Raw genomic sequence first — 72,089 nt, 5'->3', positions numbered from 1 at the left:
GAACCTACCGCCCTGAAATTCCCCTAACTAAACTGGCGGCTTGAGTTGTGGCATAACCGCTACCGACGAGAGTATACCTGAAAGAGGCCAAAAAGTCCAGCATGAAAATACACACATATTTATTGACACATTTACAACGCCAAATTCTGAAAGGCACCTTGAATCTCACTGACAGGATTCGGCACATACCGGCTGTAACATGAGGACCGCCATCGGCCCAACTTGCGGATAATGTGAGCTGGTACTTGATTCTTGGAGGCGGCAGAGGCTGCCCCTATCCTGAACGAATGTCCTGAAACTGAGAGGGGGTCTAAACCCAAATTGGCCACTAGCAAGCGCGCGTGTGCTACGAATTGGGACGTGGACAATGCAGCTGTCCCAAAGGGTAACAGTGGGGAGTCAGCCCCGTGACTGGCTAGTGCTTCTGACAGTTCCCGTAGAACGTGGACCGGACACCATTTGTGATAGGTGGGGAAGAACCTAATGAGGGTAGGGGGACCTGACTGGGAAGTCTTGGTGACAGGTAAGGATAGGACAAGGCCCTCTGGGCTGGGAACCAACTGTCGGCGGGATAGGAAGGGGCCGTGGAGCGACAGTGACGTAAACTCACCTGGCCTCATGAAGCCGTAAAAGGCCAAATAGATGGCGGCTTTGAGCACCAAGCTTTGCAGAACCCCGAAAGGCCTGAGGTCCAACAGATCGGACATGCCCCTGAACGTGGGGCCGGACACAGGCTGTCTACGGGGGTTGACACCTGGGGTGCAATTCTGTAGACCTTTCAACGTGGCCTTGACCACGTGACTGGAGAACAACGACATTCTTTCTGGCTGTGAGCGAGACAAATGGTGCTGGACCCCGGCCAGATAAGTTTTCACGGTGCCGGGAGAAAGGTGCATGTGCTCGTGACAGTACCCGATGAATGCCAATATGAAGTCTATGTGGCCCAGGTCGCCTGGGGGGTGTTCCTGTTGGAACTTGAGGTACAACCGCCAGCCAGTGTTGTACGCCCTGGTGGTGTTGGCTGAGAGCGACCTGGCAAACAGCCCCTGGGCCGTGTTCAGGTACCGGTCTAACTGAGAAAGAGTGTGGCCGGACGAGGAGACGGGGTTCTCGATGCGTCGGCTTCGGGGCAAACCTGAGAAAATAGAAAGTAATTCATCTCAGCTAAAGCGTTAACTGCTGCCACTTGCGAACCACCTATGAGGGTACCACAAAATAAGAAGTTGTGTGAGTGACAACTGCACCAGACGTCTCATCAATGCCATGACTAGCTGAGATCTGGATTTGCCACTGTCGAGGATGGCCAAGGAGGCAGGACTAGCAGAAGCAAAGACCACGGTGCGGCCTGTCCACAGGTTACCCCAAGCGCGAGCTGCCGCTACTATGGGATACAAGTCCCTGGCCTCCGTTGTCTGAGAGGTTCCTGCGGTCTCGCATACCTCCCCCGGCCACGCCCCGTTCAGCCAATGGGAGCCAAATATGGCAGCGAATCCAGTGCTGATCCCACTGCTAGAGAATATGACGGGGGAGTCATGCGAGACCGCCGGGACAAACATGGATACGCCATTCCAGTGACGCAAGAAGTGGTCCCACATGCCCAAGTCTGCTTGCGCTTGACTGTCCAGGAAAACTGGGCTGTCCTGACAGGGAGCTGCTGAGAGGAGTGGTAGTAACCTACCTACAAACGACCTGCCCTGGGGAATAACGCGCATGGCAAAGTTTAACATGCCTAATAATGACTGTAGCTCAACTTTGGTGGCGACCCTCCTGGTGACAAAACTGTGAATGACTGCCTGGACCCTAGCCAATTTGTCTTCTGGCAATCTGGCTGACATGCTTTGCGTGTCCAGCACGATGCCCAGGAAAGTGATGGTGGTAGCCGGACCATCCACCTTTTTGGGGGAAACGGGGACCCCTAGTTGGGCGAAACATGCTAACAAGCTCTGAAGATCCTTGGCCGAGCCCTGTGGAGATTCGATCAACAAAAAATCGTCCAAGTAATGTATGACATGTTCGCAACCAAACCTGTTCTCTAGAATCCAGTGCAAGGCTTTCGCCAGTTGATCGAAAATCCACGGGCTGCTGCGGGATCCGAAAGTCAACTTGACCGCAAAATAGTAAAGCGAATTCCACTTGATCCCGTGCCACCGCCAAAGTTCTGGCCTGATTGGCATTAACTTGAAGGCGTCTGATATGTCTGCTTTAGACAAGATCGCCCCCGGGCCTGTGGCAAGGATGAGTGCAATGGCTTGATCGATGGAGGCGTACACCATGCTGACCTCCTCCGCTGGAATGAGTGAATTCACGCTGGGGGTGGATAACCCGTGCGGCGCTGACAAGTCGAATATCAGCCTCTCTTTGTGGCTGAACTTCCCCGTAACTACCCCTATAGGGCTGACCCTCCAGCGTTCGAATGGGGATGACAAGAAGGGGCCGATGATGTACCCCTTGTCAAGCTCTGCCTGGAGAAGTCTATCTATGGACCCGGGGCTGAGGGATGCTGACTGCAAGTTCCTACACTCATGGGTAATGCCACCAGACCTGTATGAAAACCATGGGTGAAACCTGAAACCAGGAAGTCGCAGAAGGAGGCGTCCTCGTGCCCCTGTAAGTATGACTCTAACAGTTCTACATTTACCACGCTCATGCAATGTTTATCGGTTTTTAATGAGCAGGCGACTTTCGGATGGGCTCGGAAACAGTTTGCGCAAATGTGCAACAACCGACACTGACTATAATTGCAAGTTGCAAAATTGTAGTTGTTGCAAATCTGCGATCTGCCCAGATACTTAATCGGTCGGCCGAGTTTATCGACCGCCGAATTCTGCTGGGTGCCAGCCGACGGACCAGGAATAGGAGGAGAAGGATTGGACCTCGGGGCACTCGCGGCATTATGACACCACTCTCCAGTATGATAGATCGACTGGCATGAAGAGCAAGCCGGTGCCTTCAGCCCCGCGAAATGCCTGCAGAATATTTCTGTGTCAATATTAGCCCAATTGGTGGTAAACTGGAATTGACTGAGCGCAGCTGCGGCTTTGGCAGAAAAGGAGCAATGGTAGTCATAGAAGCCGAAGCCTCCGTACTTGTAGCCCAACTCCGTGACCCTGAAGAGATACAGGTCCAATTCTTCCCTCCTATCTGGTCGTACCGAACAGATGACATCTCGAAAAAGACTGAAGGCAAGCACGAACTCCGGGATTGTCAACTTCCTACTGAGCCTAAGATCCCGTCCCTTCAGTACAACAGAAACATCGCCGCACGCAATGACCCTATTGTCCGATAAGTCACGAGTGGCAATCAGGAGGGAGGCCAGGTTCACATCTCTACCATCGAGGATATCCTTCTTGATGTTGGCCGGAATGAAATGAGCTGGAGTGACGTTGGGTACCGTGACAAAGTTACCTGACGTACTGGCAACGGGCGCCGCCACGACTGGCAACGGAGTTGCAGGTGAGGACAAGCCAGCGACCCTGGCCTCTACTGACTCCAACCTGGATTGTACCCCGGACATGGAGGAGGTAAGGCTGTTCAGCATGACATGGAGCTGGGACAGTGAGGTCTGTACTGTAGCCATGGAGACCTCTTGCTGAGACGGATCTGCGGGGTTGGACACCAATAACCTATACAGCTCTGCTTTCCGGGCCCCAGCCGGGAAAGGAACGCCCCTCTTGGCTAACTCAGACATGAGTTTAGGCACAGTCCAGCTACGCAGAGAAGGAATACTGCCGGATTCCGATGCCCTAGAACCCAGATCTTCGCCGGAGGCATCCACGATGTCTGAGCCGTGAGACATGACCGGACTGTTGAAATAATCAAAAATTGACGGACTGTCACTAACACTGTTGGGAGCCAAGACAGACTAACACCCGTGCTCAGACCACCACCGCCACTGCAAATTCAGCATGCAAGAAATTGACCCTGGTGATCACCTGAGGTAAGAAAAGAGGGAGGACGTACGACAGTGGACGAAATTAGGAGCAATCAACCTTACCAAACCAGACAAGACGCTGTTATAAGGAGAATACAAAGGATCGACCGAGGAAAAACCTGTACGTATAAATGAACAAAATAAGAGGTTTTTTTTTTTTTTTTTGCAGATGCCCAGACTGGGCGGCGAGTCACGACTGCCTGTGCTGTGGTGAACGCGAGATTGGCCGAATGGCTGACGAGCCTGTGCCAGAAACTATGCAGGAAATGGTGAGTGATCGCACCTGAAGCTACCCAGCTGTGGTGGAACCACGTATGAGATGCCACGCAATGTGCCGGGTCTGGCGTGCGCCGTTATCGAGCTCTTGTCACCGGGGTGTGTCCCCCAAGCACTCCTCACCACCACATTGCAAGGCATGAGCCCCCCCACCTCTGTTTTTTTTTTTTTTTTTTTTTTTTTTTCTCTCCTCTTTTCCCCTACCTAACTGACAGCACGGCGGCCCGTGCCAGACTTTACCCTTTTTTTTTTTTTTTTTCTTATTCATTTATAGCCTCCATAAACCGGGCTCAAGATGTCATGAAACCGTCCCTCGGAGATGGCTTACGTGCAGGTGAAACAGTGGTGCTGTGCGGTTCCTACCAGCCCCCATGCTCCACCTGCCCTGGCTTGTCAACACTACACATCAGCGAAACAACAGGTCAAGTAACATCACAACCATGTGCTAAACTATCTGACTGCAGACAGAAGTAACAAGCATGTCAGTGCTTCGCTAGACCCATGAGCCGGCTGCCACTTACTCCCTTACCGACTACGCCTCGCTGTGGTCACTTCCTCCCCCCTCTCCCCCGTGCCGCCGATTACTGACACTCTGAAACCCTCACCAGACCTAAAAGGAGAAAAACCTGCAAGAAATCGGAGTCTCGCTGACTCCTGCAACCTGCGTGCAAGTCACGTGGGAGCGGGGCGTGCTGCCAGACTGCCGCTCCGGTGTGGGGATATCCCTCTCTTACCTTAGAGGGACCGACCCCACCGACCGGACTGATCGAGCCGATGCTGCGCTGAGGCCGCAGTCACTTACCCGCCGCACCAGGACGCAGGACCGCCGGAGGGAGCGCGAACCGGAAGTGACGTCACGTAGTCTAGGAAACGCTGAAGCTTTGCTGGAACCAGGAATATCGCTGCCGTCCAGTGCTACCTGAGGAGCTGTGAGATAGATATAGGCCAGGACGCCCCTCCCACAAATACAGGCCAATAAATCGGCCTTGCCACTAATCTCATCCCAGGCGCCAAGCTGCCTAAATCTCATTTATACAATCTTTCCCAACCTGAGAGGGTCGCTATGCGTGCTTATATCTCTGAGAGTCTGAGAAAAGGACACATACGACCCTCGAAGTCACCTGTTGCCGCTGGTTTTTTCTTTGTTAAGAAAAAAGATGGTTCTTTAAGACCTTGTCTGGATTTCAGGGAGCTGAACAGTATCACTATTCGTGACCCTTATCCGCTTCCTCTGATCCCGGACCTGTTTAACCAGATTGTTGGGGCTAAAGTCTTTTCCAAATTAGATCTAAGAGGGGCATACAACCTGGTCAGGGTCAGAGAAGGAGACGAATGGAAGACGGCCTTCAATACCCCTGAGGGCCATTTTGAGAATTTGGTTATGCCTTTTGGTTTGATGAATGCCCCAGCCGTTTTTCAGCATTTCATGAACAGCATTTTTTATCATTTAATGGGAAAATTTGTATTAGTGTATTTGGATGACATTTTGATTTTTTCTCCTGATTTCAAAACTCATAAGGAACACTTACGTCAGGTCTTGCTCATCCTGCGGGAGAATAAATTATTACGCGAAACTGGAAAAATGTGTGTTTGCGGTTCCAGAAATTCAATTTCTGGGGTTTCTTCTCTCCGCTTCTGGTTTTCGCATGGACCCCGAGAAGGTCCGCGCTGTGCTTGAGTGGGAGCTTCCTGAGAATCAGAAGGCGCTGATGCGTTTTTTGGGCTTTGCCAATTATTACAGGAAGTTTATTTTGAATTATTCCTCTATTGTTAAACCACTCACTGATATGACCAGAAAGGGGGTAGATTTTTCTTCCTGGTCGGTAGAGGCGCGTAAGGCCTTTTCTGATATCAAGGAGAGTTTTGCTTCCGCTCCCATCTTGGTACAACCTGATATTTCTCTACCCTTCATAGTTGAGGTTGATGCTTCTGAGGTGGGTGGGTGCGGTCTTGTCTCAGGGTTCCTCTCCTGCCAAATGGCGACCGTGTGCCTTTTTCTCGAAGAAACTCTCCTCCGCAGAGAGAAATTACGATGTGGGAGATAGGGAATTGTTGGCCATCAAGTTGGCTTTTGAGGAATGGCGCCATTGGCTAGAGGGAGCCAGACACCCTATTACTGTGTTTACTGACCATAAAAATCTGGCCTAATTGGAGTCAGCCAAGCGTCTGAACCCGAGACAGGCCAGATGGTCTTTGTTCTTTTCAAGGTTTAATTTTGTTGTCACGTTCCGCCCTGGGGTTAAGAATGTGAAGGCAGATGCCCTGTCACGTTGTTTTCCTGGAGGTGGGAATTTTGAAGACCCGGGTCTCATTTTGGCTGAAGGTGTGGTAGTCTCTGCTCTTTTTCCTGAATTGGAGGCAATGGTGCAGGCAGCCCAGGCAGAGGCTCCTGATCTTTGTCCTCCTGGGAGGTTGTTTGTGCCTCTCGCTTTAAGACACAAGATTTTTAAGGAACACCACTGATACGGTCCTTGCTGGGCACCCGGGGGCAAGAGCCACAGTGGATCTCATCGCTCGGAGATTCTGGTGGCCTGCGCTTCGTAAGGCGGTTGAGGGTTTTGTGGCAGCCTGCGAGACTTGCGCTCGTGCCAAAGTCCCTCATTCACGGCCATCAGGTCCTCTCCTTCCCTTACCCATTCCTTCCCATCCTTGGACACATCTGTCCATGGACTTCATTACGGACCTGCCTCGTTCCTCGGGGAAGACTGTGATTCTGGTGGTGGTGGACCGTTTTAGCAAAATGGTGCATTTCATCCCTTTTCCTGGTTTTCCCAATGCTAAGACGCTGGTGCAGGCATTTATTGATCACATTGTCAAATTGCATGGTATTCCTTCAGACATAGTCTCTGATAGGGGCACGCAGTTTGCTTCCAGATTCTGGAAGGCTTTCTGTTCTCGCTTGGGGGTTCGGTTGTCATTCTCTTCTGCTTTCCACCCGCAGTCGAATGGCCAGACAGAACGCGTTAATCAGAATCTGGAGACATATCTGCGCAGTTTTGTGGCGGAGAATCAGGAGGATTGGTGTTCTTTTTTGTCCCTTGCCGAGTTTGCTTTAAATAACCGTCGTCAGGAGTCCTCTGATAAGTCACCATTTTTTGGTGCATATGGGTTTCATCCGCAGTTTGGGACATTCTCGGGAGAGGGGTCTTCTGGTTTACCTGATGAGGACAGATTCTTCTCATCTTTGTCATCGATTTGGCAAAAGATTCAGGATAATCTAAAGAGCATGAGTGAGAGATATAAGCGTGTGGTAGATAAGAGACGTGTGCCTGGTCCGGACCTGAATGTTGGTGATCTGGTGTGGTTGTCTATCAAATTGAAGGTTCCCTCCTGGAAGTTGGGTCCTAAGTTTATTGGGCCTTACAAAATCCTGTCTGTCATCAATCCTGCTGCCTACCGTCTTGATCTTCCTCAGACTTGGAAGATCCATAATGTTTTTCATAAGTCTTTATTAAAACCTTATGTTCAACCCATTGTACCCTTGCCTTTGCCTCCCCCTCCGATTATGGTTGATGGGAATCTTGTATTTCAGGTCTCTAGGATTGTGGATTCTCGTGTTGTCCGCGGTTCTCTCCAGTACCTCGTTCATTGGGAGGGTTATGGTCCTGAGGAGAGGATGTGGGTCCCAGTGACGGACATTAAGGCCACTCGTCTCATCAGGGCTTTCCATAGGTCCCATCCTGAGAAGGTGGGCTCTGAGTGTCCGGAGTCCACTCGTAGAGGGAGGGGTACTGTCACAACCAGACATCTGAGAAGCTCTGACAGATGCCTTTCAGAAACTCCTCCTTGAGCTTTTCTTTGTTCTGGTTTTCAGTTCCTTATCTCATTAGTCTCTCTCAGCTGTCTTGTAGTTGGACTGATTGCATCCCTTTAAATTCCTCCCCATAATGCATTAGTGTGCGGTTTATACAACTTCCTGGAGTGTGTGTGCATGCTGATCCTATTTCCCAGTCTTCTACAAGATAAGTGTTGTACATTCATTTGTGATTTTATGTTTGCTGGATCCCAGGTGACCCTGACTCCCTCCGTGTCTAGTGTAGGGAGCCGGTGGTCGTGTCCCCTCACTATTGTAGGGTGTTCAGGTGTTATATAGTCGAGGTACGTGGATATGCGATCATCCACCATTGGGGTGTTCGCATAGGCTGAGCAGAGTCAGGGAGAGTGCCAGGTCTTATGCAGGGGTCTCCCTTTTGTTCCTTAGTTTTGGATCCAGTGAGTCATATATATATTTTGCATTGTCTTGTTTCCTGTACACCTTCCGTGACAGGGAACTAACTAAAAAATTTAATTCAAACAAATTTATATAACCATAACCCAAAATTTATCAATGAGTACCACGAATGCTGTTCAGCTGCCGTGATAATGCACCCTCTCTACTAATGAAGTAATTAGCAAAGAGTTCTCAAACTACTAGTCCAGCAGATTCAGGTCTTCCATGCTGATTATGGTCTAATCCAACAGATGCGATTATCGGAAAAGGGGCCACTTTAGGTTCGGAGGGTGCATCATGAATCCTGGTGAAATTGTGTAAAATCGCACAAGCCTGTATCACCATTTTGCGGACTCATTTGCAAGGATGACATAAACACTCTCCATTTACTGGACAGTATTCCAAAAGCACATTCAACATATCGACGTGCACGAGACAGACGATAATTGAATATGTGCTTTCGGTCATCCAAATCGTGTCAAGGAAAAGCTTGCATTATACAGTACAGACCAAAAGTTTGGACACTTCTTCTCATTCAAAGAGTTTTCTTTATTTTCATGACTATATGAAAATTATAGATTCACACTGAAGGCATCACAACTATGAATTAACACATGTGGAATTATATACATAACAAAAAAGTGTGAAACAACTGAAAATATGTCATATTCTAGGTTCTTCAAAGTAGCCACATTTTGCTTTGATTACTGCTTTGCACACTCTTGCCATTCTCTTGATGAGCTTCAAGAGGTAGTCACCTGAAATGGTCTTCCAACAGTCTTGAAGGAGTTCCCAGAGATGCTTAGCACTTGTTGGCCCTTTTGCCTTCACTCTGTGGTCCAGCTCACCCCAAATCATCTCTATTGGGTTCAGGTCCAGTGACTGTGGAGGCCAGGTCATCTGGCGCAGCACCCCATCACTCTCCTTCATGGTCAAATAGCCCTTACACAGCCTGGAGGTGTGTTTGGGGTCATTGTCCTGTTGAAAAATAAATGATGGTCCAACTAAACGCAAACCGGATGGAATAGCATGCCGCTGCAAGATGCTGTGGTAGCCATGCTGGTTCAGTATGCCTTCATTTTTTAATAAATCCCCAACAGTGTCACCAGCAAAGAACCCCCACACCATCACACCTCCTCCTCCATGCTTCACAGTGGGAACCAGGCATGTAGAGTCCATCTGTTCACCTTTTCTGTGTCGCACAAAGACACAGTGGTTGGAACCAACGATCTCAAATTTGGACTCATCAGACCAAAGCACAGATTTCCACTGGTCTAATGTCCATTCAGTGTTCTTTAGCCCAAACAAGTCTCTTCTGCTTGTTGCCTGTCCTTAGCAGTGGTTTCCTAGCAGATATTCTACCATGAAGGCCTGATTCACACAGTCTCCTCTTAACAGTTGTTCTAGAGATGTGTCTGCTGCTAGAACTCTGTGTGGCATTGACCTGGTCTCTAATCTGAGCTGCTGTTAACCTGCGATTTCTGAGGCTGGTGACTCGGAGGAACTTATCCTCCGCAGCAGAGGTGACTCTTGGTCTTCCTTTCCTGGGGCGGTCCGCATGTGAGCCAGTTTCTTTGTAGCGCTTGATGGTTTTTGTGACTGCACTTGGGGACACTTTCAAAGTTTTCCCAATTTTTCGGACTGACTGACCTTCATTTCTTAAAGTAATGATGGCCACTCGTTTTCCTTTACTTAGCTGCTTTTTTCTTGCCATAATACAAATTCTAACAATCTATTCAGTAGGACTATCAGCTGTGTATCTACCTGACTTCTCCACAACGCAACTGATGGTCCCAACCCCATTTATAAGGCAAGAAATCCCACTTATTAAACCTGCCAGGGCACACCTGTGAAGTGAAATCCATTTCAGGTGACTACCTCTTGAAGAGAATGCCAAGAGTGTGCAAAGCAGTAATCAAAGCAAAAGGTGACTACTTTGAAGAACCTAGAATCTGACATATTTTCTGTTGTTTCACAATTTTTTGTTATGTACATAATTCCACATGTGTTAATTCATAGTTTTGATGCCTTCAGTGTGAATCTACAATTTTCATAGTCATGAAAATAAAGAAAACTTTTTGAATGAGAAGGTGTGTCCAAACTTTTGGTCTGTACTGTATGTGGAGATGATTCAAACCCTTCGTCTGCCACGATTACAAATGGAGCGGCTGAAGCAGAAGATCCGGGTAGTCGTCTGGGCTATGGCAAGTTGGTTGGAGCAAAAACGTTCATTCATTCTAGAAGAACAGAAGATGTGGGCGTCTGCTGTGCTTCCATAGGCCCCAATATCAACAATAATAAATCTATAATTACTGTCAACTAAAGCCAACAGCACTACAGAAAAAATATTGTTTAAAATTAAAATATTGGGACCCAGCAGATGCTCATAATGCAAGGAGGCAAAAGAGTTCCCAGTTGCAAGGAACCTGTGAAGAGAAAAAATACAGTTATAAGTTCCTATTTTTTAAATCAAAATATTTTACAGTTATAATTAAGGATAGACTAATAAACTTACCTCAACGTGACTAGAAGTCTTTCTTCAGGTGAAATGCTGCGCCTCATGTTTGTGTCCTGGAAAGTAAGTCCAGAACGGAGAGACGCGAGCAACATATCAAAAGTAGTTACTGACCTACAGCAATAACCCTGAAATTTATCGAAGTACAAGTCGAAGTACAAGGTGTGAAAGTGGCCCTTCTGTAGGCGCTGGGATACAATAGGATGAACCCACCGCCTCCTCCTTGGTTCTTCAGACAGCATAGCTGGCTGCCGTCCAAATCTCAGAGAAACTAGCCAGTACAGAAGAACCTCTCGTTCATTAGCCATGATACACAAGAAATATAGCCCAAAACAAATGCCGACCAAGCACAAGTTTCACATTAAGCTCTCTGTGCAATCAAAGCCAGACAAAATGGCGCTCAATCTGACAGGATTATTTTATATACATGTCACCTTTTTTTATTTTTATTATTCAACACTTACATTTTTATATAAAATGTAAAATACACCTTCCGTTTTTTGCGGATCTACAAAAAACTGAACGTTTTTTACAGAAGAACGGATCCGCATTTTTGCAGATCTGCAAAGCTTTACGGTCATGTGAATGGGCCCGAAGGATGCATGCTGATGCCTCTGTTTTTTCATGTGTCAAAGAATTAAAGCTCTGACTGGTTCAATTCAAGGCAATGACATTGTCTTTCATGCAGCTTTTCCAATTTTAAAACACAACCTGTGTTAAAATTTACAAAGAATTCCACTGTGACTCAAACCGATTACTAAAAGACTTTTTCATGTGATGGTTAATGAGACAAGTGATAAATTTTCTTTGATATGACTCTCAACCAGAGTAAAAATATTGTCATTCAGTGCTACCATTGATGTTCTAAAGAGTTTTACAAACCCCCTGCTATGCATCCTAATAGCATATTAATTCCAGATGTCCTATAAAGGCTTCAGGAATGCAAAATATGTAGTCATATGAGAAAGTAATTTATTGCCTTTTGTAATGTAATAGAAATTATATAGTCATATATGTACCCAAGAGAGGGAGTGACACCTGGCACCCCCACTGATCAGCTGTTTTCAGCTTGTATGGGAGCTGAGCTACATTACGCTGCATGGCAACTACATAGTGGATGTATGCTTTTACTTGTAGCTCCATCCACTGTTTAGTTTCTGGCACCAGTGGCTGCCAAAAACAACTGATCATGAGGGTTCCACATGTTGATTCCCACCAATCTTATATTGGTGGCCTACTGGAATACCACTCTTATTGACCACGGAATTTCTTTTTGTCTTTATAGTGAAACATAATTAAAGAATAATGTAGAGGCTCTTGTGTATATTTTTTGTATACCTGCGTTAATTGATGTGCCACTTAAGGGTTAACTGCCATCTTGGTTCCTTCTTTACCTCTGATATGGCTCCCCTTAGGGTACATGAACATGTTGCTGAATTGTTGGGTACATTTTTTGCAGCAATTCCACAAGAATCCACATGAAAATCTGTATCTAGAAATCACTACCACATTTTGGATTTGGAGTCTGGTGCAGATTTGTTTGTATATCTCAACTATGGAAAACAGGTAAAAAGTAAAAAAATAAAATATATATTGTACATATGCAGCTCAATAAATTAGAATATCGTTGAAAATTTTACCTATTTCAGTAATTCAATTAAAAAAGTGAAACTCATATATTATATAGATTCATTACATACAGTGATACTAATCAGCTAATCAACACCAAAAACCTGCAAAAATTCCCCAAGCCTTTAAATGGTCCCTCAGTCTGGTTTAGTAGGCTACACAATCACAGGAAAGACTGCTGACTTGACAGTTGTCCAGAAGAAAGTCATTGACACCCTCCGCGAGGAGGGCAAGCCACAAAAGACCAAGCTTATCAATAGAAAGTTGAGTGGAAGAAAAAAGTGTGGTAGAAAAAGGGGCACAAGCAAAACGGATAACCACAGCCTTGAAAGGATTGTCAAGATAAGGTCATTCAAGAATTTGGGGGAGATTTACATGAAGTGGACTGCAGCTTGATTCAGTGCTTTAAGAGCCATCACACACAGACATATCTAGGACATCTTGTGGCAAGACACTTTACCCAGAGACAACATCAAAAGTGTCTTACTTGGGCTAAGGAGAAAAAGTACTGGACTTTTGCACAGTGGTTCAAAGTCCTGTTTTCAGTTGAAAGTACACTTTGCATTTCATTTGGAAATCAAGGTCCCAGAGTCTGGAGGAAGAATAGAGAGGCACACAATCAAGTTTCTTAAGATGCAGTGTTAAGTTTCCACACTCAGTGATAGTATGGGGAGTCATGTCATCTGCTGGTGCCGCTCCACTGTGTTATATCAAGTCCAAAATCAGCACAGCCATCTACCAGGAAATATTAGAGCACTTAATGGTTCCGTCTGCTGACAGGTTTTATGAAGATGATTTTATTTTCCAGCAGGACCTGGTACCTGCCCACACTGCGAAAAGTACCAATACCTGGTTTAATAGTCACAGTATCACTGTGTTTGATTGGCCAGCAAACTCGACTGACCTAAACGCCATAGAGAATCTATTGGGTATTGTCATATATTTTTGAATTGGTTTTATATAATATTCTAATTTTCGGAGATACTAAAGTTTGGGTTTTCATTAGCTGTAAGCCATAATCATCAACATTAAAACAAATAAACTAAGGATGAGCAAATCGATTCTACTGGTTCGGAATTCATTCCGAATTTCCTAAAAAAATCGGATTGCAACAAAGCCAAATTTTAGTGATTTATTGAGAAAGAAAGAGCCTAATATGCTATTCTGTTTCTTGACTATATATATATATATATATATATATATATATATATATATATATATATATATATATATAGAAATGAAAAATAGCCAGCAGCACTCCAAATCAATTCAAAAGTTGATGGTTTATTGGACCCAAAATCAGGCTGATCCAATTTTGGGTCCAATAAACCATCAACTTTTGAATTGATTTGGAGTGCTGCTGGCTATTTTTCATTTCTACTACATTGGACCAAGGTGCTGGTCCACACTGGCCGGACGTGCACCCCCTGCTTATACAGTGTGCTGCATCCTCACTTTCTTCAAATTATATATATATATATATATATATATATATATATATATATACACACTCACCTTAAGAATTATTAGGAACACCTGTTCTACTTCTCATTAATGCGATTATCTAGTCAACCAATTACATGGCAGTTGCTTCAATGCATGTAGGGTTGTGGCCCTGGTCAAGACAATCTCCTGAACTCCAAACTGAATGTCAGAATGGGAAAGAAAGGTGATTCAAGCAATTTTGAGCGTGGCATGGTTGTTGGTAGTGATGAGTGGGAGGTGCCATATTCGATTTCGTGATATTTCGCGAATGTTCGATTGAATATTCGTGTTATATTCGTCGAAATCGAATATTCGTAATTATTCCAATTATCGTGAATAATATGCGATTTAATTTATCGCGTATTGCGATTTTTCTTTTGATAGTATAAGGCAACGTTCCTATGACTAATTGACTATGGCTAGGCTAATATGTGTATTTTACGAAATTGCGCAATATTGCTCTAACTTCGTCTTTTAGAATATTACGAATATTCTAAAAGACGAAGTTAGAGCAATATTACGAAATTTCGTAAAATACACATATAGATTGTAATTTAGCTAATATAGTGCTATAATCATTTTTTTCTCTAATTTTGTTTGCCTCTTCTGAACTTAAGTTTTGTAAAATATGTACACTATTAAAAAAAATTACTATAGCAGTATATTAGCTAAATTACAATCTATATGTGTATTTTACGAATATTCTTAATATTGCTCTAACTTCGTCTTTTAGAATATTCGTTATATTGCTCTAACTTCGTCTTTTAGAATATTACGAATATTCTAAAAGACAAAGTTAGAGCAATATTAACCCCTTCACGTCTGCAATCTGTATATATACGTGATAGCTGCACATACCCCGTGCAGCTACCACGTATATAAACGTTCTGGCAGCTCTTTAATCCAAGCGCTGCAAAGCGCTTGGATTAAAGCTTCTGCCCCTGCCCTGTATGCTGTCACGGACAGCATACAGTGCAGTAATGCCGGCAAGGGACCAATCAGAGTGGCCCCTTGCCGGCAATCGATCCGATTGGTTAGTCTGTGCAGACTAACCAATCGGATCGCGGCAGTGTTAAATGCCAGTTTCAGGCTCTGATCTGCGCTCTGCAGGTCAGAGTCTGAAAGCAGATAGTGTAACTCATGCCCCCCGATCTGTGCCCCTCCAAGCACTTAGTGCAGATCTGTGCCCCGCTGATCTGTGCCCATCTCCTGCACTTATGCGGTCCGCCGCCTCCCCGCCCCCTGCATTAATTTTCAAGCCGCCCCTCCTGCCCCAGCCTCCCTCGATATTATGGGCAGCATCCCGGAACCCCCCTCTTTCCTGCGCTGCCCCCCCGATCCCCCTGCTGTGTGCGATGGCGGCGGCTCAATTACTGAGCCGCCGCCATCAGCAGAGAGTGTCAGCTCTATGCTGACACTCTCCTGTAACCCCTATAGATGCCGCGGTTGCGGCATCCATGGGGTTAACAGAGGGAGGGAGCTCCCTCTCTCCACCATCGGGGCTGCAGCGCTGTGATTGCAGCACCCGATGGTTGCCATGGCAAAGGCGTCCAGTGCTGCCACCTACAGGCAATCTGGAAGTACTATACTTTGCAATGCAAGAGCATTGCAAAGTATAGTACAACTATCAGCCCCACTGGATCTTCAAGATCCAAGAGGGAACTGATAAAAAAAAAAGTAAAAATAATAAAAGTAAAAATAAATAAATAAATAAAAATGTAAATTAGAAAAAAGAAATTGCCTTTTCCTATAAAAAAAATGAAAAAATAAAATAAAATACACATATTAGGTGTCGCCGCGTCCGTAACGACCATCTCTATAAATATATCACATGATAGACCCCGTCCGATAAACACCATAAAATTAAAAAAACTGTGCCAAAAAAGCTATATTTGTCACCTTACATCACAAAAAGTGCAACAGCAAGCGATCAAAAAGGCGTATGACCCCCAAAATAGTACCAATCAAACCGTCACCTCGTCCCGCAAAAAATGATACCCTATTTAAGACAATCGCCCAAAAAATAAAAAAGCTATGGCTCTCAGACTATAGAGACACTAAAACATCATTTTTTGGGTTTCAAAAATGCTATTATCGTGTAAAACTTAAATAAATAAGAAAAAGTATACATATTAGGTATTGCCACGTCCGTAACGATCTTCTCTATAAAACTATCACATGACCTAACTCCTCAGATGAACGCTGTAAAAATAAATAAATGAAAACTGTTCCAAAACAGCAAATTTTTGGGTCACCTTGCCACATAAAGTGTAATAATGAATGATCAAAAAATCCTATGTACCCAAAAATGGTACCAATAAAAACCTCAACACTTTCTGCAAAAAACGAGCCCCTGCACAAGACGATCGGCACAAAAATAAAAAACATATGGCGTTCAGAAAACCAATCCAGCACAATTTACCTTCCAAAAACAATATGGCATTCCTTTCCTTCTGCGCCTGCCGTGTGCCCGTACAGCAGTTTACGACCACATGTGGGGTGTTTATGTAAATCGCGGAATCAGGGTAATAAATTATGAGTTTTGTTTGGCTGTTAACTCTCAATGTGTTAAAGAAAAAATATATATAAAATGGAAAATCTGCCAAAAATGTGAAATTTTGAAATTTCATCTCCATTTTCCTTTAATTCTTGTGGAACGCCTAAAGGGTTAACAAAGTTTTTAAAATCAGTTTTGAGTAACTTTAGGGGTGTAGTTTCTACAATGGGGTCATTTATGGGGGTTTCCACTATGTAAGCCCCACAAAGTGACTTCAGACCTGAACTGGTCCTTTAAAAAGTGGGTTTTGGAAATTTTCATAAAAATTATAAGAATTGCTTCTAAACTTCTAAGCCTTCTAACGTCCTAAAAAAATAAAATGACATTTCCAAAATGATGCCAACATAAAATAGACATATGGGGAATGTTAAGTAATAAATATTTTATTAGGTATCACTTTCTGTTTTAGAAGCAGAGAAATTAAAATTTGGAAAATTGTGAATTTTTCCACATTTTTGGTAAATTTGGGATTTTTTCCTAAATAAAGGTGAAATATATTGACTCAAATATATGACTATCATGAAGTACAATGTGTCACGAGAAAACAATCTCAGAATGGCGTGGATAAGTAAAAGTGTTCCAAAGTTATTACCACATAAAGTGACGCATGTCAGATTTGAAAATTTTGACCTGGACATTGGGGCATCAATGACCCTTGGTCATGAAAGGGTTAAGAATATACGTAAAAAGTTGAAATCGCAATTCGATTATTATAACTTGAATTAATCGGATTGCGATTTCAACTTAGCACTGCTATATTCCATATTAGGCTAGAATTAACGAATATGGAATATAGCAGTGTTAAGTTGAAATCGCAATTCGATTATTATAACTTGAATTAATCGAATAGCGATTTCAACGTAATTCTCAAATCCGACAGTACATTCTAGTATATGGAGACGTTCCTATGGTGCTCCATGAGCACAGAAGTCGGCAGAAGCGGCAACGGGCACTGACTGGAGCAGCTAGGAAGCCAGGAATCCAAAGGACAGGTAAGAAAAACTTTAGGGAAGTGGGAAAGAAAAAAATATAACAATAAAAAAACAACAAAAAAAAAAATATTCGATTTCGCAAATATATAGAACTATATTCTAAATATTTGCGAAATCTCAAAGTTGCGATATTCGAGAAAAAAATTCGCAATTCGAATATTCGCGCTCAACACTAGTTGTTGGTGCCAGACGGGCCGGTCTGAGTATTTCACAATCTGCTCAGTTACTGGGATTTTCACGCACAGCCATTTCTAGGGTTTACAAAGAATGGTGTGAAAAGGGAAAAACATCCAGTATGCGGCAGTCCTGTGGGCGAAAATGCCTTGTTGATGCTAGAGGTCAGAGGAGAATGGGCCGACTGATTCAAGCTGATAGAAGAGCAACGTTGACTGAAATAACCACTCGTTAAAACCGAGGTATGCAGCAAAGCATTTGTGAAGCCACAACATGCGCAACCTTGAGGCGGATGGGCTACAACAGCAGAAGACCCTGCCGGGTACCACTCATCTCCACTACAAATAGGAAAAAGAGGCTACAATTTGCACAAGCTCACCAAAATTGGACTGTTGAAGACTGGAAAAATGTTGCCTGGTCTGATGAGTCTCAATTTCTGTTGAGACATTCAAATGGTATCAGAATTTGGCCATCCCTCATGACCATCATGTACCCATCCTCTGATGGCTACTTCCAGCAGGATAATGCACCATGTCACAAAGCTCGAATCATTTCAAATTGGTTTCTTGAACATGACAATTAGTTCACTGTACTAAAATGGCCCCCACAGTCACCAGATCTCAACCCAATAGAGCATCTTTGGGATGTGGTGGAACGGGAGCTTCGTGCTCTGGATGTGCATCCCTCAAATTTCCATCAACTGCAAGATGCTATCCTATCAATATGGGCCAACATTTCTAAAGAATGCTATCAGCACCTTGTTGAATCAATGCCACAAAGAATAAAGGCAGTTCTGAAGGCAAAAGGGGGTCCAACACCGTATTAGTATGGTGTTCCTAATAATTCTTTAGGTGAGTGTGTGTATATATATATATATATATATATATATATGGTTTATATACTAGAGATGTGCGAATCGAAGTTGACTAAGGGATTTCGATCCAAATTTCAGTAAAAATTAGATTTTCACCAAATCTGAATTTCCTTACCCTTCGTGGTAACGAATCGCATTTTTTCCTAAAATGGCTGCTGCACGTGTGAGGACATGGAGCAAGGAACTCTGGGAAGGCGGGATCACCAATAATGCCATGCATGCAGCCAATCAGCAGCCAGCCAGCCCTGTGATGTCACAGCCCTATAAATAGCCTCAGCCATCTTGGATTCTGCCAATTTCCAGTGTACCTAGTGCAGGGAGAGACGTCAGCAGGCGCTAGGGACAGTGCTAGAAAAAACGTAATTGTGCTAAAAAAGCGATTTATAAGTTCAGGGAAAGATTATTCAAGGTATAGAGAAAGGATAGGGAGGAATCATTCCACAGCATTTATGTTGAACAGGGTTCAGTAGGGGAGGTTACAGCCTGGGTGATAGGAAAAATCCTATTACACCATGCTGCACTGACTGGGGACCCAAATTGCCATTATACAGCTCTGTAATTCCAGCAAACCATTCTTGGTATTGGGGTTCAAGTGCTGTTTGATACAGCCATTAACAGGGTTTATTACAAGGAAATATTTATACGTCTTATTTGCCCTTGTGCGGTGCAGTTATATGTTCTAAAACATTTTTTGGCTTCTATTAGTGGGAAAAAAGGGCTTATTAGCCATTGTGTGGTGAAGTGCCCTTTTGTGGCGTGTATTAGTGGCAAAAGAAAAATATATTTGCCGTTCATGGGTGCAGTTATATATTCTATAGCTCTTTTGGCATGTATCAGTGGCAAAAGGAAAATATATTTGCAGTTCAGTGGTGCAGTTATATGTTCTAAATCTTTCTGTGGCGTGTATAAGTGGAAAAAAATAAGGGCCTATTTGCAGTTCAGAGGTGCAGTTATATGTTCTAATGCCCTGTTTGGCATGTAATAGTGGCAAAAGAAAAATATATTTTCCGTTCAGCGGTGCAGTTATATATTCTAAAGACTTTTGTGGCATGTATAAGTGGAAAAATAAACTGAGCAAAAATATAAATGCAACACTTTTGGTTTTGCTCCAATTTTGCATAAGCTAAACTGAAAGATCTGAAACATTTTCTACATACACAAAAGACCCATTACTCTCAAATATTGTTTACAAATCTGTCAAAATCTGTGTTAGTGAGCACTTTACCTTTGCCAAGATAATCCATCTCACCTCACAGGTGTGGCATATCAAGGTGCTGATTAGACAGCAATGAATATTACACAGGTGTGCCTTAGACTGCCTACAATAAAAGGCCACTCTGAAATGTGCAGTTTGATCACACAGCACAATGCCACCGATGTTGCAACATTTGAGGGAGCATGCAATTGGCATGCTGACTGCAGGAATGTCTACCAGAGCTGTTGCCCCTGCAATGAATGTTCATTTCTCTACCATAAGCCGTCTCCAAAGGCGTTTCAGAGAATTTGGCAGTACATCCAACCGGCCTCACAACAGCAAACCACTTGTAACCACACCAGCCTAGGACCTCCACCTCCAGCATGTTCACCTCCATGATCGTCTGAGACCAGCCACCCGGACAACTGCAGCAACAATCGGTTTTCATAACCAAACAATTTCTGCACAAACTGTCAGAAACCATCTGAGGGAAGCTCATCTGCATGCTTGTCATCCTCATCGAGGTCTGGACCTGACTGCAGTTCGTCATCGTAACCGACGCGAGTGGGCAAATGCTCACATTCATTGGCATCTGGCACGTTGGAGAGGCGTTCTGTTCACAGATGAGCTTTCACTGTTCAGGGCAGATGGCAGACAGCATGTGTGTGTCGTCGTGTGGGTGAGCGGTTTGTGGATCGAATGGCCCATGGTGGCGGTGGTGTTATGGTATGGGCAGGCGTACTTTATGGACAACGAACACAGGTGCATTTTATTGATGGCATTTTGAATGCACAGAGATACCGTGACAAGATCCTGAGGCCCAGTGTTGTGCCATTCATCCAACACTATCACCTCATGTTGCAGCATGATAATGCACTGCCTCATATTGCAAAGATCTGTACACAATTCCTGGAAGCTGAAAACATCCCAGTTCTTGCATGGCCAGCATACTCACCGGACATGTCACCCATTGAGCATGTTTGGGTTCCTTTGGATCGGTGTATACGACAGCGTGTTCCAGTTCCTGCCAATATTCTGCAACTTCGCACAGCTATTGAAGAGGAGTGGGCCAACATTCCACAGGCCACAATCAACAACCTGATCAACTCTATGCGACGGAGGTGTATTGCACTGCGTGAGGCAAATGGTGGCCACACCAGTGTCATGGAACCATTAACCAGACGTACAACAAGAGATAAGTGGAAATAAGAAGGCTTTATTGAAAATCAAGCTGTAAGGCAAAAGTCCAAACGGATGGCTAAACCGAAGCAGGGTCTTGCGAAGCCAGAGATCAGGAACCAGAAGGGTAGTCAGACGAAGCCTGGATCAGGAACCAGCAGGGTAGTCAGACGAAGCCAGGATCAGGAACCAGAAGCAGCAGCAGTCTTAGAAGCATGTGAACACAGGAGGACCAAGCAAGGAACTGAAGCCACAGACCTCCTATATATATGAGCTAGGCATCCAGCTCCTCCCAGTGGGAAGGAGAAGCCGCAGGGTGGGAGGCTACAAGAAACCCAGAAACCAAGATGGCCGCCAGCACATGTCAAACGAAGGAGAACAGCAAGAAGGTAAGACCATGACAGTACCTCCCCCTCAAGGGCCCCTCCTCCGCGGAGTAAAGAACGGTTTCTGAGGGAAGTGTGCGTGGAAGGCTCGGAGCAAGGCAGGAGCATGGACATCTGCGGAGGGAACCCAGGAACGCTCCTCTGGACCATAACCACGCCAATGGACCAAAAACTGCACCCGACCGCGGGCCAGGCGTGAGTCCAGGATATTGCTCACCTCATACTCCTCACGATTGCCCACTTGGACCAGACGAGGCCGAGTAACCGAGGAAGTGAAACGATTACACACCAGTGGCTTCAACAGGGAGACATGAAACACGTTGGAGATCCGCATGCCAGGAGGAAGCGCAAGGGCATAGGCTACCGGGTTTACCCTGCGAAGCACTCGGAAGGGACCAACAAAGCGAGGCGCCAGCTTGGGAGTGGGCACTCGAAGGTTGAGGTTGCGGGTGGACAACCATACGCGGTCTCCGACCTGGTAGGAAGGAGCGGGCGCTCATCTGCGATCAGCCTGGAGTCTCTGGCGCTGCGCAGAGACCTCAAGGGACCTCTGGATCTGTACCCAAGAAGCACGTAGGACGGAAAGGTGATCTGGAATATGGAATATCCTGGGGAGAGAATACCTCCGGTAACATGGCAGGTTGGAACCCATAATTGGCCATGAAGGGAGACGTCCCAGAGGAAGAGTTCACCGCCGTGTTCCTGGCAAACTCAGCCCAAGGCAGGAGGTCAACCCAATTGTCTTGGTGATCGGAGACATAGCAACGAAGGAATTGCTCCAAGGCCTGATTGGATCGGTCTGCGGCCCCATTGGACTGAGGGTGGTAGGCCGAGGAGAAAGAGAGATGAATCCCCAACTGGGAGCAAAAGGCGCGCCAGAACCTGGACACAAACTGACTCCCCCGATCCGACACAATCTCCTTGGGCAAACCGTGCAACCGGAAGACCTCCCTGGCAAAAATCGAGGCCAACTCTTGTGCAGAGGGTAACTTCTTGAGAGGAACACAGTGGCACATTTTGGAAAACCGATCCACAATCATGAGAATGACCGTATGGCCTCGGGATGCAGGGAGGTCCACAATGAAATCCATCCCCAGGTGTGACCATGGACGCTCCCCGGTGGCTATGGGTTGCAAAAGGCCCAACGGAAGGTGCCGAGGGGACTTACTCTGGGCACAAACGGAGCATGCCGCTACATATGCGGCGATGTCGGAACGTAGAGAAGGCCACCAGAACAGACGTGAAACAGCCCAGGACAGCTGATTCTTTCCAGGATGCCCCGCGGCCTTGGAGTTATGGTAGGTTCGCAACAACCGAGTGCGCAACTCCTCAGGCACAAAACATCTGCCGTTGGGTCTCCCAGAGGGAGCACCAGATTGAGCCGCCAAAATCTGCTCACCCAGGGGAGAGGTCAGGCTGGTGCGAATGGCGGCCAGGATCTGATTCGGAGGTATGACCGAAGTCGGAATCGACTCCTCCCCGGACAGCTCGGAGTACTGCCGTGATAAGGCATCCGCTCTGATGTTCTTGGAACCGGGTAGGTAGGAGACCACGTAATTAAAACGTGACAAGAACAGAGCCCATCTGGCCTGACGTGGTGTCAATCTCTTGGCCTCAGAGAGGTAGGTCAGATTCTTGTGGTCCGTCAGGATGAGAACCGGAACCACCGAGCCCTCGAGCAAGTGCCTCCATTCTTTAAGGGCCTGCACGATGGCCAATAACTCCCTGTCACCAATCTGATAGTTGCACTCCGCGGAAGACAGTTTCCGGGAGTAAAACCCACAAGGAAGCAGAGGACCCTCTGGTGTTCTACGCTGAGACAGAAGGGCGCCTACTCCCGTCTCAGACGCGTCCACCTCGAGGACAAAAGGCAACCCAGGGTTGGGATGCGACAGAATCGGAGCCGACACAAAGGCGGACTTTAGAGCCTCAAAAGCTCGGATGGCCTCGAGCGGCCAGACCTGGGGATTACTGCCCTTCCTGGTCAGATCCGTGAGAGGCTTGGCTAGCATGGAAAAGTCCCTGATGAACTTCCGATAATAATTGGCGAAGCCCAAAAAGCGCTGCAGGGCACGAAGACCACTGGGCTGGGGCCACTGTAAGACAGCCGAAACCTTCTCAGGATCCATGGAGAACCCCTCAGCGGAAATGATGTAACCTAAGAAGGTTACCTGGGATCGGTAAAATTCGCATTTCTCAAGCTTACCGAACAGCTTGTTCTCTCGTAACCGTTGCAACACTCGTCTGACATCCAGAATGTGGGCCTCCATGGATTCAGAATATACCAAGATGTCATCCAAATAGACCACCACACACTGCTGCAACAGGTCACGGAAAACATCGTTGATGAATTCCTGGAAGACTGCGGGCGCATTGCACAACCCAAAGGGCATAACCAAGGATTCATAATGACCGGTCCTGGTGTTAAACGCGGTCTTCCACTCATCGCCCGCCTTGATCCTTACCAGGTTATATGCCGCCCTCAGGTCGAGTTTGGTAAAGACCGTGGCCCCTTTGAGGTGATCGAACAGCTCGGAAATTAAGGGTATCGGGTAAGCGTTCTTGATCGTGATGCGATTGAGACCCCTGTAATCGATGCAAGGCCTCAACTCACCGCCCTTCTTTTTCACAAAGAAAAATCCAGCCCCTGCCGGGGACGAGGATTTGCGAATGTGTCCGCGTGAAAGCGCCTCCCTCACGTACTCCTCCATGGCCTCATTCTCCGCTACCGACAGTGGATAGACTTTGCCACGAGGAGGAACGGCACCAGATTGTAACTCTATGGCACAATCGTATGGGCGGTGCGGAGGTAGGGCAACCTCACGCACCTTATCGAATACATCCCGGTACTCCTCGTATTCAGGAGGCAACAGAGAGTCAGAGGAAGTACACAGCAACTTGACAGGCCCATGGATGCAACTAGCCCCACACTGCGGTGACCACGAGAGGATCTCGGCCGATCTCCAATCGAAAGTCGGATTATGCTTCTGGAGCCAGGGGTACCCCAAGACCACCGAGTAGTGTGGAGACGAAATAACCTGGAGACAGACCGACTCTCTGTGAACGGCACCAATGGCCATCCCCACTGGAAGGGTCTCATGAGTCACGTGTGGCGGCAGAAGGGGTCTGCCGTCTATCGCCTCAAGAGCCAGTGGGGAACCTCGAGGCTGCAGAGGAATGGAATTGGCGGCAGCGAACACACTATCAATGAACAAACCACCAGCACCAGAGTCCACCAACGCCTGGGTCGTCACCGAGCCCCCGACCCAGGAGAGGACAACAGTAATCAGTGGTTTGTCAACACGGGAAACCGGGGACGAGGAGACTCCACCCAAGATCTGCCCCCGACAGGATCTCAGGTGCGAGCGTTTCCCGGACGGTTCGGGCATGCCAACCGAAAATGCCCACCGAGACCACAGTACATGCATCGGCCCTCGCGTCTCCGGAGTACCCTCTCCCCCTCGGACAGGCGAGCAAACCCCAGCTGCATGGGTTCACCCCCAGACAAGTCATCCCCAGGAGGCGTGGGAGGAGAGGGAGGCACGGGTGGGACTAGCAAACGTAGGCGCCAATCTGTTAGAAGACCTCCGCAGGCTCTCCTTAAAGGAAGGTCTCTCCCTGAGTCTGGTGTCAATCAAAATCAGGAAAGAAATAAGAGACTCGAGCTCCACTGGTAGGTCCTTAGCTGCAACCTCATCCTTCAAGGCATCCGAGAGACCATGAGAGAAAGCAGCAACCAGAGCCTCATTATTCCAGCCCACCTCTGCTGCCAGGGTACGAAACTCAATGGCGTATTCAGCTACGGATCGTGAACCCTGTCTGATGGACATAAGGAGCTTCGCAGCAGAGGCAGCACGAGCCGGCACATCGAATACCTTCCGAAGAGAAGCAACAAAACCGGAAAACTCGGCAACCACCGGATTGTTGTTCTCCCATAAAGGGCTGGCCCAGGCCAAGGCCTTGTCCGAGAGCAGCGAGATCAAGAAGCCCACCTTTGATCTCTCAGTAGGAAAGGCATGTGGCAGCAACTCGAAATAAATGCCCACCTGGTTAAGGAAACCTCGGCACTGAGTTGGCTCTCCCCCAAAGCGCTGTGGAAGGGGGGTAGAACCGGTCATACCCCGAAACACCGCTGGCGCAGCAACAGGTGTCGGGGTAGACTCTGGCGCAACAACCGGAGTGGGCCCAGGAGCGACAACCGACCCATCGGCAACGGAAGCTAAATGAGCCGTGCGTTCAAGCAGGGTTTGCAACGCCACAGCGAACCGACCCAACAGGTGATCCTGCTGATCAAGTCTGGCAACCAGCGTAGGTAGCGAGGATGGCCCTGTACCGTCAGAATTCATGGCTTGGTCCTAATGTCATGGAACCATGAACCAGACGTACAACAAGAGATAAGTGGAAATAAGAAGGCTTTATTGAAAATCAAGCTGTAAGGCAAAAGTCCAAATGGATGGCTAAACCGAAGCAGGGTCTTGCGAAGCCAGAGATCAGGAACCAGAAGGGTAGTCAGACGAAGCCTGGATCAGGAACCAGAAGCAGCAGCAGTCTTAGAAGCATGTGAACACAGGAGGACCAAGCAAGGAACTGAAGCCACAGACCTCCTATATATATGAGCTAGGCATCCAGCTCCTCCCAGTGGGAAGGAGAAGCCGCAGGGTGGGAGGCTACAAGAAACCCAGAAACCAAGATGGCCGCCAGCACATGTCAAACGAAGGAGAACAGCAAGAAGGTAAGACCATGACAACCAGATACTGACTCGTTTTGACACCCCCCCCCCCCCCAGTAAAGTAAAACTGTGCACATTTCAGAGTAGGCTTTGATTGTGAGCAGTCTAAGGCACACCTGTGCAATATTCATGCTATCTAATCAGCACTTTCATATGCCAAACCTGTGAGGTAGGATGGATTATCTTGGCAAAGGAGAAATGCTCACTAACACAGATTTAGACAGATTTGTGAACAATATTTAAGAGTAAAGGGTCTTTTGCGTATGTAGAAAATTTTTCAGATCTTTGAGTTCAGCTCATGCAAAATGGGAGCAAAACCGAAAGTGTTGCGTTTATATTTTTGTTCAGTGTATATTTGCAGTTTAGCGGTGCAGTTACATGTTCTAAAGCCCTTTTTGTTGTGTATCAGTGGCAACAGAAAAAGATATTTGCCGTTCAGCGGTGCAGTTATATGTTCTAAAGCCTTTTGTGGTGTGTATAAGTGAAAAAAGAAAAATATATTTGCCATTCAGCAGTGCAGTTATATGTTCTAAAGCCTTCTGTGGCGTGTATAAGTGGAAATAAATAACGGCCTATTTGCCGTTCAGTGGTGCAGTTACCATATATATCACCCCATAAGATGCACTTTTTTTCCCCATCTTATGGGGTGAATACCATTGAGTGCTTCCATTATGAAAGCGCTCATTAAGACCGGAGGACAAGGAAGCGGTGAAGGCTCTGTACTCACCGCTTCCTGGTCCTCGGCTGTCGGCTGTGAAGTCTGCACACAGTGTGAGGGCGCTCTGTGACCTTACGCTGTGCGCGCCAGTTCACAGCACAGCCGACAGCAGGAGGAAGAGGATAGTGATGTGAGGAGCAGCGGCGTCCAGGAGCAGGAGAGGTAAGTGGGTTTTTTATTTTTTGATCTGAGGCTGAATTATGGCTGGGGGCTGAGTAAATATGGCTGGGGGCTGAGTAAATATGGCTGGGGGCTGAGTACATATGGCTGGGGGCTGATTATATGACTTGGGGCTGATTATTTAACTGGGTGCTGATTATTTGATTAGGGGCTCATCACATATGGCTGGGGGCTCATATGAGGCATTGGGGTCTCATCTGAGGTCTGATTGGGGGTCTTCTTTATATTGGGCTCTGATTTGAAGTCTGATTGGGGGTAATTCACATTGGCGTCTGATCTGAGATCTTATTAACATTGGGGGTCTGATTGCTGATCTGAGGTCTAATGAAAAATATTTTTTTCTTATTGTCCTCCTCTAAAACCTGGTGCGTCTTATGGGCCAGTGCGTCTTATAGGGCGAAAAATGCAGTATATATTCTAAAGCCCTTTTTGGCGTGTAATAGTGGCATAAGAAAAATATATTTGCCGTTCAGCGGTGCAGTTATATGTTCTAAAGTACTTGTTGTCGTGTATTCGTGGCAAAATATATTCTGTCATTTAGAATAGGTAATGATGGTACTAAAACTAAGTTGTACTTTACTATATTTAGAGATAGAGGAAAATGAATTAAATTGGAAAAACAAATGGTGGAATCTGTTGTACAGGTATTTTACTTAATCAAGTACTGATTGGTTCTGTGTTCTTTAACCCATCCAGGACCTTATACGAGAATGCTCGTCCTAAAAGGCCAGTACTTTGCGCCCCAGGATGAGCATTCTCGTCCTGCGGTCCTTCCTTTTCCTCATGTGCGATGCCGAGATTTGCAGCATGGATCCGGCCGTGACTGACAGCCGGATCCCTGCTGCATCCACCAGCATCGGTGATAACGCAGATGCCAGTGGATTAACCCCTTATATTCCACGGTCAGGGCATATGGGTTGTTTGCGCTCCCTCTCCTTAGCCATTGGGTCCCGGCGCTACGGTGGCGGGGACCCGATGGTTTCCATTGCAGCCCCAAGCCATTCCAAGGCCTTGGGGCCTGGAATGTATGGAAGCCTATGAGGCCCAGCCCCCATGCTGGGTCTCATAGGCAAACTATCAGTGTATTACTGTCACGACAGAGGGGAGGGATAAGTGTTGCCCTAAACTCCACCCCACCTCTGTCCCTGCCTTCTTGCACAGCCCATCCTAACCGACGGTGTACAACTTGGTAGCGGTCCCTTGCTTAGAAAAGTGCAGGGGCCTAAGAAGATAAGAGGAATACTGTAACAGAGTCAGGCAAGGCAAAGTCAAAGCCAGGAGGTCACGCAGGAAAACAGGGAACAATACAATAATGAGGTCAAAACACAATCCAGAGTCAGAAGCCAAGAGGTCAAGTCAAATTCAGAGATGTCACACGGTCGATTTTAAAAACAGAGCTGAGGTCCAAGAACACAGAAATGCACAATAGGAAACTGCTGGTGATTGTAGCAAAACCAATTACAGGCAACCTGTGGCCAGCAGGTTTCCTGTTTAAATGGGTCCTCCTGATGGGTCATGTGACGTGGCCAGCGTCACATGACCCGTCCCCCACAACTTAGAACAGCTGAGCGCTGACTCATCAATATCAGCACTCAGTTCCCCATGTGCTCGTTGCCTAGGGGATGGAGGACACCGGCCATGCCAAGGAAATGCGTGCAGCCGGGTCTCCCCGCCCTTTGGTTGCTATGGAGATGAGGTTGCCGAAGAGGGGAAGCTCGTCGCCGACTCCCCGTTACAATTACACTGTGTAATACACTTATACTGTAGTCAATGCAGTACAATACAGATGTATTGTGCTGCATTGAAACAGGGATCAGACCCTGTAATGTTGAAGTCCCATAGTGCGACAAAGATAAAACATAATAAACGTGAAAAAAGTGTGTTTTTAACAATAAAAAAATGAAATTTTCAATTAATAAAAGCCCCTTTCCCATAAAAAGAGACATATAAAATTGTAAAAAATAGAAAACAAAACCTGGCATATTAGGTATCACTGCGTGCGTAACAGCCTGTTCTAGAAAAATATCACATGGTCCACCCCATCTGGTTAACACCGTAACAAAAAATTTACAAAAACTGTGCCACCTTTCATCACAAAAAGTGTAATACCAAATGATCAAGAAGTCATATGTACCCAAAACTAATACCAATCAAATCGTCATCTCATCCAGCAAAAAATGAGATCCTAACTAAGACAATCGCCTAAAAAAGAAAAAAGATATGGCTTTCAGAAAATAAGGACACCAAAACGTAATTTTTTGTTTCAAAAATAAATTTTTTGTTAAAAACCAAAATATATTTAAACGGTGTAAAAACAGCCATGCTTTGTCACCTTACATCACAAAAAGTGTAATAGCAAGCGATTAAAAAGTCATATGCACCCCAAAATAGTGCCAATCAAACCGTCATCTCATCCTGCAAAAAGGATAACCTACCTAAGACAATCTCCAAAAATATAAAAAAAAACTATGCTATGCCATGAAACTGTAGGAGGGCGGGTGGGTGGGCACACTGGACTTAGTGCGGGCGGTCGGGATTGAGTTAGCGCAGGCTGGCAGCATTTAGCCTTCAATGAAGCCTCCAGCCCGCTCATACATCGCGGCACTAAGCAGCACCTTGGGCAGACTGGCGGCTTCACTGAATGCAGTGAATGCCGGCAGCCTGCACTTCCATTTCATCCATTCATGAGCTACACTACACTCTCATTGGGCGGGCTGGTGGCTTCTCTGTATGTGCTGCAGTGCAGCTAGCCCGCAAGTTCTTCCACTCACCGCAGTAGGATCCCCTTCTCTGTGCTGCCTTATGTGCTGATTGGTGGTGAGCATGTCCTGTTCCCCCTGCCTCCACCAATCAGCTCCGTACATTTCCTCCACCAATCAGCTCCCTACATTTCTCATGCCATATGACCTCCCCCCTGTCCTGTACTGTAGATTGCTGCCTAAGTCCCATGCTGAGGACAGCTCAGGGGCAATATACGGTCCCTAATGAAAAATGTGACTATAACTACCCTCATCCATAGGAATCCACCCTTGTACTGCAGTATATGGGTGGATTCCTATGGATGGGGGGGGGGGGGGTTATAGTCATATTTAAAATAAACACTGTTCTGTAATTGGCATGTGTCTATATTAAATATGACTATAACCCCCCTCATCTATAGGAATCCACCCATGTACTGCAGTATATGGGTGAATTCCTATGGATGAGGGGGGTTATAATCACATAACAGTGTCATCCACAGATCCCCCCCATAACAGTGTCATCCACAAATCCCCCATAATAGTGTCATATACACATCCCCATAATAGTGTCATCCACATATTCCCCCATAACAGTATAATCCACAGATTCCCCATAATAGTGTCATCCACAGATCCCCCATAATTGTCATCCACAATGTTTTCTTGCCTCACAAAAAGTGTAATATAGAACAACCAAAATCATATGTACCCTAAAATAGTACCAACAAAACTGCCACTTTATCCTGTAGTTTCCAAAATGGGGTAATTTTTTGGGAGTTTCTACTCCAGGGGTGCATCAGGGGTCTTTAAATGTGACATGGCAGCTAAAAATTATCATAGTAAAATCGTCTTTCCAAAAACCATATGGCATTCCTTTCATTCAGCTCAATGCCGTGTGCCCGTACAGCACTTTACGACCACATATGGGGTGTTTCTGTAAACTACAGAATCAGGGCAATAAATACTGGGTTTTGTTTGGTGGTTAACCTTTGCTTTGTTATTGGAAAAAGTTGATTAAAATGGAAAATCTGCCAAAAAAGTGAAATTCTGAAATTTAATCTCCATTTTCCATTAATTCTTGTGGAACACCTAAAGGTTTAACAAAGTTTATAAAATCATTTTTTAATACCCTGAGGGGTGTAGTTTCTAAAATGGGGTCACTTTTTGGGAGTTTCTACTCTACGGATGCATCATGCGGTCTTAAAATGTGACATGGCAGCTTAAAATTATCCCAGTGAAATCTTCCTTCCAAAAGCCATATGGCGTTCCTTTATCTATTATAAAAGTAGAGTAATTGAAATTTGCTAATTTGCAAATTTTTTGAACTTTTACGTAAATTTGGTACTTTTTTATAAATAAAAATGAAAATTTTTGACTCCATTTTACCCCTGTCATGAAGTACAATATGTGACGAGAAAATAATCTCAGAATGGCCTGGATAAGTAAAAGCATTTTAACGTTATTATCAAATAAATTGACACATGTCAGATTTGCAAAAAATGGCCTGGTCCTTAAGGTGAAAAATGTCTGGTTGTCCTAAAGGTGTTAATAATTATAGCACCAGCTATATTCTTTGTAATGATATTCCTTGTAATGTAATGAGTTAGGTATAGTAAGATAGCATATACAAACCCCCCATTCTGCTGAGAAGGCTGCTTTTCTAAGTGATTATTTTAGAGACAAGCGTGCTGCACGCTGGAAATCCTTAGGAGGATGGGCTGAAAGTAGAGATAAGCGAAGATTTGAAAAATTAAATTCGGCAACCTCCCCGGAGTTAGCCAAGAAATTCCATTTGATATGATTGAATTTGTCACGAATCGTTATAAATCACATATACCCAGGCCAATCTGCGGGCAGGTTGTGACCATGCTGTGGTGAAGAACCACGTGGCCAATTAGCCCACATTAATAATGAAGACTGCACTGTATAGTCCTTCTTCATTGTTAATAGCACCGTGGCACCATTATACAGGGGCTGTTGCTGGTATGGGGTTTGGCTGGTTAGGTGGGAGGACAATATTAATATTATATAGGACATATTATTGCTGTTCTTGCCTGCAATCTCCTGCAGGCTTTTTTACAGTAAACACAGACTATTAATCCGCTGTAGCATACACACTTTTACAACCCCAGCACTCGGGCCCAACCCCTAACTTTGCCGGAAAAGTTTGGATTCGAGTTCAATGTTCGGGCATTTAATAAAGCTTGTTGAAAAGCTGAAGGGCAGCCAATCAACAAGCTTTTAAGTTGAAGGCACTGTCACACCTGTGACAGGTGTTAGAAGGTCTGAAAGACTGGCTGCACATGAGTGATCTGACAGCCTCTTTTGGTTTCACTTTGTCTGTGTGTTGCGTTGCTGGTATGTCCACACCTCCTGTTCAGGTGTGGATCATATGACCTGATTTTACCCATCACTCCTTGCTCTGGATAGCTTAATTTGGTTTTGGAAGAGCGGGAATGTGGTTCTTGTTGAAGTCCTGTTCATCCATCATCCTCAGAAGTTAAGTGTTCCGCTTGGTGTGTTGTGTATTCCCCCCCCCCCCCCGGTTGTTTACGAGGCCTCAGCGAGATGCTGGTTCCTTCACCGGGAAGGAACGGGTTGTCTCTGCCCTATCATTACCTTTAGGGCATCCAAAGGTCATCAGGGTTTTCTAGGTTCCTGTGTATGGGCATCTCTACCATCGAGAGGTGCCAATACGGATAAGAGTTAGGACCAACGCACCCGCCTCTTATCCGGGCAACGCACCCGCCTCTTATCCGGGCAAAAAAACTGACGCCCGTGTGAAAGAGGCATTAGCGTTACTATCCCACTTCTATGTCTCCTTGAAAAAACACTTCGGGCGATGATAGAAGAGAATGTGGCACAGGAGAAAGAGGAGGAGGAAGAGGAATTATTTCCACGGTTATCAGGCCAGTCATTCACAAGTGGCTTGGAGGGTGGGTTCCTGCACAAACAGAGGCCAGGTACACAATTGTCCAGCCAGGGCACAGTTCTGGAGGATATGGAGGAGAAGGATGAGAAGGAGGAACCGTGTTCACAGCAGGGTGGCACCCAAAGCAGCTCATGAGCATCACTCGAGCATGGCTGGGGGGATACAAAGGACACAGACAATACACCTCCCACAGAGGACAGCTTGTCGTTGCCTCTGGGCAGCCTGGCACACATGAGCAACTACATGCTGCAGTGCCTGAGCAACGACCACTGAGTTGCCTACATTCTAACCAGTGCTGGTTACTGGGCGGCCACTCTGCTGGTTCGCCGCTACAAGGACAACGTGCCATTCTTAATTCCGTCACTGGAGCGTGATAGAAAGATGCGCGAGTACAATCGCACGTTGGTAGACGTGCTGCTGATGGCATTCCCACCTGACAGGGGGGCTCAGTGTAAACACAAGGCAAAGGCAGAGGAGGAGGAAGAAATGGCCAATGCAGCTGGGGCACTGCCAGCACCTCAGAAAGGGAGGGTTAGCATGGCTGAAATGTGGAAAGCACGCCAAAACAACCAGCACCACCAGCTGACATGAAGCGACTTAGCAGGGTCTCCAAATTGGGCACATGGCCTGAGCTTGCCCTTTACGGCTTGGAGGTGCTGGCCTCCTCGCGTTCATTAAAATGAAGCAGGCATGAATCGCACAGGACTTGTTCGTACCTTGTGCTGAGTAGACAAGTATACTGGCTGCACCCAGCCATTGTTATACTCCAGCGCACTTTCTCTTTGCAATCTATTTTCTATTTCCCAATGTTTTGAGGGTCTTCCCAAATTTATAAAAAATAATAATAAATAAAAAAGTAAAAAGTTATTTCCCAATCCACATTTGTTTGCAGGGCAATTCTCCTGCTCTTACCCCCATTTTGCTTCCTTTTGCAGCCCTCTAGCCCTTACTATGTCTATTTTACAGGCATTTTAGTGCCCCAAAGTTCGGGTCCCCATTGACTTCAATGGGGTCAAGTTCGGGTCAAATTTGGGTCCCGAACCCAAACTTTGAGCTGAAGTTCGGCCGAACTCGGCGAACCCAAACTTTCAGGTGTTCCCTCATTCCTACTCTCCTGCTTTACAGGTTGGACCCCTTCTTTAGCCATCTGCTTTTCCTCCTTTTTACATCATCTAATATTGATGAGACTATGTCATCAGGAACATCCAGCTCCTCCTTTCTCTGCATCTTGCTGACTTTTCTAGGACATTGAGAATTTGAAGGATGATTTGGAAGAAGTAAAGCCAGCAAAAGATGAGGATGGTCATCATTAGGACCTGGCCCCTCTAAGGGGTGAAAACAGGATGGTATTGGTTGGCATGCTGGTACCGGAATAATAAAGGCTTCCGTCTTAAAGGTATTGAGTTACTTTTCTTAGTTAATGCTGACGTAGGAATAAGTAAATGTACAAATTAGTGATGAGGGAAGTTATCAAAAATTTGATTCGGCTGCTTCACTGACTATCACAAATAAAATCGATTTGTCATGAATTACTTCATCACCAATCATATTCCATTGTATGTAGAGGGCACAACAACAGGAAACAGTGATTATGGTGTCCCCCGTCATTGAACCCCTCAGATGATCAAGTGTCGGTTCTCTAGTGTCTGTGCTCCGGTTTATGTCCTGTTATGTGCTTTGCCATGTTCTTCTCTGTACTTGCCTATCTTATGTGTTATGTTTTATGTTCCCTGTTTTCGCCTAGCAAAGCATTTCTGCATCTGAGCGCCTAGCAGTGCGTAACTGCATCCATTATCTGTTCCTGTCCTTTATGTTTGTTTCATGTCTCCTCCGGAAGGGGGTTCCGGGCTTCCCCTGAGGGGGAATCGCTACCCTGTGTGTACCTCTGGTTCTGTTTGTCTGTTCCGCTGGAGGTTTCACCAGCCTGTTCCTGGCAGGTAGGGGCCAAGCATTCCGGGACCTTCCTGGAGGTGCGACCAGTGAGCCATCGGCCTAGTCATCCTTACCATCTGGGACTTTGTGATCCGGGATTTGCTGTGGTCTTCCGATACTCTTGGTCTGTGGTATCGTTACCACTTCTGTTTACCTGCTTTTTTGTCATGTCTGTTCTGTTTGCCTGCGACCTGCTCGTAGTACGTCCCGGAGGTCTGCCTTGGACCCCCGTCACATGACACTCCCTCTCCAATATTCTTCTATTAATAATTTTCAGCAACACTCTCCCTGCCACATCTCTCCCTATGCTCAGCTCACCTGACTATGGTGGAGACCTTGTGGGATGAGGTTTTTATATGGCTGTGATATCACAGGGGGTGGCTATCTGCGGTTTGGCTGGCTACACAGCATTATGAGTGATCTTTCGTTCCTGTCACGGCTGAGGATGGGGGAAACCCTCAGCCGTGAGATGCCAGGTGTTGTAGTGGCTACTCGGCCATGAGAACAGGATAGGGAGCAGGTCACCTCCTACAGCGTCCCTATCCTGACCCTAACTCCTAACTTGCATGGGCCGACCTTTGAGGTAGGAGGACCCATGCGCAGGAACCTCGGAGCCCTATCTTACCCTCCGCAGATCCCTGCGCTAGGAGCTGGGTAAGACGACCTACACCTCCTTGACACGGAGGAGCAGGAGTCTCAATGGCCAAGCTGTTGGGAAGAGGGGAACAGAAACAACAATACAGAAATGGCAGGCGAACAACAAGTTCACCAACCTGCCACAGCCTTGCTGACTGGATCCCTACACAAACAGGGATCCAGAACCGTATGCTGCATAGAAACATATAAAGGTCCCAACAGAAACAACTTGCTACAACACACACAGAAAGACATAGGCATACAACTATACATTTTGACCATAACATAGACCTATGACCACAGTGGTGGCTCTCACAGGCAGAATGGGAAACACAGGAGGCTGCTCCAGCTAGCAAGGCTGCAGCAACCTACTGAGCCCTGGCAACGCCCCAGACTATATAGGCCAAGAAGCCACACCCACAGTCGGACACACCCAGTGACCTCACACACACACTGGGAAGGGAGTTAACCCTACAAACACCACAGAAGGGAAACTCACATAAAAGGGAAAGTGTCCAACAGATCACACTGTGGCTGTTGCCGCTGGCCACGACATGGGTGGCAGCCGTCCAGGGAGTCAGCCCGAGGGCCGGGACAGTGCCACCACATGTACACAACAACCAAACGTCGCCACAGTGCGGGGAATGATGTCCGTGCGCACACAAACATAAAACACAGTGCACACCAGACATACAAACAAAGTGCATCCGCACACAACTCCCTGGGAACCGCACACAAAGCTGTTGTCCGCGGCAACCGCACTGAGGCCAACTACATTATGCCTCAGCTGCGGTTGACACAACAACCACAACCGCGGGCAACTGTATGCGGCTCCCAAGGAGTCACGACCAAGACCGTGGCCGTGACAGTTCCCTTGCTTTCCTCCTCTACAATTAGTTTCAATTCATGACATATGCAGATGCCATTTTTGGAAAACCTGATTTGATACCACGAAGCGTGAGAAAAATCTGATTAGTTACAAATCAAGGTTCTCCTAAAAACCGCTTCTGTTTCAAATGCTTCAATTCGCTTAAAACAAGTTACATAGTAACATACTGTAGTAACATAGTATATAAGGCCGAAAAAAGACATTTGTCCATCCAGTTCGGCCTATTATCCTGCAAGTTGATCCAGAGGAAGGCAAAAAAAAATAAATACTGTGAGGTAGAAGCCAATTTTCCCCACTTAAGGGGAAAAAAATTCCTTCCCGACTCCATTCAGGCAATCAGATAACTAGCGACCCATCTCTAGTAGCTATAGCCTGTAATATTATTACACTCCAGAAATACATCCAGGCCCTCTTGAACTCTTTTAGTGAACTCACCATCACCACCTCCTCAGGCAGAGAGTTCCATAGTCTCACTGCTCTTACCGTAAAGAATCCTCTTCTATGTTTGTGTACAAACCTTCTTTCCTCCAGGAGCAGAGGATGTCCCCTTGTCACAGTCACAGTCCTGGGGATAAATAGATGATGGGAGAGATCTCTGTACTGACCCCTGATATATATTTTTTCTAAAGTGAATAACCCTAATTTTGATAATCTTTCAGGGTACTGTAGTACACTCATTTCGGTTATTATTTTAGTTGCCCTCCTCTGAACCCTCTCCAGCTCTGCTATGTCTGCCATGCCTGCCAGGAGACCAGAAATGTACACAGTACTCAATGTGTGGTCTGACCAGTGATTTGTAAAGAGGTAGAGCTATGTTCTCATCGTGGGCATCTATTCCTCTTTTGATGCAATCCATTATCTTATTGGCCTTGGCAGCAGCTGTCTGACACTAGTTTTTACAGCTTAGTTTGCTGTTCACTAAAATTCCTAGGTCCTTTTCCATGTCAGTGTTACCCAGTGTTTTACATTTAGTATGTACGGGTGACTTGCATTATTCCTTCCCATGTGCATAACTTTACATTTATCAGTGTTAAACCTCATCTGCCACTTCTCTGCCCAAGCCTCCAATCTATCCACATCCTTCTGTAGCAGCATACTGACCTCTTTCGTGTCAATTACTTTACACAGTTTAGTGTTATCTGCAAAAATGTATATTTTACTGTACAAGCCTTCTACAAGATCATTAATAAATTATAGGGCCCAATACTGATCCCTGAGGTACTCCACTAGTGACAGTGACCCAATCTGAGTGTGTAACGTTAATAACCACCCTCTGTTTTCTATTACTGAGCCAGTTACTTACCCACATACAGAAATTTTATCCCAGTCCGAGCATTTTCATTTTATATACTAACCTTTACAATGTCAAATGTTTTAGAGAAGTCCAAATATACGACAGCCATTGATTCGCAGCTGTCAAGTCTAGAACTTACCTCCTCATAGAAACTGATTAAATTAGTTTGACCAATCCCTCGTGAAGCCATGCTGATATGGCGTTATTTGCTTATTTTCATTGAGGCACTCCAAGATAGCATCTCTTCAAACAGTTTACCCACAACGGATGTTAAACTTATCGGCCTATAGTTTCTGGGCTTTGTTTTTTAACCCTTTTTGAATATTGGCACCACATTTGATATGCGCCAATCCTGTGGAACACTCCCTGTCAGTATAGAGTCCTTAAATATCAGAAATAAGGGTCTGGCTATGGCATTACTTAACTCTCTTAAGATACGAGGGTGTATGCCACCTGGTCCTGGCGATTTTGTCTATTTTAACCTTTTTAAGACGCCGCTGTACTTCTTCCTGTGTCAGACAGGGCACTTTTAATGGAGAATTTACTTTTACATTCTGCGTTTCATCTGACACTTTATTTTCTTCAGTGAATACAGTGGAGAAAAAAATATTTAATAGCTTTGCTTTCTCCTCATTGCTCTCTGCAACTCCACCCCTCATCACTCTGTAAAGGGCCGACACCTTCAGATTTATACTTTTTACCATTTTTATAATTGAAGAACATTTTAGGCTTAGGTTTTTTTTTTTACTTTCAAGTTTTATTGATCTTTCCAAATTAAGTATAGGAAATACAGTAAACAGTAAAGATGTCACTATTAAAAGACAATGCCAAAATTAGCACATGTAACTGACATCCATGACATATATCATATTTTAACATAGTCACTACAATAACTTAGTAATTTTGTCAAATCCAGAACCTGTGATCCTTCTATGAGGTATAGTATATCTTAATCACTCAAAACCAGAGTACGAGTAGCATTATGACCTAACTATATAAATAAGTTGTGTCATTATATAGCTGTTCATCCACCGCTTTTCCCCACTGCTTTTACTATATCACCAATCAGAACAGAGCCATTGATGGGATTTTAGATGCAAAGAGGAAGAATTCCATATTTCCCATCTTTTAAGTGTTTGTAAGCGCTCTATGTAAGAACCTGCATATATATTCATGCTGCATATATTGGTTTACTAGAGAGATCACATCTGTTAGCTTTGGAGTGATCGGCATCTTCCATGAGGTAGCAATAAGTTTCCTTGCTGCTGATAAGACACCCATTATGACCGGTCTATAACTGTAGGGCAGGTCACCTATCCCAATGGATAAAATAGCCAGTGAAGGGTTGAGAGGAATTGGGAAACTCGATACTGATGAAAGAAGATTAAAGACCATAAAGCTCAATTTAGTTTCTAAAGCAGGACCCAAAGCTTGGTATGCAATCGAAAGTCCTTTCCCTTGGCACCTTGTTAAAATACCTACTAAAGTGGGTGCTCCTAGACAGCCGACCAAGAGAAGGTCCCATCTTGCTCAGTATATGTCTAATTTAAAGGTATTGGTAAAAACAGGAGTTAGGGATGCTATATGCTTGGTGTAGAGTTTCAAATGATTTTATGTTAGAACCATCATATATCTGTTCCAAATACAGTATACCAGCCCTCTCACATTTATCCAGCGATAGGCCCGGAACTCCATAAGTAAGTGCAACCAATGGGATTTCGGATCTCATAGGAGAGAAAAGCTTCCCTTCTTCTATACAGTGGCACCAGGTCCATACTGCGGGTCGCATAGTTAAGAGGGAGGGTGAAAGCTTAGGTGCCACTTAGGAATGAGCAGCAAGGAAACTTGGGAGAGAGCTCTTTTTTGTATAAGTGGACTCCAACTCTGTCCACCTCTGCTGTGAGGAAGGCGCCCACCACTCTTTAGTTTGCTCAATAAGGTTCGCCTTATCATAACGAACCAGATCTGGGACACCCAGTCCCCCCTCTTTTAGATTTGGGTACAGAGCTCGTCGGTCCACTCTAGGAGATTTGTTGACCCATATAAACCTTAGGAGGTCTGTCTGTAATGAACGTAGTGTTTTAGATGGTATTATAAGAGGTATACATCTAAACTTAGAAAGAATTTTAGGTAATATCATCATTTTGGCCACGTTAATTCTGGCCACCCACAACATAAAGAGCCGAGTGCATTCAGGAAAGTCCACTAACAATTCTGTTCTCAGGATATTGAAGTTACTCCTCACTAAGTTTTGCATTCGAGACGTTAGTGTAATACCCAAGTATGTTATGCCATCTACTTCCCATTGAAATGGAGCTTTCTCTAGGAGCTTCTTTTTAAGAGACTCCCGAATTGCGAAAGGAAGTACATGTGATTTAGTAATATTTAGTTTATATAGCGAGGCTTGTGCATATTCCTGCAAAACTGTTATGACATTTGGAAGAGATATTTCCGGTCGTGTGAGGGATAGCATAACATCGTCTGCATATAGTCCAATTTTATGTGATATGTCCCCTATTTGTATTCCTAAAATATCTGGGTTTCTACGGATTCTCTCTGCCAGGGGTTCCATCACTAGCGCAAATATTAATGGTGATAAAGGGCAGCCCTGCCTGGTTCCATTTGTTATATCAAAACTTTTGGAGTAAAAGCCAGATGCCAGTACTCAGGCAGTTGGAAAGGAATAGAGGTTTAGAATAGCGGACAGGATGGGTCCATGGAACCCAAAACGATTCAGTACTTCTGCCAGAAACCCCCAATGCACCCAATCAAAACTTTTTCCGCATCTAGAGAAACAAAAATGTTGTGTGCACCTGAGGCCTCCGACAGCTGAAGTAAATAGATTATTCTATGAGTTCCATCTCTACATTGACGACCTGGGATGAAACCAACCTGGTCTGGGGATATTAATTTAGAGAGTAGAGGTTGTATCCTTAAGGCCAACAATTTAGAAAATTATTTTAAGTCATCATTTAATAAAGAGATGGGACGGAAGTTTGAAGAACTATCATGAGATTTCCCTGGTTTGGGGATTGTCGTAATAATAGCGCCTACCATTTCTTTAGGTATGCTATCGGGAAGTAGAAGTGCATTAAAGAGCCGAGTGAGATATGGTAGCAGGTTTACATTGAAGGTTTTGTAATAATCTCCAGAGAAGCCACCTGGGCCTGGGGCTTTATGTAATTTCAGGGTCTTTATGGCAGTATCTACTTCCAGTTTCGAAAAGGGATTATTAAGTGACCTCAGATCTTGAGGGGTGATACTTGGGAGAGACACTGAGTCTAGGAAGTTCGATATGGTTTGTAAGGTAGGTTGCGGGGTGGCACTATCATTTTGTAGATTGTAGAGGTAGCTATAATAGTCTGCTAAAGCATCTGCAATATCAATTGGGTGTGTAGTCAACAACCATTGCTCTGCTTCATTGATTCAATAAGGGAAGAAACCTCACTTTTTTTCAATCTACGCGCCAACATAGCTCCGGCTCTATCTCCAAAATGATACAGCTTTGCCTTTGAGCGGGTTAGGGCCCTTTCATATCTGCAGAGTAGGAAAGAGCGAAGTTGAAAGCGTAAGTCTGTAAGTTGGGCAGACAGTGTATCAGTAGGAGTTGCCTTGTGTTGTGATTCCACAGCCACTATTTGAGCTAAAATATCTTGCATTTGTTTTTCTCTTTGTTTCTTAATCTTAGACTCGGTCTGAATGAATAACCCTCTCATAAAGCTCTTATGGGCGCACCATAATGTGGAAATGTTAACATCTGAAGTGTCGTTGAGTTCAAAATATTCATCTGATGCTTTAGAGAATAGACTGTATCTTTTTTATCTCTCAGCAAATAGGAGTTAAGACGCCAAAGCAGCGGATTAGGATTAGGGTAGTTATTTAAGAGATGCATGGAAATTAGAGCGTGATCAGACCACGTAATATTGCCTATTGCGGTGTGAGTGGTTTTATGTAATAAGTCTTTGGAGATGAGAAAGTAGTCTATTCTAGTCAGGGAGACATGAACCTGAGACGCAAAGGTGAAATCTCTCTCTGTCGCATGTTGATATCTCCACACATCATGTAGGGGAGTAGTTTTGAGCAGCTTACCCAATGCAGGCCGATAACCCACCGTTTTCTTGGAACAATCCAAAGAGTTATCAATGGGCAGATTGAAATCTCTGCCTAATATGATGGAACCCCTGGCAGAATCCAGCAGTTTCTTGAAGAAACGCGTAAGAAAAGAGAATTGGTGAGAGTTAGGCACATATACATTAGCTATTGTATAATCAGCATGATTTATGGAGCAAAGGAGAATAATATAACGACCCGCTTGATCGATAATGCTTTGATGTAATTTAAATTAGACCGAGTGTCTAATCCCTATGAGAACACCAGCTTTTTTAAGATTATTAGTACATCTGCCGTTATCCTTGGCCAGCAAATGGGTTGCTTGAGCCAGTAATATATCACATTTACCCTTATTTGCATCATTCCACAGTGCAGAGCGCTTATAGGGGGAATTGAATCCCCTCACATTTATAGATATTAGATGTAATACCATTGTGTGTATTTGGGAGTAAACAGATGCAGAGTGTTACCCAGGGGAAAGCGGTGAATTACCGCCGACACAATAGACTCAGGATCACAGTGAAGTGAAAAATAACAGGTAAAGTAATTAACAAAGCCACAAAGTGAAATTAGGCAAGCCCATATTGGTACAGTAACCATTGACTAGCGCCCATGATTCTCAGGGGCGCAGAGGTTTAAAAGTTAGAAGACAGGACCCTGAAAGGGCCACCTTTACATTTTAAAAGGCGGTAAGACATTTGAGGATACAGGTAAGTAGATAGAGAATGAACATAGTGTGCGCATATATGAGGGCATTACCCTCTCCTCCTCCCTACATAGACAGAAGAGCAAAGATGTTAATTAGTCTACAGAGGAATTAGTGATGGAGCGGGTAAAGATTAAGAGATCAAAACCTTCTTAATAGATAATATATGAGATGTCTCAAAGCATAAGACAGATTGTATATTGGCATAACATTCAGGTTATCTCATCATCCGTATGTTTGGAGGACATCCATCCATTCTTTCTCTTATTGATCTTCCCATGTCTACCAGTTTGGGCAGTGGACCACGGGATCGGAGTTGGTAGTACTGGAAAGGCCTGGAGATTCTGGACATTGCACCAATTTTCAATGGAGATCATGGGGTCTCCTAGTGCTAATAAGAGTTCCGTAAGGTCCTCATGTCGCCGAATAATGCATTTTTTTGCCCGCTTCCGTAGTGTCAAGTCTGAATGGGAACATCCAACGATACATTATTTTCCTCCCCCGTAACAGGTCTGTAAGAGGTTTCAGTTGCTTCCTTCATGGGAGTCATGGGAGCTAGGTCGTGGAATAGTAGAAGTTGATGATCCTCAAAGTACCAATTGGGATTTTCTCTGGCTTTCCCCAGCATATCTTCCTTAACTCTGAAATCCAGGAACTTGCAAATGATATCCCTGGATCATTAGGGCCAGGTCTCGGTCTCAGCGCCCTATGTGCTTTCTCTATTTCGATAGAAAGAGTATAATGATCACGCAGTAGCACAATGGCAATCTGTTTTACGGTAGAGAGTAGTGATTCTGCAGCATACGTTTCAGGCAAACCACGAATTCTTAAATTGTTGCGCCTGTTACGATTGATCTGGTCTTCTATATGGGTATAAAGTTGGTTCAGATGGTCTTGGCAGGTTTGGAAGTGGGTGACAACTTCTCTAAAGTGGTTACATAGCTCTGCTGTGGTATCCTCTAAGCCATCTACACGATGACCGATATGGCGTAGATCTTGTTTAATTTCCTGCAAACTATGTGCTAGGGGTGACAGAGCATTAGTGAGGGTTTGTTGAAAAAGGTCCCTTGATAAAGGAAGATGAGCTGACACTGCAGCTTGCATCTCGCTTTCTTTTTGTCATTTATTGCTTTCTTTACAGTTCTATTTATCCACATTGGTTTCTTCTTGTTCCTTAATCTTTTATTCCCATAAGGTATGTACCTCTCACAATTAGAATTTAGGATGCTTTTAAAAATATCCCATTTTGTGGCTAGTTGAAAGGTATAAGCCTTGTTCACAAAGACAAATAATTGGAACTCTGCTGTGAACATCATCTAGGTCGGATGTTGTAAGGTCACTCTCTCTTGTATCACCATGGGGTGTTGTCCATGTGCTACGACATGGCGACAGGAAATTCCCCCCATTTTGTGGCAGGCCAGTGATTGTTATTTACTTTTACTACTCAGTATGTTGTTTTTTTAATTACATTTAGTAAATATATTTATTCACTTAGCCTGTGCAAGCTTATTTAGTCTCAAATCTTTTGAATGCACCTTAAAACAGAAGCACAACCATGACCAGTGTTACCACCTATGTCAGAAAACTGGCTGCAGCAAGAGCCTCCCCTCTCAATCCTATCTGCAGTAGGATACAAACATTGTTATCTAGGGTAAGCCTCAGCAGTTCGCCATTTGAAAATGGAACCAATAAGCAGATTAATGCCAGTATTCTCAGCAGAATTTCTACAAGACTGTTTCAGTGGCATGTAGAAAATGCTGCAGACTATCAAACAGTGAGTGTACTTTGTAAGGGATCGCCTCTTATTTGGGGGTCATTCGCACAGATATCTTCAGGACACCAAGTTTAAGATCCAAACACGGTGCTTTATTGCGGCACATCCGCATAAACATAAACAATAATACACAACAAACAAACAAACACTTGCCCGGCTAGGCTCTAACTAAACAAATAGATGCCTGACTCACCTAAGTCCCTGTTCACACCCTGTGAACACGTGCGGCTTTCTGAGCCAAAGTCCCACAGCCTCCTGGCTGTACAGAGCACAGTATGCCCACTGTCTCCAGTCCAGTGTCTCTTGGGGAATCGTGGTCTCTCAGCCCTCCTGGCTTGGACCACACTGACAGAGCCTCCAGGCCTCTGTCCACAGGTACCACACTCCCCCCTTTCTGACACTCTGGGAGGTGCTTTGTGCTAGGCTGATTACCTCCAGCTTCTCTCACCTGTGGTGGAACAGGGGTGTGGACCGAACTATCCACCCCTTCCTTGCCTCTAACCTGAGTGAGACCTGTCACTGTCTCACATATCCCCCCCCCTTTGTTCAAGCCCGTGAGGGTGAACACCTGCATAACCACAGGAGGCTGGTGAGAGGGTATCGACCTGGCCTGGACGTGGGGAACAGCCACCCACCCTGCTCTTTGGCTGCTTCCAATAAGAACCGGCCCAGATTGGCTTTACAGCCACACTAAGTAACCCAGTGTCAGCGAGCACTAGCTGCCGCTGACACAGAAAATTACCGGTTCTTATTTCACCGAGGCCAGGAACCTTGGTGACACGTACCTTCCCTTTGTTCTGCCAGACCCACGCCATCAGAGCTTGGTTTATCACCAAAACCAACATCTTGCCTAACCGAAACTGCCTAAAGGCCTCACGTCCTTTCTTGGACTGCTGCAGCTCTTGCCTGAACTGTTCCCAGTCATGGTCATATCCCGACACTTTCTCCTTTGCTTTGCAGGACTCCTTCAGCAGAGCATGCTTGCCCCTACTCGCTTCTTTTAAGTGCATCTGGGTCACTTCTTCCTTCTTTCCAACAGTAGTTACCCCAGCTACTATGGCAGTTTTAGAGACCTCTGCTTCTTTAGCGGCTTTTTCCACTTCGGCCGCGGCTCCCTTTGGCTTAACTTTGGCCGCTGTAGAACCTGGGGACTTCATGTCAACCAACATATTGGCCTTAACTTTTTCAGTCTTTGTCTTCTTGAAGTCTCCAGTCTCTTTGACCGCCTTCTCATCCTTCTCGGACATGGCACCATACACTTGCCCTGTTAACCCCTCCCCCTCTTTCTCATTGAGGCAGGAGGCACCAGGGTCTTCAGCAGACTCCTCGTCTTCTTTTATTTTCTCCAGAGGCTCACCCAGGACCCTGTTCTCATTTTGTGGAGGAGTCAGGAGATACAGGCCATTGTAATAGCCCGGATCCGAAAACTGATCGTTCACCTCCTTGTACTTCTTCCCCAGCAGCCTGCTGGCTATTTGGAAGGCCTTGTATGCAGAGGGGACATCTTCCAGGCCTAGGCTACACGCTACCACGGGTCTGTGGTCTTCGGCATCCACATCAGCCCCATCAACTGGTTTAGCAGAAGCATCTTCCATCTTCTCTGCCACAGCCAGCACCACAGTGCCACCCTCTCCAGTCCCATTTTTAACAGGCTCTGGCTTCTTGACGTCTTCCAGAGAACTCTCCTCTTCAGGTTTCTCACCTTCTACCTGCTGCTCGAGAGCACACTTAGATTTCTCCAACTCATCTTTTAAGCTCATGAGATTTTCAGTCTCTGCTCTGAGTTGCTTGTTCAGCCTCTCCAATTCAGCATGCTCCTCAAGCGCTTCTTCCAGGGCTTTAGCCAAGGAGAGGGCCTTGGTCTCCTTTTCCCAAGCATCAGTCTCTGTTTGGTCACTTTTTTCACCATATCGAGCAGAGATGCATTTCTCTTCAGCTAGGAGCCAGTCACACTTCTCCTGTTTCTTTGCTGGATTAGACATAACTTGCTTCTGGTGGTCCAGGTCCACCATCAGATCATCCAATCCTCGCTGAAGTTTGTTCTTTGTTTTCTCCACCTTTTTGTAAGTCACACCCTGTTTCTCCAGGCGCTGAACCACCAACTCCATGTTTTTCAGCAGTTTCTTTTCAGCTTTTTGCACAAGCTTGTGGGAAGTGCCCCGCTTTTTGGCCTCCGGTTCCAGCTGCTCCTTGCTCGGCTCTGCTGCAGCAGATGTAGGAGTATCACCATTCTCTTTCTTTGCCCTTTCTGAAATTTTCTTCAGTTGCTCTGTGAAGACAGCTAGTCCCGTCTCTAACGTTTCTAGGGAGCGTGAGGAGAGAGAGAGATCATCCTCCTGTTTGCAGCTGTACTGTCGTGTCAGGTCACCTACAACTGTCTGGATATGGGCTTCAGAACCTAGGCTGATGTCACCCGACTTAATTCCCATCTCGTCAGATATAACTGTCTGGTCGCTACTAGTAACCACCTTTGTTTCGCAGGACCTTGACATGGTAGCTTCACTCTCTGAGTCGGTCACAGCACATACGTCACCTATACCGCTCGTGTCATTATTAATTCTGACCTCTAGGGGCACCGATGAGCTAATCCCCACCTGGGACACTTCCTTAGTAACCGACCAATATTGTGGAGACTGCATTTCCACCTCTGGTACGTGCGGTACACCCTCTAACCCGATCATATTTTCCTGCACCTTCAAACACTGAGCTGGAGCTGGGCTTTGCTCCACACTACTTATATGCATGTCTTCAAACCTTTTGATTACGTCATATCGCGCTTCCTGAAACATAGCAGATGCAGAAAATAAAGTTTCATCATCATTTACATTTTTACCACCAGGGGGCGCTTCTCCCCTGACCACAACCTGCAACGGAAAAGTTATATCACTGTCACCACATATTTCATATGACATCATATTTTCCTTATGCATTTCCGCACTTTTGTCACCATCACCTTGCACTTGACCAGCACCATTGTTTCCAATGGTCAATATTCTTTCCCCATGCAGGTCAAAGTGCAGCTCCCTTAGATCCTCACTTAAAGGGACAGGTACAGGTTCTGCAGGAGTTTCGTCACTATCTGCAGAAGTGTCTACCTTAGCCCACAGCAACAAACCGATATCACGGCCCAACACTCCCTCATGCATGAGCGTATCTGTAACATCAAGTTCATCAGTCTCTGTTCTCATTGGAGTCTCACGCTCAGTGAAAATCAGTGGATAGTCCTTATCCGCACGACTGTCCAGCACCTTTAATATTTTATCAGTCTCTGGTTTCAATATTGTGCTACCCCTTACCCGGGCTAGCATGGGATCCCAGATCCTTGTCATCCCAAAACTAGCTTTGGTCATGGGCAACTGAGGAAACCCAGAAACCTTCTCCCCTGCGGGTTTCTGCGAGGGAGCCATCACAGCAGGCTTATCCGCCTGTCCAGACACAGTTTTTTCTCTGTGTGACTTATTACCTACCGGCCCAGCAGATATCCCCTGCCGCCGGCTCACTGTCACTGGCTCTGCCACATAGTTAATAACAGGAACAGTCTTACCCTTTGTAATCAGCCATTCTGGTAAAGCAGTGACATCCTCTCCCGTGGACTCATCAAGTTTGTGGTTGCTCCTAGCAACAGCTTTACTGCACCTCTGCACTTCCTCTCTAGGACTCTGGACAAAGTCGCAGGGAAGATATGCACTCCTGAGAACCGCACCGCTCTCCACCTCTTTGTCTTCCCGACGGTTGCCCTTGGCAACGGCATATCTTTGCTGTTCATCAGACTCTCCAGGTACACAATTTGTAGCATTTTCTCCGCTCCACAGCTGCCAAAATAATGGGAAGTATTTGCCAAGCACAAACTCCACTTCCAGGGTCTCACATTTTAAGAGCTCCCATTGCACAGGGCCATAGTCTGTTATAAAGGTCAGAGACACGGTGACATCTGTCTCTGGCCCTCTCTCCAGAAAGTCCAGCACTTCAGGCCTGACGCAAGACACCTGCTGCCTGGCATCTAGAGTGACCCCCAGCGGGATTCCCCCAATCACCAACTCGCAGGATCTTTCTGTACAGGGTCCATACAGTGTTGAGAACCCATTTCTCAAGGCCAGCTGCAACTGTGCCTCCAAAGCCTCTCGCTCTGCATCAAATTTCGCCAATTCATTTTTAGTGTAGCCAATTGCTATGGCCATTTCCTCTGCCTGCTGTATGCGCCAGCGCTGCCGGAAGTACTCTTCCCCGAGACCCATGGTAGCAGGAAAAGCTTTCAGCCACAAGTCCACTTTTGCTGGGCTACTGGCCCTTTAATTCACTGCAGTTTTACTTGCACCACAGCAAAATAGTTCACACTCTTATGAGCAGCACCTGCTCCACTGGACAAAAAAAAAGCTTCCGTTCCTTTAACGCCACACACGGCAAAAAACAGCTTTTAGCAGCACCTGCAGTCTCAGCGTTGCCCCTAGCAACCGACCGTTGCCCTTCTCTCATGGACAACTGCCCGCATCCACCACCAATTGTAAGGGATCGCCTCTTATTTGGGGGTCATTCGCACAGATATCTTCAGGACACCAAGTTTAAGATCCAAACACGGTGCTTTATTGCGGCACATCCGCATAAACATAAACAATAATACAAAATAACAAACACTCGCCCGGCTAGGCTCTAACTAAACAAATAGATGCCTGACTCACCTAAGTCCCTGTTCACACCCTGTGAACTCGTGCGGCTTTCTGAGCCAAAGTCCCACAGCCTCCTGGCTGTACAGAGCACAGTATGCCCACTGTCTCCAGTCCAGTGTCTCTTGGGGAATCGTGGTCTCTCAGCCCTCCTGGCTTGGACCACACTGACAGAGCCTCCAGGCCTCTGTCCACAGGTACCACACTCCCCCCTTTCTGACACTCTGGGAGGTGCTTTGTGCTAGGCTGATTACCTCCAGCTTCTCTCACCTGTGGTGGAACAGGGGTGTGGACCGAACTATCCACCCCTTCCTTGCCTCTAACCTGAGTGAGACCTGTCACTGTCTCACAACTTGTATTATAGTTTTTTAGGTTTTGTATTTTTTAAAGTATAAATCCAATAGCTTCTTTAATCAAATGGCTTATTGCAAACCAAGAAACCACATTAAATAAAAAGAGATCTGTATCAGAAACCACTGCTGTAACGTAAAACATAAAAATCATAATAAAGTAGGGTTATCTTTTGCATGCCTGACAGAACCTCACCATGTTGTTTTGTGTATTTGCTGCCTGTCTTGGAATTAGGGTCACTCAAACAATCTCTGAATTTATCCGAAGCATCTTTTAAGTATTGGACCCAAATTCTTCTTGAGAAACAAGGATCCCCTATGGCTGATGATAGCTTTTTCCTACATGCTCGCATACAATTATTACTGCTACTCTAATTCCTTGCCCCAAGTATTGTCTTAGGGTCAGGCTAGGGGTCCATTCACACGTCTGCAAAATGGGTCTGCATCCGTCCGCAATTTTGCGGAACGGGTGCAGACCCATTCATTTTCAATGGGGCCGGAATGTGCTGTCCGCATTCGCATTTGCGGATCTGCATCCGTGCTTCCGTTCCCGCAAAAAAATAGAACATGTCCTATTTTTGTCCGCAATAGATTAGGCATTTTCTATTATAGTGCCGGCGATGTGCAAATTGTGGAAAGCACATTGCCAGTGTAGTCACATACATGTAATCCCACTGCTGCTAGCAAACTGGTAATTTTCATATTAATTAAACTTTTTATAATAATGCTGTACAATAATTGAAAATAACTGGAAATATTTTAAGATACAGTGATTATGATGGGTAATATAAGCCACAAAGTACACACATGAGCTGAGATTTAGACAGTAGAAACATATTACTTGTCATACCCTGTGGCATAATAAAAGCAATACCCTTAGCCTAAGGCAGTAAATAAACAGATGAGCAATGTTACATGAAAATTATAAAATACTTCTTTCTTGTTTATCAAGGCCTCAAGCATGGCAATTATACTTAGAAAAGAGAGAAAGCATCCAGCTTGGGATTTTAGAATTTAATACCTATTGTATTTTTCTTTCTGGCTTTCATATTAAGAATGTACTGTATAAAGAGGGACTTGAGATAAAAAAAGAAAAAAGAAAAGATTAACCATTCTTCTTGTACATAGATAATCTAAGGTGTTAGATAACACTACACTAGTTCTGATTTACTACCTTATGAAAGCAACATATTAAGAAGGGTAAACAAGATAAAGGGACATATAAAAAACACTTTGTATATAAAAGCATATTTAAGATTTACAATATTCACAAAATCACCTTTCACATTTTTCTAAGTTACAATCAAAGGAATATTACAAATTATCATTTCTTGGCTGTGCATAATTGAATAACATGAATCTAGAGATTTTCCAGTCTCTGAATGAGTTTATACTTGAAAAGGATGAGATCTACACACCCTTTGGCGGTGGGTGCTCGTAGAGGACGTACGTCAATCTATTTCAAAGGAGAAATCCACGGCACACCATTTTTTTTCTTTTTCAAGAGATGCTTTTAATACATAACGTTTTATTTGACATCATTTTGTTCCATCCAGAGAAAGTGTCAATGTAACCGGCCATAAAAAAAAAACAACAACATTTTGGTCGGGTAATGACCTTTAACAAGGGATCTAGAAGAAATGTAAAACAATATCTTATGGAATATAATGGATTGCGAAATGATCATAAAAAGACAGCCCACGGCAAGGTTTTCTAGGGGAAGCGGTTTTGGCACCTCTGTCTAAAGCAAGGGAAACGGCTGTCACAGTAAGAATTGCTGACAGCCTCTCCTCTAAGCAGACTTAGGAGGCCAGGGAGTTTATTAGCCGGAACACGAATGTGTTTTCAGATCTCCTTAGATGCACTTCCACAATTCGGCATGACATTGTCACTGAGCCTCAGGCGAAAGTCCGGCTAAAACCATACCAGGTACCCGAGGCTCGGCGACAAGCCATATCAGAGGAAGTGCAGAAGATGCTGAGGCTAGATGTCATTTTGGAGTCTAAAAGTGAGTGGGCTAGTCCTATAAGTGCTAATACCCAAGCCGGATGGGACACTACAGTTTTGTAACAATTTCCAAAAACTAAATGAGATCTCTAAGTTTGATGCATATCCCATGCCTCGGTTGGATGAGCTTATTGAGAGGTTAGGCCAAGCCCAGTATTTTTCTGTTTTAGACCTCACCAAAGGGTACTGGCAGGTACCCTTGACCAAGGCTGTCAAAGAGAAAACTGCCTTCATCACACCAGAGGGGCTGTACCAATATAATGTGTTACCCTTTGGTCTGCATAGCGCCCCTGCTACTTTTTACCGGCTCATGGACATTGTGCTGCGTCCACATCGTCGGCACGCTTTGGCTTACCTGGACGATATTGTCATCCACATTACCGACTGGGAAAGTCATCTACCCAAAGTGCAGGCTGTAGTGGACTCCTTCAGGAAGGCTGGACTGACCTCTAACCCAAAGAAATGCGCAATAAGGTTAGAGGAGACTAAGTACCTGGGGTACGTCATTGGACGTGGAGTTATCAAACCCCAAGTGAATAAAATATAGGCGATTAGGAATTGGCTCCGACCTGTCACCACAAAGCAAGTAAAGTAAAGTAAAGTATGAGGTTCGTTCCCCATTTTGCCACTTTAGCGGCTCTATTGACGGGGCTCTTAAAGGGACGGAACGTCCATGATGGTCCGCTGGAATGACCGGGCAGAATAGGATTTTTCTGGGTTGAAGTCGGTCCTGTGCGGGTCACCGGTTTTGGGGATGCCCGACTTCAAGAGGGAGTTTGTGGTACAGACCGATGCCTCTGAAGTAGGCCTCAGAGCTGTACTCTCTCAGGAAATAAATGGGGAGGAATATTCCATTGCTTTCCTGAGCCGCAAACTCACCCCAGCCAAGACCAGGCACAGTATAGTGGAGAGAGAGTGCCTGGCCATCAAGTGGGCACTCGAGTCTCTCTGCTATTATCTGTTTCATCTGGTGAACAACTACTACCCTCTCAAGTGGATAAACCAGGCCAAAGAGTGGAATGCTCGGGTTACCAGATGGTTCTTGTCATTACAGAACTTCAAGTTCTCAGTGGAACACAGGGCAGGCCGCTTCCAGGAAAACGCTGATGCCCTGTTCCGGGTACACTGTCTGGCAAGTGTTCACCCCCTCAGAGTTGAACAAAGGGGGGAGGTATGTAGGAAGGTGCAAGGGACCATCGTTGATGGAAGGTATGTGTCACTGAGGTTCCTAGCCTTGGTGGAGTAAGATCCAGTTTTCATGTGTCAGCAGCAGTTCCTGTTTGACACCTTGCTATTTAGTATAGCTGTAATAGCTGATCCGGGACTGCTCTTACTGGGAGTAGTCAAAGTGTAGGCCGGGTTTTGAGAGGCCTATAAATAACAGCCAGCAGTGTCAGGTGGTGGTGATGATCTCTCTCTGTGACATTGGAGCTCTGGCAATCTCTGTGGGACCTGAGCCTTGTGCCAGGCTGGAGGCGTGAATGCGGGAGGACTGCTCTGTCCTGTGCTACGCCGACCGGATGTGGATTAACACCCAGGATAAAAGGTGACTGTTTTAGCTGTATGAACTGTCTAGGCGTGAATGAACACCAAAACTGCAAATAGACTGTCGTACTATTTTGTTGCCATTAACAAAGTCAGATTGCATAGCTCACCCTGTTCAAAATCCAAGGGAGGTCCGGATAGACGTCAGGAACCAAGCGCCAAAAGCAAAAAATGAAACAGAAGAAAAATCCAGTGATAATCTTTAATACATACTAGTGTTGGGCTCGAATATTCGAATAGAGAATATTCTTTCAAATATTGGCACTTCAAGAATTTGTGAATATTTAGAATATAGCTATATATATTCGTAATTTTTAATATTCTAGATTTTTTTTCAACAGTAACCAGTGGCGTGCCTTGGGAGGGGGTGGGGGGGGGGCGCCGGCTCTTAAGGGTGCCAGAGCCTAGAAGCAATGAGCGCTTCCATCAATATAGATGGAAGCGTTCATTGCAGGAGCACAGGGAGCTGTGGTCCTGTCACTCAGCTCCCTGTGCTCTGTCTCTCCCGCATTGAATTGTGAAACAGGTAGACTTCTCCCCGCTCTACCATTTAGCCTGCAGTCACAGATCACGCTACCAGCCTATGTTGGTGGAGCCTGCAGACCGGAAATCTGCATAAGCTTCGCCCACACATTGCTGCAGAGCGATCTGTGTCTGTAGGGGAGAGAGGACTGTGAGCTTCAGGAACAGGACAAGGTGAGTAGGTACTGTGTTTTTTTTAATTATTTAACCGAAGGCATTTCTACCATGGTGGGGGCACAGAGAGTATTTCTACCATGGATGGGGCACAGAGGGCAAAATTACTACAAAGGGGGCACAGAAGGAATTAGTACTACAAAGGGGGCACAGAGGACATTACTACTACAAAGGGGGCACAGAGGGCCTTATTACTACAATGGATCACAGAGGGCAGTACTACTACAAAGTGGGTAGAGAGGGCAATACTACTACAAAGGACATTACTAGTATTAGGGGGGCATAATGGGCATTACTACTATGGAGGGGGCACAATGGGCATTGATGCTATAAATGGGATACAATGGGCATTATAACTATGAAGTGAGCACAATGGGCATTACTACTGTGAAGGAGGCACAGTGGGCATTATTACTATGAAAGGGGCACAATGGGCATTACTACTATGAAGGGAGCACAGATGGCATTACTACTGTGAAGGAGGCACAGAGAGCATTACTCTTGTAAAATGGGTGGGCATAACTGTTATGGGGCACTGAGCTGAGTGAGCATTACAACTGTGAAGGGGGCACAAAAGGGCCTTACTACTTTAAAACGGGCACAGAGAGGGAATAACTACTGTGAGGGAGGCACAAAGAGGGCATTACAACTGCGAAGGGGGCACAATGAAGGGATAAGTACTTTAAAGGGGCACAATGTGGGTATAACTACTGTGACAGTTGTACAGTGAAGGCATAACTACCTTGAAGGGACACATTATGGGCATAACTACCATGAGAGGGCACATATTTTGACAAAACTACTATGAAGGTTATACGATGAGGGCAATACTACTGTAAGGGCATTTACAGCCAAATCAGGTGAATGGTGTAGGAATTACAACAGTTTGCATATGTGCCTCCCACTTGTTAAGGAACCAAAAGTAATGGGACAGAATAATAATCATAAATCAAACTTTCACTTTTTAATACTTGGTTGCAAATCCTTTGCAGTCAATTACAGCCTGAAGTCTAGAATGCATAGACATTACCAGACGCTGGGTTTCATCCCTGGTGATGCTCTGCCAGGCCTCTACTGCAACTGTCTTCAGTTCCATACATACATGCCCACGCCATGACACTACCACCACCGTGCTTCACTGATGAGGTGTGTAACGGATCTCTTGGCACCCCGTTACCCCTGTCGATAGATGCTCCTAGTGCTTTCCGAGGACTCCAAGCACTCCACTTGACACCGTACGCACTGCAGACCCCACGAACCGCTGAAGCTTGGTTGAGGTCTCACCGTCTCCTACCCACCCTGGACCTACGACAAGGCTCCAGTGGGTGAACCTCTCCTAAAACCAGAGAGCAGGAACCATGAACAAGCTCTTACAAGAGCTTATACTCAGGGGAGTATTGTGATATAGCAATCCCCAAGAGTGTAGTTATCGCATTCCCCAAACATGAGCCAAAACTTCATGAAGGTATAAAGCAGCCTCTTTATTTTAACACAAAATCATTTTAAACACATCTTCCAACAAGGTTACCACCCACAGGGTTTTGTAAAAACAGCCAATAACCACGTACAACGTATACAATGTCCCACCCTTTTCAATACACGTAGATATTTAACATCCCAAAATGGCACGAATTAGACCAGGGGTTCAAGTTAGTCCAAGTACTTTGTGAACAACGGAGGCCAAGCTGATGAGAGGGCCCATAATCCTGGGGCAAGAGGCTAGTAGCCAGCCCTCTCCAAAACCCAGTGGCGAGGTTGGTTTCGCCACAAGGTGATATGTTTAGGATCATGAGCAGTTCCTTTCCTTCTCCATACTCTTCTCTTCCCATCACTCTGGTACAAGTTAATCTTGGTCTCATCTGTCCATAGGATGTTGTTCCAGAACTGTGAAGTTTTTTCTAGATTGGATTAGTAGAACTACAGGTAACAGCACTCTGCTAGTCAATTGCACAAAGATATAAGCAAACACTGAAAGAATAAATACTAGGTGGTCATACTTACTGCAAATGCAGCTAGAAGCTCTTTGCGAATATAATTGATCAAAAATATTTCGGGCCCATCTACCAGTCGACAAGGTGGCTTCTAATCAGATGGGTCCTACTCTAACATGCCTCTCCTGGGCTTACAGCCTACAATCTGGGCAAAGTAGTACCAAGCTGTATCCTACGCATGCCTCTCCTAGGCTATGAGCCTGCAGTATGGGCTGAGTAGAATACAGCTGTACAAGCTATCTAATTAAAAGCACATGGTAAATGGGCTGGTGGTACACGGTTCAATCTCACCACCAGGGGGAGCCACCCCCCTAGTGGCAGTGACAAATGGGAAGAAAAATAAACGAACCAGCACCTCCATAATAAGTGAATATAAGAACGCAGGTGCACGCTACCTTGGCTGAAACACAATTGGATTAGTAGAACTACAGGTAACAGCACTCTGCTAGTCAATTGCACAAAGATATAAGCAAACACTGAAAGAATAAATACTAGGTGGTCATACTTACTGCAAATGCAGCTAGAAGCTCTTTGCGAATATAATTGATCAAAAATATTTTGGGCCCATCTACCAGTCGACAAGGTGGTTTCTAATCAGATGGGTCCTACTCTAACATGCCTCTCCTGGGCTTACAGCCTACAATCTGGGCAAAGTAGTACCAAGCTGTATCCTACGCATGCCTCTCCCAGGCTATGAGCCTGCAGTATGGGCTGAGTAGAATACAGCTGTACAAGCTATCTAATTAAAAGCACATGGTAAATGGGCTGGTGGTACACGGTTCAATCTCACCACCAGGGGGAGCCACCCCCCCTAGTGGCAGTGACAATGGGGAAGAAAAATAAACGAACCAGCACCTCCATAATAAGTGAATATGAGAACACAGGTGCACGCTACCTTGGCTGAAACACAATTGGATTAGTAGAACTACAGGTAACAGCACTCTGCTAGTCAATTGCACAAAGATATAAGCAAACACTGAAAGAATAAATAATAAAAGGCTTTTTTAGATGTCGTTTGGTGAACTCTAATCTGGCCTTGCTGTTTTTGAGGCTCACCGATGGTTTACATCTTGTGGTGAACCCTCTGTATTCACTCTGGTGAAGTCTTCTCTTGATTGTTAACTTTGACACACATACATCTACCTCCTGGAGAGTGTTCTTGATCTGGCCAACTGTTGTGAAGAGTGTTTTTTTTACCAGGGAAAGAATTCTTTGGTCATCCACCACAGTTGTTTTCTGTGGTCTTCTAGGTCTTTTGGTGTTGCTGAGCTCACCGGTCTGTTCCTTCTTTTTAAGAATGTTCCAAACAGTTGTTTTGGCAACGCCTGATGTTTTTGCTATCTCTCTGATGGGTTTGTTTAGTTTTTTTCAGCCTAATGATGGCTTGCTTCACTGATAGTGACAGCTCTTTGGATCTCATCTTGAGAGTTGACAGCAACAGATTCCAAATGCAAATAGCACACTTGAAATGAACTCTGGACCTTTTATCTGCTCATTGTAATTGGGATAATGAGGGAATAACACACACCTGGCCATGTAACAGCTGAGAAGCCAATTGTCCCATTACTTTTGGTTCCTTAAGAAGTGGGAGCCACATATGCAAACTGTTGTAATTCCTACACCGTTCACCTGATTTGGATGTAAATACCCTCAAATTAAAGCTGACAGTCTGCAATTAAAGCAGATCTTGTTCGTTTCATTTCAAATCCATTGTGGTGGTGTATAGAGCCAAAAATTTTAGAATTGTGTTGATGTCCCAATATTTATGGACCTGACTGTATATTACAGGGAGTTAGTGGGAGATAGTCAGTGTAGGTTAGATAGTGATATAGTTCTGCTGTCCATACATACATGCTACATACATAGTGCTGTATTTATGTATGTATGTATGCTACATACATACATATATAGTGCTGTGATGTCACAAGATCATGAGAATACTTAGTGTACCAATCACTAATATGTAGTCAGACCTGTTAAAATGTAAAGTTGCACATATTGCGCCAAATTATTTGCAACATTAGTGGCGATTTCGCAATCGCGAATATATTGGAGCACTGTATCTGAATATAAAGCTATTGTAATGTTCTGCCGTGCCAACCATTTTCTCCAGTCTCAGAAAACTACTAGCAGCTTGAAAAATGTAGCTATAGTGACCTACGCCTGTATTTCGAGCGCTTTAAACGAATATTACATTGCCGATTTTTCGCAATCAAGAAAATAATGGCGAATTCGCAAATTCTCGAATAAATGACGAATATCACAAATTCGAATCTTGCCCCTGCCGCTCATCACTAAGACATACGTGCCTTAAAAGCCGACATACAATACATACATGTCTACGCATTTCGGATCACAAAAATGTGGACCCTTACTCATGACAAAAAATATTCAGTATTCACATGACATAAATAGAGAAAGATATCAGCAATAACAGGCGTGAACAATTAACATAGATTCCACCTCAAAGGCTGCTTCTAAGTGACATAGCATACAAATACAAAAAAAACACACATTTGTGCTTTTTAAAAAATATACAAAGAGAATAAGAATCAATAATGTAATATAATATCATGTTTGCGATTAAGACCTTTTGGAACACGAGAATCCATACAGAAAATCTAAAAGGATTCCCTGTTTAATAGTAGCCTTCTATGATCTCCCCCACGTTTAGGCGGATTAACCCTTCCCAAGCCCCGTACCTGTAAACCATGACATGCTGCATAGTGTGAACTGAACGCTGATACATTTTTGGTGGTAGCATGTGGAATATCGGAGATATTTCTCCAATTCTGACCTTTAAACAGTTAGTGGTACAGCCCACATATTGGAGACAGCACAGGAAACAAGTAATACAATACACCACAAAACTGGTGTTGCAATTAATATACTGTTTTATTTCAAACCCTGCTGGTTTGCAATAGAAAAAACTGACTGACCAGTCAGAATAAATCCACAGCATGTGCATATGAGATGTCCACACCTACAGTCAGGTCCATAAATATTTGGACATCAACACAATTCTAACATTTCTGGCTCTATACACCATCACAATGGATTTGAAATGAAACTAACAATATGTGCTTTAACTGCAGACTGTCAGCTTTAATTTGAGGGTATTTACAGCCAAAACGGTGTAGAAATTACAACAGTTTGCATATGTGCCTCCCACTTGTTATGGACCAAAAGTAATGGAACAGAATAATAATCATAAATCAAACTTTCACTTTTTAATACTTGGCTGCAAATCCTTTTCAGTCAATTACAGATGATTGACTTGGCCATTGCATAACATTCCACCTCTTTCCCTTAAAAAACTCTTTGGTTGCTTTTGCAGTATGCTTTGGGTCATTGTCCATCTGCACTGTGAAGCGCCGTCCAATGAGTTCTGAAGCATTTGGCTGAATATGAGCAGATAATATTGCCCGAAACACTTCAGAATTCATCCTTCCTTCAGCGCGATGTTCACTTCCTGGATTCTTCTCCCGGCCGTACTATACTGGCCAGGAAGAAGTCATCATGGCGCATGCGCGGCGGCGTGCGCGTTCAGGACATTGCGCTGCCCGGCCGGGAGAGAATCTTCAATCTTCTGCTTAAGTGCGGCCCGGCGGGATTCGACAGGAGAGGTGGCCGTAACCAGGGGAGACCAAAGACAACATCAGGTAAGAGGGGACTTATTTTCTAAAAAAGGGTGGGAATTGGGTAATAACATGTATTTAGAAAAATTATCACTGTCAAATCATTAACAGATTTAACAGTGATCATTAAGATGAGAATTCCCCTTTAACAGGGAATGCGATTTCTTCTGTAATATTTAATGGACTTAATGAATTATGTGATTTCTCTTGCAACAACGTTAATTATTGCTATTTAGTTTTTAGGATGAATCTGACACACCATTCTCTTTATTTCAGATTCGATAGTCCGGACTATGGTCCCTAGTGATCTAGATCCCATGGGTGAGATTTCCCCTCCCCCTTTCCTTTCCTCCCTTTCCCCCTTCACCTTTTCCACCCTCCATTAACTACTCTACCCTTCATAACCAATAATTTTTTTCACTAACCACTTTACCCTTCCTACCATTTTTATTATTTTGTCAGTTTTGTCCTTTCATTTATTTCCATCCCTCCCTTTTTAACTCTGTCTTCAATATACTTCAATATCTCAATATATCTCTAGCTTACACTTGTATTTGAGACATTAACACATACATCATATCACCCTTATCTCCTTCTGTATATCCAGTAATTATAGTTTAAAACTCCCATAGACTATCGGTGTCCATCACATCTTCCTATTTTGCAGCCACAGCTTAATTATCCTTGTTCTAGCATCCCCTCATCTCCTCCCTCCTATTACACTATTTACATATACCCAACATACCAGGAACCCTTTCCCCCCCATTATGCATTTACATTGTAGAAAGTTTCCATACAATAAGGGCATAGCGCGTGCCCTCTTCAGCCTCACCATGCGCTAAGCGCATGCACGCGGCTCCAGACCAGGTAAGGTAAGACGCCCGATGCGTCACCTCCCGGAAGACGCTACATTCCAACCCCTATGAAAAGGCGGCACGCCCAAATTGGCGTCCGCTTTCAGAGCACACATGTCCTACTGAGGCCACAGATACTGTACTATTCATGTCCCCTCTATGCTTCTTTTGACCACCTTCATCTCTCCAGTAACCTACACTAATCCCCTCTCCTTGCCTCTCCATGATCTTTTATATATACCCAACAGTATTATATGTGCTTGTATGTACTTGATTATATTATAGGGACTTATATGTAATGGTTATTCACACTAAGTGCACTTGTTCACTCCCTACTTGATTGCCTTAATTTCTCCAGTGATCTTCACTGTCCATAATTATTCTTATGTATACCCAATTGTACTATATATATACCTGAATGTAACTAATTACACTGTTTGGACTCAAATACAGAGGACATTTATGCACACTGTACACCCATTCATTCCCTGCTTTATTTTCTCTCCTCTTCTCTGAACCATTTTTACCTAAAGCGATATATGATTGCTAATCCAACCAGCATATATACGTATACCTTCCATATTTATATGAAAAAAAGCATCTACCATTTATTTGCATTGTCATTATTTTTATTATCATTTTGCAATCCAGGATATCCCATAAGATATTGTTTTATATCCCTTCTAGATCCCTTGATAATTGAGAGGTGTAAGAGAGTTGGAAATCTGCCGCACCCCTCTAATAAGAAAAATATATCTTTTACAGTATCTGTTGCCATGGGTTATTATACGACCCTGTTGCAGTGGCAATACCACCTAGTTGAACAGTAATATCACTATTGCTAGAACATCAAATCATGCTATTATATCTGCCATCACTTAAAGGGCTTCTGTCACCCCCCAAAAGTCATTTTTAGTTTTTGGGCTACTTAAAATCCTTATACTGCGATTTTTAACTATATAGTGCTCTTAACCTTTTTCGTTCAGTAGTTTCTTTAACCCCTTAGTGCAGAACGTCGTACATGTACGGCGGGGGATGCAATGCCAGAATGCATTCCGCCGTACATGTACGGCGGGATGATCGGGCGGGCACCGGAGCGGTGCGCGCCCGATCACTGCAGGGGTCCGGCAGTCCCTGGTAGCCGGGCCCCTGCTGACCGCGACATAGAAGTTGTTTGCGGCAGGTGAGTGATTGCATCGAGTCCCCGCTCTGCTGTGGCGGGGACCCAATGCGTGACAAGGCAGCCAAATGCCGTGCAGAGGCTGCCCAATGCCCTGCACGGCATCAGGAACTGCCTTCTACGGGAGCCGAGGAGATCCAGCCTCAGGCTGGGTCTCCTAGGCAACCTGTTAGTGTATGACTCAGTGTCATACACTAACAGGCAATGCATTACAATACAGATGTATTGTAATGCATTGCAGAGGGGATCAGACCCCTAAAAGAGTGGAACAGAAATAAAGTTAAAAAAAAAAAGTTAAAAAAAGTGTTTTGAGTAAAAAAATAACGTTTCAAAAAACAAAACAAAACAAACAAGCCCCATTCCCCTGATTTTCTAATACAAAATTGAAAAAAAAAAGAAAAAATGCACATATTAGGTATCGCCACGTCCGCAACGAACGGCTCTATAAATATATCACATGATCCACCCCATCCGATAGACACCATAAAAAATAAAAACTGTGTATAAAAAAGCAATTTTTGTCAACTTACATCACTAAAAGTGAAACACCAAGCGATCAAAACAGCATATGCCCCCAAAAATAGTACCAATCTAACCATCACCTCATCCCACAAAAATGAGCCCCTACATAGTACAATCGCCCAAAAACTGAAAAAACTATGGCTCTCAGGCTATGAAGACACTAAAACATATTTTTTTTTGTTTCAAAAATGAAATCATTGTGTAAAACTTAAATAAATAAAAAAAAAATATATAATGGGTATTGCCGCATCTGTATTAACCTTCTCTATAAAAATATCACATGACCTAATCCCTCAGGTGAATACCGTAAAAATAAAAAATTTAAAACGGTGTAAAAAAAGCAATTTTTTGTCATCTTGCATCAATAGCAAGCGATCAAAAAGTCATACGCACCCCAAAATAGTGCCAATCAAAGCGTCATCTCATCCCGCAAAAAATTAGACCCTACCTAAGATAATCGCCCAAAAACTGAAAAAACTATGGCTCTCAGTCTATGGAGACACTAAAACATGATTTTTTTTTGTTTAAAAAATGATATCATTGTGTAAAACTGACATAAATAAAAAAAAAGTATATATATTAGGTATCACCGCGTCCGTAATAACCTGCTCTATAAAAATATCACATGACCTAACCCCTCAGGTGAATACCGTAAAAAATAAAAAATAAAACGGTGTAAAAAAAGCTATTTTTGGTCACCTTAGATCACAAAAAGTGTAATAGCAAGCGATCAAAAAGTCATACGCACCCCAAAATAGTGCCACTCATACCGTCATCTCATCCCGAAAAAAATTAGCCCCTACACAAGACAGTCGCCCAAAAAATAAATAAAACTATGGCTTTCAAAATGTGGAGACACTAAAGGATCTTTTTTTTTTATGCTTTGTTATGTAAAACTGAAACAAACAACCACTGTACGGGCTCACGGTAGGGCGTAGAGGGAAAGGTGCGGCGTGTCGCTTTTAGAAGGCAGATTTTGCTGTACTGGTTTATTTACACCATGTCCCATTTGAAGCCCCCCTGATGCACCCCTAGAGTAGAAACTCCAAAAAAGTGACCCCATTTTAGAAACTACGGGATAGGGTGACAGTTTTGTTGGTACTAGTTTAGGGTACATATGATTTTTGGTTGCTCTATATTACACTTTTTGTGAGGCAAAGTAACAAAAAATTGCTGTTTTGGCACCATTTTTTTTTTTTTGTTATTTACAACATTCATCCGACAGGTTAGATCATGTGTTTTTTTTTTATAAAGCAGGTTGTCACGGACGCGACAATACCAAATATGACAATATTTTCCCTTTTTCTCGTGTTTGGGAGTAGTGGCGGGGCTGTGTGGGAGTGAGAAGGGGAGGGATAGTCCCAGAGATCTGTTGCAGAATGTGGCAGATCAAGAGTGGGGGGCAAAGAGGTTATTGGGGGGGCTTGCGATGGAAGCCCCCATGGTTTGGGACTCTTTTGGATCATTTAATGTCAGCTAGAATCTTAACCTGGAATTTTCAGGGTCTGGGTGATAAACTAAAGAAATATAACCGATTGAAGGAGTGAGATAAATAAGGTACACTTTAGTTCAAAGAAATATAGACTACAATAGTCCAAAAATAACACAATTTATTTGAAAATCACAAAAAAGACACATGATCAGCACTGGTCACAAATAGAACAATACACACAGGTTACAATACACATTAAAAACCAAGGGGACCGATGGTGAGCTGCCGATATATATATCTAACAATAAAGTGCAAGTGCATAGCTATACCCAATTGGTCATCAATTGATGGACATATAGTATCTACAAGCTATAGCTATTAGATACCACAATGATATCCACATGCATATATATCAAAATTTGCCACAAAGTTGGTGTAAGATATACACCAAATTTGTCAGAGCTAAGGCAGTAACGATGATCGAAATTAAATTCAGCACATGATGGAAAAAATACTGACCAATTGATTTGAGTATATCGTGTAGCAACACCACCGGTCCACTCCCCTTAATGTGTATTGTAACCTGTGTGTATTGTTCTATTTGTGACCAGTGCTGATCATGTGTCTTTTTTGTGATTTTCAAATAAATTGTGTTATTTTTGGACTATTGTAGTCTATATTTCTTTGAACTAAAGTGTACCTTATTTATCTCACTCCTTCAATCGGTTATGATAAACTAAAGAGACAAGCGGTCTTTGATCTGGTACGGAGAGATCTTCCAGCCATTGTCTGCTTGGTGGAGACTTATCTGACTGAGGAGACTTCCCGGCGCATCAGCAGAGAATGGGCTGCCCAGACTTATCACTCTACCTACACTAGTTATTCCAGAGGAGTAATCATCCTTATTTATAGGGCGATTGATTATGTCTGCAAGGCATCCTCTGTTGACAAGCAGGGGAGATATGTTTTTTTATATGCTAAACTGGCTGGAAAACTATGTATCCTGGCCTTTGTCTATATCCCGCCTCCTTTTTCCTTATATGTACTTAACTCTTTGCTTACTTTTATGGAGCAATGGCCTGAATGTCTCTCGTTAGTTATTGGGGACTTTAATTGTGTCATTAATCCCACTACAGATAGGATCTCCATGGGGGGGACTGCCATACCCTTGCCCAGGGGTTGTCCTTAGTGCGGTTTGTCAGGAATCTGGCTTTGGGGACGTTTGGGGATGCTTAGGCCGAGGGAGAAGAGTTTATTCTTGCGTATACAAATCTGGAAAATCTTTGTCCAGGATAGATAGGGCCTTAATAAATACAAAATATGAGTTATGTAAAACATATGAAATATGAGGCCCAGGTCTCTTTCGGACCATGTATCTCTCTCCCTTGAGCTATGCATGGCTTATGATAAAGATATGGTAAGACCCCCATTGAGATTAAATCCTTACTGGATGTCGGTAATGGATAATCATGAATTAATACAGCAGGAAATTGTGCGTTTTTGGGAGATTAACTACAATTCAGTTAAAACCCAAGTAGTATGGGATGCATTTAAGGTTTTTATGAGGGGGATTTTTGTTAGTAACATCTCCAATTTAAGGAAAGGGTATAGTATTAAGGAGAAGGCTTTAAAAGATGCAGCAACATCAGCTATGGATGACTTTTCTAGGAACAAGACAGAAGAAAATAGAAAAGCCATGCAAAATGCAAGTCAAGCATACTCCGATTTTGTGCTTGACAAGCCCCAGCAGAGGTTATTTTTAAGGGTCAAAAATATTTCATTTAATCAGGTCATCCGAGAAAACTCTTGTCGAGGGTGATTTCCAATCAAGATAAAAAAAAACAGATAGGTAACATCCGTCTAACAGATGGTAGAATTGTTAAGGATTAGTGATGATCAAGCACCAAAGTATTCGGGTGTTCGGGTGTTTGGCCTGAACAGATTGCTATATTCGTGTTTTCGGCCGAGCACCCGAGTATAATAAAAGTCAATGGGAGACAACCAGGCACGACCTGCTCCGAAGAAGGGAGGGTGCCTGGTCCATTGGAAACGGTCAGAAAGTGACAGAAACACCACCGAAATGGATCGGGAACACCATGGGGACGATGACTGGATGCATCTTGGACTCCCAGGTCGCTGCTGGGAACCATGTTGTAGGCCACTTTTACAGACTGACAAAAATACGCACAAAACCCCCCCAAAAAAAATCTATTTTACAGGAAAAATTGTTAGGAAACATTCTTTCCTGTATATTCAATTGTATATAAAGTGCAAGTGCTGCAAAAAATTACAAGCAAGAGGCACTCCGAAACAGCCTGTATATGACATAAAGGGCCTCATTCACATTGAGGTACAATTGTGCAGGTAGTGGGACTCCTACACTCATAAAGCCTATGCACTAAGTGAAAGGGCTGCCAAAAATTACAAGGAACCGGCACTCCAAAACACCCTTTGTTACACATAAAGGAGGGCATCATACACACACTTGAAAAATTATGAATGATGGCCTGCTGGTGACCCTCAAAAACATTTGGAGCAAGGGCCTGCTGATCTGACCATCTAAAACCTTAGGGGCGAGGGCCTGCTGCCGCATTAGTGACTCTAGATGACCTCTGGGCGATTCCACGCCCCCTGTGATGGCGACGATCCACTTGGATGTCTGCCCTATCAACTTTCGATGTTCTTTTCTGCACCTACCATGATGATCACGGGTAACGGGGATTCAGGGTTTCGATGCCGGAGAGGGAGCTTGAGAAAGGGATACCACATCCAAGGGAGGTCAATGGCTGAAATCTGATTGGCTGTTGTTGCCTTGCCCCTTTTGTTTCCTAATTGTGAACCACCCAGAAAGGGTGGGTCAAGTTATTAAAGCAGAAGCATCCAAGGAAGGCAGCAGGCACGCAGCAATTACCCACTCCCGACTCGGGGAGGTAGTGACAATAAATAACAATACAGGACTCTTAAGATGCCCTGTTATTGGAATGAGTAATAAAAAATTACAGAGAATGTCACTGTGGTATTTAGGATGAGGAAACGTTATACAGGTGAGGCCCTGCTGCCGCTTTCTTGACTCTAGATAACTTCTGCCTGATTGCACGTCCAGTTTGATATTTTCCCTATCAACTTTCAATGTTCTTTTATGCGCATAACATGGTGACCACCGGTAACGGGGAATCATTGTTCGATTTCGGAGAGGGAGCCTGATAAACGGCTACTACTTCAAAGCAAGGCAGCATGACTTGTGGGTCTGCAGGTGAGCTGACCCAGTAAAAGATTTTAGGTGCGGGCCTGCTGGTGAGTTGACCCTGTAAAACATTATATGTGAGGGCCTGCTGCTGAGCTGACCCTCTAAAACATTAGGGGCGAGGGCCTTCTGGTGAGCTGATGCTCTAAAACATTATATGCGAGTGCCTGCTGGTGAGCTGATGCTCTAAAACATTATATGCGAGTGCCTGCTGGTGAGCTGATGCTCTAAAACATTATATGCGAGTGCCTGCTGGTGAGCTGACACTCTAAAACATTATATGTGAATGCCTGCTGGTGAGCTGATGCTCTAAAACATTAGGGGAGAAGGCCTGCTGGTGAACTGAAGCGCTAAAACATTATATGCTAGTGCCTGCTGGTGAGCTGATGCTCTAAAACATTAGGGGCGAGGGCCTGCTGGTGAGCTGACACTCTAAAACATTATATATGAGTACCTGCTGGTGAGCTAATGCTTTAAAACATTATATGCGAGTGCCTGCTGGTGAGCTGACGCTCTAAAACATTATATGTGAGTGCCTGCTAGAGAGCTGACGCTTTAAAACATTATATGCGAGTTGCTGCTGGTGAGCTGATGCTCTAAAACATTAGGGGCGATGGCCTGCTGGTGAGCTGACGCTCTAAAACATTATATGTGTCACGCTGGACAGGGTACAAGATAAACTGAATACCACCAAACAAGTGTCTAGGCAAGAAGCTGGGGATAAAGGTCACCTCCTGACAAATCCCTACCATCTCTCCCTAGACTTCTATGCCCATGTTAAGACCCTGAAGGTGGGAATGAGCGTGTCCCCGTGCCTAGGCTGAAGATTCCCTAAAATCCCTAAGATGGTGAAAGGGGAAAAGAGGCAGCCTGCCCACTCAGGACCTGGAGGGGGCAGGCGTCTCTCTAACAGCCTAGAATGACAACCACAAGAAAAACAAACTTATCTTGTTACTGAGCAGGAACAGCAAATCCTTCCTTCCTTCCACTGAGCAAAACAAAAGCTATAACCCGCACAGGACGCTGGGAGTGGGCGCAATTTAAACTCATACCAACGACCCCACCCAGTGCATCTGAAGGGAGGTGGATCCAGCTCAACTACAAAACAAAAGGCTACACACATGCAGCTAACCTGGCAGACCTCTGCACATTCACATAACCTGAGCAGGGCATGACAGTACCCCCCTTCTACGGGTGACCTCAGGACACCCCGGCCCAACTTTATCCGGGTGGGATCTGTGAAAAGCCCTCACCAGTCGGCTGCCACTAACATCCACAGCCGGAACCCACATCCTCTCCTCAGGGCTCTATCCCCTCCAGTGTACCAGGTACTGAAGGGAACCACAAAGAACTCTTGAGTCGAGAACCCTAGAGATCTCGAACTCTAAATTTCCATTAACCAGAACAGGGGGAGGAGGCAATGGCGATGGTTCCACCGGTTTCACATATTTCTTCAGTAAAGACCTGTGGAACACATCATGGATCCTCCAAGTCTGCGGAAGATCCAGACAAAACGCTACTGGATTGACCACCGCAGATATTTTGTAAGGTCCAATAAATCTTGGACCCAGTTTGCAAGATGGTACTCTCAGTTTAATATTTTTAGTAAATAACAACACCAGATCACCCACACAGAGGTCCGGACTAGTCATACGTCTCTTGTCAGCCATTCGCTTATACCTCTCACCCATCTTTTCCAAATTCACTTGGATCCTCCGCCAGACATAAGACAAGGCAGAAGAAAATCTCTCCTCATCTGGCATCCCAGAGGAACTAGTCCCAGAAAAGGTACCAAACTGAGGATGAAAACCGTATGCGCCAAAAAATGGCGACTTACCCGTAGACTCCTGCCTACGATTATTCAAAGCAAGCTCTGCTAGGGATAAGAATGAAGACCAGTCCTCCTGATTCTCAGCCACAAAGCACCTCAAGTAGGTCTCCAGGTTTTGATTAGTACGCTCTGTCTGCCCATTCGACTGCGGATGAAAAGCCAAAGAGAACGAAAGTTGAATGCCAAGCCGAGAGCAGAACGCCCTCCAAAACCTGGAGACAAACTGCGTGCCGCTATCAGAAACCACATCCGAGGGAATGCCATGTAATTGGGTAGACTAGCTAACAATACAAAGTGAGCCATTTTACTAAAACGGTCAACAACCACCAAAATTACTGTTTTCTCGGAGGAACTCGGCAGATCCGTAATAAAGTCCATAGACAACTGCATTCGAGGATGAGATGGAATAGACAAAGGAAGAAGTGAACCAGAAGGTCAAGTGTGAGCAACCTTTGACCGTGGACACAGGTTTCACAAGCTGCCATGTAATCCTCAACACTCTTACGCAACCCAGGCCACCAGAACCTCCGGGACACAAGATCAAAGGTGGATTTACCACCAGGATGTCCAGCAAGGACGGTATCGTGATGTTGTTTGAATACCTTGTATCGCAGTCCATCAGGAACAAACAACCTCCCTGGGGGACAAGAACCAGGAGCCCCCTCCTGGGCTCCCAACACCTCCATCTCCAATTCGGGGTACAGAGTGGAGACCACCACCCCATCAGCCAAAATCGGAGCAGGATCCTCTGAATCACATCCCCCAGGAAAACTGCGAGACAACGCATCCGCCTTGAAGTTTTTAACCCCCGGGCGAAAAGTAACCACAAAATTTAACCTGGTAAAGAACAGTGACCATCTAGCCAGTCTAGGATTCAGACGCTTGGCAGATTGCAGGTAAGCCAAATTCTTATGATCAGTATATACCGTAACGGGATGAGACGCCCCCTTCAACCAGTGACGCCATTCCTCAAAAGCCAATTTGATGGCCAGTAATTCCCTATCTCCTACATCATAATTCCTCTCAGCGACCGAGAGCTTCTTGGAAAAAAAAGCACACGGAACCCATTTGACAGGAGATGAACCCTGCGATAGCACTGCTCCAACCCCCACTTCTGATGCATCAACCTCCACCACGAATAGCTGAGACACATCGGGCTGCACTAGAATGGGAGCAGACGCAAAACATTCCTTAACAGCCGAAATGGCCTGCAATGCCTCATCCAACCAGACAGAGACATTGACGCCCTTCTTAGTCATATCGGTCAGAGGTTTTACAATGGCAGAATAGTTCAAGATAAATTTTCTATAATAATTAGTAAACCCCAAAAACCGCATGAAAGCTTTCTGATTCTCTGGTCAGTCCCATTCCAGAACCGCCCGGACCTTTTCGGGGTCCATACAAAAACCAGAGTCTAAAAGCAGATATCCCAGAAACGGAAGCTCCTGCACAGAAAATTCACATTTCTCCAATTTGGCATATCATTTATTCTCCCAAAGGATCGACAAGACCTGTCTCACATGATCCTGATGGGTCTTCAGATCAGGAGAGTAAATTAGAATGTCATCCAAGTAAACTGCCACGAACCTCCCCACAAAATGATGGAAAATGCCATTGACGAATCGCTGAAATACCGCTGGTGCTTTAGTTAACCCAAAAGGCTTAACCAGATTCTCGAATTGAGCCTCGTGCGTGTTAAGGGCCGTTTTCCACTCATCCCCTTCCTTGATTCTGATCAGATTGTAGGCCCCTCTTAAATCTAACTTGGAGAACACTTTGGCTCCAACAATTTGATCAAAAAGATCGGAGATCAAAGGAAGAGGATACGGATCACGGACCGTAATACGGTTCAATTCCCGGAAATCCAAACAAGGTCTCAGCGATCCATTCTTTTTCTTTACAAAGAATAAACCAACTGCACCCGGAGACTTAGATGGCCTAATATGACCTTTTGCCAAACTCTCGGCAATATACTTCCGCATGACCTCTCTTTCAGGTTGAGAAAGATTGTAAAGCCGAAACTTTGGCAACTTGGCTCCTGGGATGAGATTAACTGGACAATCATAGTCACGATGAGTGGGCAATTCCTGAGCCCCACCCTCCGAAAAGACATCCGCAAAATCTGAGAGATACTGAGGTAAAGCCGTAGTAGACCCACCAGAGATAGATGTGCCAAGACAATTGTCCGAACAAAATTCACTCCAACCGATGATCTGTCTTGCTTGCCAATCTATAATTGGGTTATGTTTTGTCAGCCACAGTAAACCTAAGACTAAATAAGCAAAAATAAAATGACCACTTTTCCCACAGTAATAACATAGTTTATGCAACCTCCTAAAGTTCCTACTACCAGAACGGATAGACACCTAACCCAGCTGCATGGGTTCCTTCCCTACCCCAGAGTAACATGTCATATCACCCTGGGGAGCAAGTAAGACGAAACCACTCACAGAAGGGATCCCTTGCGCGGAGGGAACCTTACACCTCTCTCTAATACGTCTATCTAACTGTACTGCCAAAGACATAGCATTCTCCAGTGTATCCGGGTACTCATGAAAAGCAAGGGCATCTTTCAATCTCTCAGATAACCCCTGACAAAACTGACGACATAACGCGGGGTCATTCCACTCTGACTCAGTAGCCCATCTCCTGAACTCAACGCAGTAAGCCTCTGCAGTATGTTCACCTTGTAATAAATTACGCAATTTAGATTCCGCCTTTGAGACCCGATCTGGATCATCATAAATTAATCCCAAGGCTTTAAAAAATTCTTCCACATACCGGAGGGCCAGAGAATCGGATGGCAGAGAAAACGCCCAGGATTGCACGTCCCCTTAAGGCAGGGATATCATTATCCCTACCCTCTGACTCTCATCACCAGACGAAGATGGACGCAGCCGAAAATACAGCTTGCATGACTCTTTAAAGCAGATGAAGTCATCCACACCCCCTGCAAATCTATCAGGGAGAGCGACTTTAGGCTCCCCATAAATTTGACTTCCTCCTATTGCACCTGATGTCAGAGCATTCTGACACCGCAGATCAGCAACCTCTAGGGATAATTCCTGCATGCGATCAACTAGGGCATCAATTGACTCCATCTCAAAACAGCTGAGAAATGGCAGTCAAAGTATTGGCGGGTTATAATGTCACGCTGGACAGAGTACAAGATAAACAGAATACCACCAAACAAGTGTCTAGGCAAGAAGCTGGAGATAAAGGTCACCTCCTGACAAATCCCTACCAGCTATCCCTAGACTTCTATGCCCACGTTCAGACCCTGAAGGTGGGAATGAGCGTGTCCCCGTGCCTAGGCTGAAGATTCCCTAAAATCCCTAAGATGGTGAAAGGGGGAAAGAGGCAGCCTGCTCCCTCAGGACCTGGAGGGGGCAGGCGTCTCTCTAACAGCCTAGACAGACAACCACAAGAAAAACAAAACAAACATCTTGTTACTGAGCAGGAACAGCAAATCCTTCCTTCCTTCCACTGAGCAAAACAAAAGCTATAAACCGCACAGGACGCTGGGAGTGGGCGTAATTTAAACTCATACCAACGACCCCACCCAGTGCATCTGAAGGGAGGCGGATCCAGCTCAACTCCAAAACAAAAACAAAAGGCTACACACATGTAGCTAAGCTGGCAGACCTCCGCACATAACCTGAGCAGGGCATGACAATATGCTAGTGCCTGCAGGTGAGCAGACACTGTAAAACAGTAAAACATTATATGTGAGTGCTTGCAGGTGAGCTGACTCTCTAAAACATTATATAGGAGTGCATGCTGTTCAGCTGACCCTATAAAAAAAATTTGAGTTGAGGGACTGCAGTTGAGCTGACCCTATTAAAAAAATTAGCGTGGAGGGAATACATACAATCTGGATGAGAAGTAGGAGGAGGAAAAAACAAGATTCAACCATATACTCTTTATTTGTGGTGGAAAATGTGCATGGGAATACACTACAGTAGATTGAGTACATTGTAAATGATAGATTGAAATTGCCTTTATGTTCATCATCAGCTCAGCTCTCCTCTGGTAGAGTTGAGAAGTCAGGGGTAATCCAGGCCTTGTTCATTTTTATGTCAGCATTGCAAGTA

The sequence above is a fragment of the Bufo gargarizans genome, chromosome 1, assembly GCF_014858855.1.
Source record: "Bufo gargarizans isolate SCDJY-AF-19 chromosome 1, ASM1485885v1, whole genome shotgun sequence".
Classification (NCBI taxonomy): Eukaryota; Metazoa; Chordata; class Amphibia; order Anura; family Bufonidae; genus Bufo; species Bufo gargarizans.
Note: the sequence above shows the minus strand (reverse complement) of the source record.